Source organism: Amphibalanus amphitrite, unplaced genomic scaffold (assembly GCF_019059575.1).
Source record: "Amphibalanus amphitrite isolate SeventyFive unplaced genomic scaffold, NRLGWU_Aamphi_draft 000112F_arrow, whole genome shotgun sequence".
Taxonomy (NCBI): domain Eukaryota; kingdom Metazoa; phylum Arthropoda; class Thecostraca; order Balanomorpha; family Balanidae; genus Amphibalanus; species Amphibalanus amphitrite.
The window spans coordinates 658,918-730,009 of NW_024881607.1; the positions used below are offsets into that span (position 1 = coordinate 658,918).

General features: G+C 49.0%; 4 protein-coding genes across 8 annotated transcripts; 3 read left to right on the plus strand and 1 right to left on the minus strand.

Annotated features, from left to right (window-relative positions):
* Positions 1-878: 878 nt before the first annotated feature.
* LOC122381043 (ATP synthase subunit O, mitochondrial-like) lies at positions 879-37,296 on the minus strand. The gene is made up of 3 exons (XM_043364745.1): positions 37,056-37,296; positions 14,466-14,783; positions 879-1,223 (listed from the first exon to the last, which is right to left on the minus strand). The coding sequence occupies exons 1-3, from the start codon at positions 37,134-37,136 to the stop codon at positions 996-998; spliced, it is 627 nt and encodes a 208-aa protein (XP_043220680.1). The 5' UTR covers positions 37,137-37,296; the 3' UTR covers positions 879-995.
* LOC122381042 lies at positions 24,488-30,502 on the plus strand. Of its 5 annotated transcripts, none has more exons than XM_043364744.1 (3): positions 24,488-24,955; positions 25,243-25,797; positions 26,001-30,502. In XM_043364744.1, exon 3 carries the CDS (start codon positions 26,236-26,238, stop codon positions 30,106-30,108), a length of 3,873 nt encoding a protein of 1,290 aa, XP_043220679.1. In that variant the 5' UTR covers positions 24,488-24,955; positions 25,243-25,797; positions 26,001-26,235; the 3' UTR covers positions 30,109-30,502. The 5 variants fall into 5 exon arrangements, with proteins under 5 accessions (XP_043220679.1, XP_043220678.1, XP_043220676.1 ...); XM_043364743.1 differs by having other exon boundaries at positions 25,243-25,322; positions 25,628-30,502; XM_043364741.1 differs by having other exon boundaries at positions 25,243-30,502.
* A 7,067-nt stretch (positions 37,297-44,363) lies between the features above and the next one.
* LOC122381044 lies at positions 44,364-54,224 on the plus strand. Its single transcript, XM_043364746.1, has 2 exons — positions 44,364-44,583; positions 53,954-54,224. Exons 1-2 carry the CDS (start codon positions 44,389-44,391, stop codon positions 54,221-54,223), a joined length of 465 nt encoding a protein of 154 aa, XP_043220681.1. The 5' UTR covers positions 44,364-44,388; the 3' UTR covers position 54,224.
* A 900-nt stretch (positions 54,225-55,124) lies between these two features.
* On the plus strand, positions 55,125-57,142 carry LOC122381033. Its single transcript, XM_043364722.1, has 2 exons — positions 55,125-56,150; positions 57,131-57,142. The coding sequence occupies exons 1-2, from the start codon at positions 55,125-55,127 to the stop codon at positions 57,140-57,142; spliced, it is 1,038 nt and encodes a 345-aa protein (XP_043220657.1).
* The last annotated feature ends 13,950 nt before the right edge of the window (positions 57,143-71,092 follow it).

The window sequence follows — 71,092 nt, forward strand, 5'->3', positions numbered from 1 at the left end:
GACACAGATGACTCGCGTACAGAAGATCATAAACTTTTGTGGGCGGGTCGTCAGCGGTCGCAGACGCAGTGACCAGTTGACCACATCTCCGATGTCATCGTGCGGCTCGGCTGGCTGCAAGCTGACGAGTTAGCCGAGTACCACACTATCTGCGCAGTCCAGCGAGCTATCACCACGAGAACTCCTGAATATATCAGCCAAACCATCGGTCCATTAGCCCGCGACCTACATGACCACAACACAAGGCACGCCGGCAGATTGACACAACCACGACCCCGAACCGAGACGGGGAGGCGCCGACTGTGTATCAGGGGGTCTCGATGTTGAACGACATGAACTTGGATCCGTATTTGCCATCGTTCCGTCGAGAGGCAAAAACGCGATTCTTACCAGACGTCACTGAGATGGTATTGGCGTGAATGTCGTGTGCGTGATTTGTGTGTGCTATGATGATGTCATGTCCACTTACCCCATGTTTTATCGGTTTTATCTGCTTTACGTATCAGGTGAGAAGCCACCTTTCGCTGTGGACCCTTGATGAATACATATCTGCATCTGCTGTGACCGATACGGCGGTGTGTAGCTGTAAGGTTTTTGCCGTGCCCGGGCTGCGGTCGCACCACCGAGATGTCCGCGCCGCGGCACAGCAATGACACACCAGCTGCGGCCGCCCCGATACGATACCGCCAGCACTCCGCGTCCCCAGCCCGATCAGCTCCGCGTGGGACAACCCAACGCCGAGCGCCGCGAACACCCCTCCAGTGGGGGCCGCGTCTGCCCGCTCTGCCACGCGGCCAGTGAGTGAGCTGTCCACCAGACGCGGATGACTCGGTGACGGTGAGAGGTCCCCGTCGTCCAGCCGCCGCCAACACGCCGAGTGCCCGGCCCCCAGCTGTATTGAGGCTGCGTGCGGCACGGGCGCACAACAGGTCACATTGCACGGTAAACACTCACACGCCTGCCGTCTATGGGCGCGCAGCCCGCCGTCCCGGCCGCTACACGGCCGACGAAATGGCCGCCGTGTACTTCTTGATTTTGGAGGCGATCGACATGTCGACGTACTTGTCGCCGATGGTAACCACCATGCCACCGATGAGGGCCGGGTCCACCTTGGTCGAGTACTTGAGCACCTCGCCCTTCTTCAGGAAGGCCTGGAGCGCGGCCTCGAGCTCCTTCTTGCCGGCGGCGTCCAGCTCCTTGGCCGTGGTCACCTCGCACACCACCTGCGGGGGAGGGGCGCGGGCGTCACACCACTCAGCATCGCCAAAAGTGGGGGGTCGACCCCCCCCGGTTCTGACGAGTGGGGGGGTCGCTACCCCCCGACCCCCCGTCGGCGGGGTCGGGGGGGGGGGGGGTCGGACTCTCTGTTGACTCTCAACTGCCAGGATGCAATACACATTGTACATCTTTCCCAGTCCGTTTCCCAGTCCGTTCGCCCGAAGGCTGATATAAGCGCAACATCACACACTTAACGACCGTGAGTAGGTAACTTTTGAAGGAAAATCATCAATGAACGTCTGGGGCTGGTTATTTCCGAGGAAAATTGATCATCCATCATCTCGGTAAAAGTGTCATGCGGAGAACAATGGGCACTACGTGTCGCCTCACGTCATTTCCTGGTGATGGCCAGCCCTACGTGAGCTCATACAAAACGCGGGCGGCATTACTAATCTGAAGCATTGAGCAAGGCGATCAAAGTAACTGTCGTTTCGTTTTACGGTGTTACACCTTTTTGCGTTGTTCGATGGCCAATCGTCATAACCGTTTCGGCATCAGTTTGAACAAGCGTCATTCAGCATAACCCATCGGCGATGTGCATCACTGATGGTCAGCGAAACAGGCTGGACTCCATTTAACCATTCTGCATAACTGTTTGTCATTGAGCACAATGTTCGTCACAGGCAAAACGTCATACCAGATTATGATAATGTTTTGAGTGACATTTCACAAAATGATTACTCGATGTGCAAAATTCATCGGTACTGTGCGTTAACAATGACTGTTGATTTAAAACTTTCGGCAATGATCGAAATGTCCTAAAGCTGTGGTTTTCTAGTCATGTTGAATGTTTATTGTTAATCAGATATTCATGGATACGGTTTGCTTCGTGTTCCATTGCAACTTGCATTAATTGGCCTCTAGCCAATTAATCAATTAACCATGAGATTCCGAAACGTGTGGTTCCTATGCGACAGAGAAGAGGAGACTACCGGCGCTAATCCGAGTTGGTACACAGGGTGTCCCAGAATTGACCGAACATTTATTTCCTGGCTAAAAGTACGATTGCGCTCGATTCTAATTAGATACGAGCATTATACTTCTATAAGACATGCCTTAGCTATCGAGCTTTGAGACTGTGTGTTTTTGGTGACCGGTCACGACTCGAGTCAGTTATTATCCAAAGTCAGCAAAGGGTCGTCATTTTTTGTTTTCAGCCTCAGCAAACAAAAGGCAATCATGGTGAATAAAGTGCAGTTCTGAATTCGTAAACGGACTTTCGGCATGGTTCTTGCTGGAGAGCTCCAGTATCTCATTTGCAAGCAGGCAGGGGTGAGCATTGAGCAAAGCACAGTTATATCAGCGCCAGCGAAGCCAGAGAGAGCAAGAGATCGACAAGCCTGGGCTCGGCCAAAAAGGAGCATGCACCAGTCGTCAAGCGGGTGGTTGTCATGTCATGGACAACAAACGCCACCCATCCACCCAAAAACAAGCTAAAGGACAGATCAGGGTTAGCTACGAAACATCAGTCTACTTTTGACCACTATCTTCGACAAAATTTTGGAATTTGGGGCCCCTCATCTGAAAAATATGCCAAACCTAACGGAAAGACAGCGCAAATCGCTACAAAACAGCCATAAATCATAACATATGCAACAAAAAAGTGAATGGAAACACACTTTGTGGTCTTACGAAGGTATTTTGCCCTTTGAAGCGACACAAAAAAGTCGTGTGTGGACGTCAGATGGTGACAACGCCCCAACAGCCGAAACGGCCAGGCACTCGTCGAAAATCAAAGTGTGAAACATTTTGAGCCACGGTGCGCTCCTTCAGCTTCACGTGATGCCCCAAAGACGACCGTTAACACTGATTGCTACTGCGGTAATATTCAAGCATTACAACCAGTATAACGCCTTTTGGGCGAAGAACGAGCGAGCGAGATTGCGAGCCCTGCACGTGCGGAAGGGTGAGAGGGTACTTCCAACGGGCTTGTGCAAAGCACCCTTCTAACCGGTCGCTAGCGGTGTGCCAAATTTGAACGCAATCGGCCCAGCCGTTCCTGAGATCTGGAAGCGGCATTCTGCACGTGCGCACGTGCAAACGGGGTCCAAACTGACTTTTGCACGGCACCCTACTAACTGGTCCCCAACCGTGTGCCAAATTTGAGCGCAATCGGCCCAGCCGTTCTCGAGATCTGGGAGCGCCTCCTGCACGTGCGCACGTGCAGTAGCACCCTAACCGCAACATATGGGAATGCATTGCCTGGTGGGTGCCTACCTATATGCCAAGTTTCAGCGAAATCGCCCCAGTAATTACCGAGTTATTGAAATGGGAACAAATTTGGCACCTCTTCTTTTTGCATTTTGCACGTGCAGAGGGGGTCACTCACATAGATCAAGAGTGTCCGACCATTGGTAGAAGGGATGCAGCTACCCTACAAAAATTACCGCAAGACAATCGCCCAAGCGGCTGCTGAGATATGGGCCTCTCAAAATCACTACTTTTGCAAAACAGCTTGAACACCTTTGACTTTTCACGTGGCACGTGCCACGCCGGTCACCGAGATGTATCAAATGTAGTCAATTACGGGGTAGAAGGGATGGGGCTACCCAGCAAAAAAAGACCGCAGGCCAATCGGTCCAGCGGTTGCTGAGATATAAGCCTCTCAAAACGATACAGGCCGGGCCCGGCCGGGCCGCTCATACTGAGATTTTCCCCTTATATTGAAAAGACTCGCTTCGCTCGCTGCGCTCGCTCGCTCGTAATAACTGGTTGTCGTGAACTGAATGGCCATAAAGGGCTTTGTTCTGGAAACCAAATCTGTTGGAAGCCAAAGGTCACGCCATGTTCAGGCATGGATGTTCTCCACTTCAGATGTAAAAAAAAAAAAAAACAGCGCAACAGTGGTGTAGGCAGAATTTTTGGTTGTGGGAGAGAATGCCTTATGGCCTGAGAACATTTTGGATGCAAAGCTAACCGAAAATATTTATAGTATCCAACGGCAAGAGGTCAATGAAAACTGTCTTACAACCAGTTTTGGGAGACCCATAAAACAACTGAAGCCAGCATCGTCTGGCATTTAGCTACAATTGTCGGCTTATGTTGTAGCTAGCGTGTCTATTGCATGTGCCATTTCGAAGCTACCCTTATTGGCTATATCGGACGATAAAAAGAAAAAAGTGTAATTATTTTTACACTTCAGTAGGCGGAACTATGGTCATGAGTACCCAAATATAGGAACGTTCCCATTTTTGGGAACGGAGTTCCCAAATATGGGAACGGGCGTTCCCATTTATGGGAACGGAAGGTAATTTTTCGGCCGTTCGCCCACTAAAACTCATTAGTGCATCACGTCTCAAAAAAGTGCACGCTAATTTAAGTATCTACTAAGTCTCTATAAAATTATCTTTAATCTGACCGTTGCACAAGGAAATTGACCGTCGAATGATATTTTTAATGATTTTTTGAAATGACGGAATGGTGAAAACATGGGTTATACTACATTTAACTTGCAATTTTAAGGAAAATGAAGCGTTTTTACATTTTGAGGTTAATTATAATAATTTTCGCCTGGTTATGAAGTTTCATACTAGCGACACCAGATGCTGACATATGCAAGCGAACACGCGGACAGTCCGGGGGTAATATTGGTGACATTTGGTGTCGGGGCGCACGACCGCATGGAACGTCAGTGATTTTACCGAACTACTGTTGTAAACTCAGTTTCAGTGGTTTAAAATTATTCAGCTGTATTATATCATCCCAGATAGACATATTTTATTTGGATGCTAGCTGTTTAGAGTTGTTTTATAAGGAGCGTCATGTGCGTGGTTTTTGTCTTCCGTGTTTCTAAGCGTGATCGTTTCGGGGGAATTTCTCTTATATAGGTCGCTCTGTGTGGCTTATTTATAATTTTTATGCTGATTTCGATCATTCCTCGTGCCCATCCTACCAGGCCTTTTGCCACTTACACTCATCAAGAAAGGAAAAAACTAGATTTTCATTGGGACTAGGTGTTTTGAGGGTGTAACATATTCAGCGTTCCCATTTTTGGATACTTCCTTGTGCTCGTCAACTATCGGTGATAAACAGACAGGTGCTTGACATGTCTCCACCCTCGGCGCGAACGGTGGATATAGGTATGGAAGACCTTGTTGAACATCGCTGAGCGTTGTGAATTACGTAATCCTGCAGAGGGGGGCGTGCCCGCTGCGAGATCGACGGGAATAAAAGCGCAGAAGACCGGGCGAAACATGCGACGGTCTTGCCGGAAAGGTCATCTGATGATTGTTGCGTTAACAATAATTTGCGGCGTTGGACGTGATGCTTGTTAATGAAAAGAGCCCCTTAAAGGCGTCGGTGAAATCGTTCCCACTTTTGGGTACGCCGTTCCCATAATAAGGGACGCTTGCAGCGCCAGTGTACGAGAGCGTTCCCAAATTTAGGCTCGCGGCCCGGATGATGGACTGCTTTAGAAATAGGGAAACGATTTGAAACTACGATGGGCCTTACAATATCAAACTCTTTCGCAACAATATTGAGACAAATATCAGGTGGTTCACGATCGTTTTATATTTTTTGGACGTCATTTAACGGTTCTTTTTCTTGTTTTAAATAATGCCTACATGGCGTTCCCATATTTGGGTTTATCGTTCCCAAACATGGGAACGAAAATGCGTTCCCGAAAATGGGTACGCTTGACCATAGTTCCGCCTACTGACTTATCTTTTGCGCTGATTAAAAGTGTTCGGTCAATTCTGGGACACGCTGTACAGGGACCCGCAGTTGCTTCTGTACACACTAGTATTTCAGCGTATTCTTGGCCTGTGACACCGTTGCAGGCGAATTGGGAAATGATTGTGTGCTTATTAAAACCACCATCTGAAGGGCTTTAAACTGATGTGCTGCTCTCCTAATTCAGTGAACTTTTTATGGCTATATCAGCAAAACATTGTTTTCAGCGCTTTTTCCTGCCCCATTCCTTCTGAAACCTGGAACCGCCTATTCCATTCACTCCTGCCATCTGACGATGGTCGTGCTGATTACTAGTTCCGGCGCTAGTAACTGCTCCAGCTTTGCACCCGGCACAAACTCAGGCGGCACCGGGCCGTGGCTCGACCAGTGAGGGTCGGACCGAGCCGACTGCCTGGGGCGCGGTTAGATCGGACGCCCTGCTGGGGAAGGGGACGGGAGTGAGGGGGAGGGGAGGAGGTGGTCACGTGGTCCGTCCAAGCTCGCAGACGACCTGTCCCGCGCCCAGCCATGTTCCGTGATCCAAAATCGCACGAGAGCTGTAGAATGCTTGGAGGAGACGCTTCGAAAGCGAACTTCAGCAGCACTAATTTACCATATTCTGCGGAGATAAATGAATATTATCTTAACGCAGAAAAAATGTATGCCTTAGCTGTATAAGCTGTATCCTTTTAAAAGCCGTAAATAGGATTATATTTAGGGACTTATAGGTTTCGTATACACATTGAATTGTGTTACATTAAGCCGTTTCGCTCTTATGGTTACTAACTGAAGAGTTATCCTTTTTTCTCACAGGGAATGACAATACAATAACAATACGAATAAAACCAGACGTTTCGCACACCAAAAGTGCCTCCGTCAGTGGCAAGAAATAAGTAACTAGGCTGACATGTTTTCTTTCGATAAAATCGATGAAGTAGTTATCTTTACTTTTTTGAGATATATTTTCAGCAGTTTTTTAAGCACATCATGGAAGCTTATAAACATTTGCGCATTTTATCGACAACCCGGCTGCCCAGACCGAGACGGTGCCGCATATAGTTCTCATTGATGTTAAACCTACACTTATTTTTCTCCACTGACGAAGGCACGTTGTTGTCCGAAACGTTTGGTTTTATTCGCATTGTTTTTATATTGTCATTGTCCGTGAGAAAAACATACTCATATGGACTGGTCTCAGTTCATGTAGAAATTGTTGAACATTCATCAACACAGATAAAATGAACATTAACCCTCACCGCACATAGGTATAAGTAGAGGTAAATAGACCGCGCCCCCTGTTTTTCACCAATAAATCGCGGCAAAGCGAAGGATTGCGACGATTCTTTGGTGCCCTGGCGTTAATAAATTTTACAACTTCCCGGAAAATTAAATAGCCCCTATCATTTTTGCATCTTTTCCGAGATTTTTTAATCCCTGAACCAAATTACCTCTAACCTGTGATTATTTTTCTCAAGATCATGTCAGGCCACAATAGCAATTGAAAGTCAGCGCACATCTTCTGTGTGTTTCCATAGTCGTTTCGTGATTAGGGACGTGTCAACATGTGAAATATACTATCTTATGTTTGTTTCATTGATTGTTGTAGGTGCCAAGGTCACGTGAAACTCAGGCTAAGGGCATTTACTTGAAATGATCTCGGTTAACTTCCTTAAATTTACACCTTTTTACTGTGGTTTTTAGGAAGTGTTGGTTTGAAATTTAGCACCCATTTTAGTATTTGAAAACTAGGCATACTTAGGTATCAGTTATAGTGCCTATGCAATATGTTGCAAGGCTGTAAGTGCTGGTTAACATTCCATGGATGGATAGCCGGCAGAACGCCTAATGGGTGATCTGGCGTGACCTGTCCTACCCCAAATGCTTTGATGCATCATCTTTGATCAAAGCAAGTGCAAATTCGGAATCAGAAGCAAGCCAACTCCCAGCAAACCTCACTTGTAGAAATTCAAGCAAGATCCAATTTTCCGTGCCTGGGTTATTAACCTGATCTGGGAGGTCAACATGACCTAGGATCTCAACAGTCAACATTGACCAGGACATAAAAATAATTGGCTTTCTCCTCGTCAGCGATGACCAGGACCCTCTAATCATCGGATTTCTCTCGTCACGAGCAGCTCGCTTTTTTTTTTTTTGCTTTTTCAGCGAAGCTCTGGCTCTTTTTATCAAGGGCCGAATGGCTGAGGGTTTCTATTCTACGCCCCTCCGCTACATGTAAGACGCTGAAAAGAAATGCCTAAATGGGTGAGGGTTAAATATCGATTGGTTTTTTAAGTGCCGAAGCCTGAAGCACTTTAATTTACTGCGATAGCAGTTTGACCAACTAGCTCGAATACTATAACTTCTTGAACAATGCATGTAAGCACCACATAAAATGAATCCTGAGAGAAGCGGCTCAAGATTTAGGAGCTATGAGACACTTAATAAAAAAACGGCATAGATTCGGAACTGCACCTAACTTGCACTGCTTTTTAAACCTTTTCGTTGCAGACTTGTAGATTAACACTCGCCCGTATTGGTGTTTTTCCAACCGCGAACGTATAAGGGGGGGGGGGGGTCCGTTGGACCCCCTTGCCGTTTCGCCCCTGATCGAGCTAGAGCTTCGCAGAAAAAAAACGAGCGTGTTGCCCGTCACTAGAGGAAGCCGATGATACCCAATTTTAAGGTCCTAGGTCATCGGTTGACCTTCCAGGTCAGGTCAATGACCCAAAAGTCGGGGAAAACCGGGACCTGTTAGAAAGTCGTAAAGCGTGGCTGCTGTGGGGTTTTTCTGGGTGCTGATCACGAATATCATGTTATTTTTGATTACAGAGGATGCCTTTATGCATTTCGGCCAGGTCAGGTCAGGTCAGGTCAACCAGTAAGGGTATTCGTAGTAGGTGGCAACCGCCTCTGACAGCTTCGTAACATGTTACGAAGGTGCCAAAACTACTTCGTAAATGTTCATATGGTTGCTAAATTCAAATCCAGCTAAAAAAAACTGACCTGAAAACATGTAAAACTCGAAAAAGTGAACCGAGGTCATCAAAGGTCAATGACCTGACCTGACCTTTCCGGTGACCTTGACACCCACCCTAATGCATGGGAGCAGCATCATATCCCATGTTTGGACGCTTAAAACCACGAAAAGACTGCAAACGCGCGGCTAATGCGAGCCAACATACGCCGAATCGCGATTCCGGCCAAACATGGTCTCGAAAAGTAGGTCACAGGTCAAAGGTCATTAAGGTCAGGGTCATGAAAATTTCAGGGTAGGTGTAAAATTGATAAAAGCGAGGGTACTGAAAGTTTCGTTGCGATCGGCCGCTTTTTACGCGAGTTATTCACGAAAACCCTAGGGGGGTCCGTTCGACCCCCCCCCCCCCTATACGGGCGAGGGTTAAATTTTAGGATTGATTTCAGCTGATGCTCAAAGGATGTAGAGCTATTCATTCGTTCATTCATGCGACCATCCATTCATAAAAGAAGCCAGAGATAAAATTGTTCATTTTAGATAAGTGTGAAATACAAACTCAATAAAAGTTTAATGATACGGCAAATTTGACAGCTTTTGTAATGAATAGACAAATAACTTTAACAAGTCAAAGTTGAGAGCCCCAAATACGTAACACAATTGAGGGCATTTTAGGCCATCACAGTATTTGTCAACAATTGTTGTTGGGGGGACTGGGGAGGGTGGTTGCTGGCTCATAAACTGTCCCCCCCCCCAAAAAAAAACGAAACCGATCATCCGCGAAAAGAACTATTGAGCTCGAACCGAGGTGACGAATCGATTTACAGTTACACGCATGCACGATGACTAACGATGCCACTTTTTGACTTCTTGTGTCAAATTAATTCCATCATCTGGATAGCACGTCAACATTCTTTTTGACATTTTGCAACAACCGTATACTATTTGGCGCGACTAGCCTCAGAAATGTTCTGAAACTAAAACCGTTCAACTTGGCTAACGTCATCCCAGCTTATGCACGACAAAAATAAAATAATGCTTCAGGATAACTGGCCTGAATTCCAATGCTTAGTTTACTCAAAACCGGTGTGGCTGAGGCACTAATTATTCGCTACATCCGTGGCGGCCACCATTGTGTTGCATTTTTTTTCGGTAAGCTGTAAGCTAATAAGGAAAGGGTTGGTGAGTGGGTTGAAAACAGCCCTCACCCTCCACCCCCTTCTTCTGGAAACATAAGTAACCGAAAGATCTGGCGATGGTTTATCCATCTCCTCTGCCGCCGCGCTGCGAGGCCTCGATTCGTTCGGTATGTGGAGTCCTGAGCGGTCCTCCCCGGAGGCAAGGTGAAAGGTCATGGCCTGTATCATAAATTTATACGTTGCTGAATATGTTTTATAGTTCTTCCAAGGCCTTGGACACCGTTTTATTATATCGGATAAGCATTGCACTTTCTTGTCAATCAATACATTTAAATAAAACTGTATCATAACCTCATACTGCGGCATTGTAGTTCTGCTTACGGTTGCCTCTTTATGATACGGGCCACCACCACCTCCACTGCGCTGGAGCTCTGACGTTCTACCCCTCCCCGCTACGGACCGGCCCTCGGGCTAGGTGTGTTAGTACTGAGTGCAAACGTGTAGTAGTCACGTGACTTTCATTCACGTAGCGGGAACGGAAGCTATAGGCGATACCAAGGACGGGCTCTGGGGAGGCAACCGGCACGGAAAAATAGCACGATTGTAGTTTTGAAAGAATATATGTTGCGGTAAGCGGAATTATACAAAACATACGTCCTAGGAGGAAACATGTGTTATTCCTCCATACTTTGCGCTACATTTCCTTTCTCCAATGGCCAGCACTTAGCAAATAATAGCACAATTCTAAATTGGTAATATATGTGTACAGTAGCAACTGCGGGTCCCTGTACCTACAGACGGCGAATCGTCGGACTCCTAACCGCTTCGGTACAAACTACGAAGCCGGCCGTCCGTCATAATCGCGTCACCGCCCGAGCGCTGTCATGAAACAACGCCTCCGGCGGCCGGTCGGACTCACGGGCGAATGGTTGACAGTTGGCGAACCGGGCCCGGCCGGCTAGATACCTTTATGTCCTGGCGTTTGAGGTGGGGTTGACCTATCAAACGCTCTGTTGCCTGTTCATTGTTCAATCAACCGATAACATGTCAGTGACGTCTATTGGCGCTCATGAACCGATTTTTTAGATGGATAAATAAACCAGAGTTTCGCCACATATGCTTCGCACTGCACTGTAGAAACGCGGTCATATTTATCCTTCTCCGTACATCAGCGGATCTGTTTTCACTTTTGACGAAATGTTGTGAGGAATGCCGAAATTAACATGGGGATGTTTTGGTGAACGACGAAGGGATGTTAACAAATGACGAAGCATTTATCCAAATCGTCAAAGCATGGATGAAGGTCATCCATGGCCAAAGGTTTTGCCGGAGTTCAATCAGTTATGAAGAATAGCGAAGTTTATACCGACTGACGAACTGTGGAGTGGGATCAGCGGTCCGTTTTGCCCATATGCTGAAGGTTTTGCCGGAATGCCTCTTACTGGCGCCACCTATACGCATATCGGGCGAATGGGTTTTGACAATTGGGGCATTCCACGATAGATCGTACCACTTTTTTTCCAATTTGACACCCTCATCTCTCAGAATTTGACGAAAATTGGTCTCTGGGGTAATCAGGGGCTCTGAATCCACCTGTAACAATTTCAGGCTTATCAGATAAGTATATTTTGTGTTATGGTGTATAACATTTTTTGGATCTTGCTTTGCAGCGCTAAGTTTGGCGGGCTGTAACTCTAAGACGGATTATTCAAATGCCAAATGTTATATAACATTGAACTTGCAATGAAACAGAGATTAATATGTATTTTTTAAAATTTCGAAAAATACGCTTTTTTATATATGACATATCGTGTTTTCTTTCATTTGTATTTTTTGGACTTTGGGACCAAATTTTTTTGAATTTTTATTTCTTTAAAAAAATATTTGGCTCATTGTTAACAAATATGCAAAAAATTAGGAAGGTGTTCTTTCTATAAATGTATTTATTTTACGTCACGATAACGGTTTCGAATAGTGATTTCGGGAGGGGAGCTTACAAATGGCGTGGTAAAGCTGCCTAGTGACATCACGGGTTACTGAAATTTCAATTGAAGTCTGAGTCATCTGAAAAAAGTGAAAAGAGGGCTCATCCAACCCTCTTTCCTACAACGAAATCTTGTATAAGCGCGAGGGTGAAAAAGGCTGTTTGGTTCTGACATTGTTTTGGACGCCAACGACCATAGCTGTCCGAGATGAAAGTTACAGGACGCATACATGGTGTCCTCCAGAGGTCTCACAACTTGTATATCTGGGAATTTTTAAGGTCACATAAGGTCAGGTCGGTCACGTGACATCACTGTTATAAGTCAATGGGGAAATATAAAAACTGTTATTTTGGCGCCGAGAATGATCTAAAACTATCCCACGTACATGGTATCGTGATTTCATGCACTTCTTGCAAAGTCCAATGCTTTTCTTTTGCATTGGTAACCTTGCGTGACGTCATTTATGACGTCACTAGGGTCGTACGGGTTTTTCGTCAATAACTCCCGATGAAATGGAGCTAGAGAGTCGGGAAAGCCACCAATGGACTCGGGAAGACCTTCCGAATCGAATGATATGTCATATGATACCCTTTGCCCAGCTTCGTGACCTGAGGGGCTCTGACCTGACCTTGATCCGAGGTCAACTACTTAAGTTGACCTCACCCTAGCAAAAAGTATACCATTCGATGCACCTGAGCTAGGCGAACACAATAATGCCAAAATCGCGGCTCTGCGGCCATTTTTTGCGAAGTTATTTACTAAAAACCGAACCCGTAACTTCAGTCACTTGACCTGACCTCAGACGCTACCGGTTAAATTGAGACCTTAAAATCGGGTACCAATCGCTGCGACTTGTTGCGGCACACACGCTCGTTTTTTTCCGCGAGGCTCTAGCTCTATTAGAAGCGAAACAGCGTGCTGGGGTCGTATCAACCCCTCCGAAACCCATTTTGTTTGCGGGAAAATGAGGATTTTATAGAAAGAACACCTTTCTAATTTTTTGCATGTCGATTTGAAATGACATGAAGTTTATTTTGAAAAAATAAAAATTTGAAAAATTTTGGTCCCAAAGGTCATTAGAGGCAAATGAAAAAAAGATTAAGGTTTTTGCTCAACAATGAAAATTTTTCTTTGGAATTTTTAAATGGTAATATTAATTTTTGATTCATCGCAAGCTTAGTGTTGTTTACTGTTTGTTGGTAGCTTAACCCGTTCTTGAGTTATAGACCATCAAACTCACCGTTACAAACCGAAGTTAAAAAATGTAATGCGATATAACTCAAAAAGTTTTGATCTGAGAAGTCTGATATTTTGCCAGGCGTCTTTGGGGCCTATGATTACCCCTAGGACGGATTTTCATTAAAATCTGAGAGATGAGGGTGACGGGCCTGGTACGATCTATCGTGGAATGCCCCAATTGGCCATCGGACAACGCAAAAAGGTGTACTAAGGCGATGCCCAACACCGCAAAGAGAAACCCATAAAATGATGCAGGAAAACGAGCATTGGAGCGGCATCGATTTTATCGAGGCCTTCACTAAGTGTGTGCACACAGCACGTACAGTCTGTCTTAAAAGTACCGCGCAAAGTGACAGTGGATCCATCAAGCCTGACCGAGGAAGGACTGCTAAATTTGAGTCACCGAAGCAATGGACATCCTCGTCCATTCCCCAGGTCAATTGGTTCGGAGACTTTAAAATTATAACAGGCCCTTCCTCGGTCAGGCTTGATGGATCCACCGGCACTTTGCGCGGTACTTTTGAGACAGACTGTACAACCAAAATTCGAAAATGCCTGCAGTTATTTACAATTAAGCTAGTAACATCAAGCTTTGAGCCTGAAAGGCATTTGTATGATTCATAATAATGATTGTCACATTATGTCTACTACAATCCTCATGCTATGAATCATTACGCTTTATAAATTCGGAAGAGATGAGGGCCAACTCATGTCCCTTGCATGAGGCTGAGTAGGTGGCTCACCGATGATAGTAGCGGGCGACGTGTAGGGGTTTGTGTTTAAGGGTACAAACAGGCAGGCACTGAATGCCACCAATTATATTTCTCCCACTCGTTGCACGCACAAAAGGTAACTATTTATTTTTATTGTGAATATGATGTTTCCTGGTGCCTTTGAAGTGGACAGCTTTGTGCCGATGGGTTTGTTAATTGTAGCGCAGGAAAACGAGAAGGGGCACCGAAGACCAGCCCCCACGTCCGTCTCTCCCAGTCCAATGCGGGTTAACGGGTTAATGCGGGTCTCCCCTGTACCACCGTCCCGGTCTCCCCTGTCCCAGTCTCCCCTGTACCACCGTCCCGGTCTCCCCGGGTACTACCGTCTCGGCGTCCCCTGTATTAGTGTACTACCGTCTCGGCATCCCCTGTACCACCGTCCCGGCGTCCCGAGGGTACCACTGACCTCGCCGCGGTGCGCGGCCATCAGGGTGCGGAAGGAAGCGGCCACGGCGTCCAGGTGGGTCAGCCGGCCGTTCTCGGCCATCAGCACCAGCAGGTTCTTGGTGGCGTCCGTCGTCTTCTTCTTGGAGGCCACCACCTCCATCGCCTGCCGCTTGGCCTCCTTCTTCAGCGTCGGGTTCAGCACGAACTCGCGGAACGGCACGTCGCTCTTCAGCAGGGCCTGTACCTCGATCAGGTCCTTCTCCACCTTTTCCAGTTGCTTGTTCTTTGAGGCGGCCGAGTAGAGCGCAGACGCATAGCGGCCCTCGACGCCAAACACCTGTGCACACGGACAACACACGGCGTCACCCTATGACACTCCCATAGCACCCTGGATGAGTTGGATTCTAAAAATTGAATTTGCCGTGGGGCCTTGAGGATCCTGGATCTTGATTTTTAGCACGGCACAAGTCTGGATGAGATCATACTGAATATACTGAAGTCTCAGCAATTTTCAGCAGGTTCTGACCTCCATCTAGCGGGAGAATTGTCGCCAGGAAGGTGGAAGCCGAGGGAAAACCTGGCTCGGCCTGTAACGCTTCTAAGAAGCTTATATATCAGAAGCCGCTGGTCAGGCCCGGAGCCGACATATCAGAGGCAGCTGCTTGCGGATTGACCAAAATAAACTGATCCCTTCGAAAGTTCTAGAGTCGCCAAATTTGCAAAGAGGCGAAATTTCCATCCTCCTCTGTCCACCTACCATGTGAACTTAGTCTTTCTAAATGTCATAGGAACCAATCACCACAGATAGACCGGGGGGGGGGTCGTATCAACCTCCCCTGGCCGTCCGTGTTATGAAAAAGACCCTGGTCTGGCGAGGGTTCACGTCCAATGCGAACAGCAGCGCCCAGTCAATGGCTCACAGGTCGGGCTACGGTTTTAGTTAGGAAAATCGAATTCAATAGCATAACCACGCAGCAGTTAAACGGATTAGCAGAGCAAAAGCCCACAGCAAGCAGGATTGTTGTGCGAGTTGAGCAGATGGTCGTCGTTGTCTAGGCCTCAGTACCGTCAGGTCAGGTAATTTCGGGCAGCAGGAGAAGTTTGATGGAGTGTAAATCAAAATGCTTAAACAGCACCATACGATTAATCATAGATAACAGTAACCATATAATTTATTTCTGTTAAAATAAGATTGAAACCTTCCTTGATATTTTCAGACACAAAATCCACTGGCAGTTAAATCGTGGTTTTATGAAGCTTATTAGTAGGTACCTACCAGTATAACGCCTTTTGACGACTAACGGAGCGAGCGAGAGGGTGGGCCTCGCACGTGCCAAATTACGAGGGGGTACCTCCAACTGACTTGCGCACGGCACCCTACTAACCGGTCTCTAGCGATGAACCAAATTTGAGCACAATCGGCCCAGCCGTTCTCGAGATCTGGAAGTGGCACCCTGCACATGCGCACGTGCCAAATGGGTCCCAACTGACGTTTGCACGGCACCCTACTAACTGCTCCCTAACCGTGTACCAAATTTCAGCGCCATCGGCCAAGCCGTTCTCGAGACCTGGACCCCTAGAATCGAGAATCGACCCCTGCACGTGCGCACGTGCAGCGGCATCCCAACTCTGGCACATGGATATGCATTGCCTAGTGGGTGCCTACCTACATGCCAACTTTCAGCGCAATTGGCCAAGTAGTTACCAAGATATTGCAACTATTACAAAACTGACACCTCTTCGTTTTCCACGTGGCACGTGCATAAGGGGTCACCCACACGCACCGGGAGTCCAGTACTTAGTAGCACGAATGACGCTACTCTACAAAAATTACTGCATGTAAATCGGTCAAGTGGTTGCTGAGATTGACCGGTTGCTGAAATATAAGCCTCGCAAAAGCGTCCGCACAGCCAGCCGGCCGCTCATACTCTAAATTTCCGTTAATCTAAGGAAAGACTATGCTCGCTTCGCTCGCTCCGTAATCACAAAATGCAACAATGAGGATTATTCATGGCTCCGAGTGGAAGATAAGGATATCTTTTCCAGGTTTTTCTGTAATACGCGAGGAAAAGATATCCGATCTTCCACGAGTGAGCCATGAGGAATCCTATATCTTTCTATGTTGAGGTTTATTCTTAATTAATTAAATATCATATTTAAATGTATTCATCTATGTAACAAAAGGTTAAGAGTACTTTGTTTTTATTTCATAAGTTTCATACATAAACAGCCATTAAAAATGCCGTTCGGTTATTGACCCATCATCAGTTGAACTCTTACTTTTTGGCTATGAACCCTCGAGACCTTATCTTTGCATCTCAGAGAGATGCAAACAAATTCAACAAATTCTTATCTTTGCATCTCAGAGGAGTGCGAGATAGAAATATCCCTGCACTGTAGACCCAATGGCAAATAAACCTCAACTAGAAAGATACACTTATCTCACATTTCCTGCCAGTTAACTACAACATCTTAACCTAAAACAATACAAAAAAATGACATTAAAACAGCTCTCGGAGAGCAAACTAACTCATGCCATTATTCATGGCCATGTTGTTGTTTCCAAATGGCCTTGAGACTGTAATCCATGTCTCAAATGCGAGGTGTCTCCTATACATCTGACATTTTTTTGGTGTTACTAGTTACCGAACAACTAAACAAAAAATGTTTTCACGCACACGAAGTTAAAGCACGTGAATTTTTATTTTCATCCATGCCATTTGATTCACTTGCAATCATCACGTTTTACGAAAGTTAACATAAAACCAAAAACATTGATTTTTTTCGCTTCTCAGTTCGTTATTGTAACGTAGCGTAATTTCAAGCGTCACTTGAACTCAACTGAAGGCTCCTTCAAGAAGCAAAATATTGCGGCTAACTGAAGGATAGACGGTAATTGTTGAAAATATCCATGGTACGCCTGGCAATCACCACAGCTGTTTTTATCAGCATGCCTCCGGAAAACCGGAGGCAAGCTGATACAAAAAAAAAAATCAAACAGTAATGTTGGCAACAGAACGTGCGACCTGAGATTGTGGTTGTTCTGGTTTGGGCCTCGCCTGCTGGGCCGCCCCGTACCGGTTCGTACCGGCTCGATGTGACCGGGTGCTGGGTCACCCCACCCTGGTACGGTGTGGGCGCCTGTCATTGGTCGGTGGCTGGGTGGCGTGATCAGGCCACACCACCCGAGTTATGTGTCAGTGTGTGATCGGTCGGCCGATATGTAGCGAGGCGATGTGTGTGCTGGATCGGAGAGAGAGGGCAGTCTGGTTTTGGTCAGTGATAGCGCAATACACCTCCACAGCTCAGCCGGCTTGTGAACTCTACATGGCGCAGCCGACATCTACGGACCTGCTGCAAGTAAGCTGAGGTGTCGCCACCGGTGCCTATCCAGCTGGCCGGCGACGCATGCCGTACAACTTACGCTCCAAGTGCAAGATGGACGGCTCCGACGACCAAGACAGCAGTTCGGCACCACCGTGGCTGGCTCAGCTCCAGCAGCAGCTACAACAGCAGCTTCAACAACAGCACGAACAACATCAGCAAGACATCGAGCTTCTCCGCAAGGAACTACAAGAGCACCGTCTGACGGCAACAACGGCATCTGACAAGAAGCCAATAGCTGCAGCGGTAGATCCTGCGGCTCTCGCTGAACCGACAACGGACGGCGCTGTGGAATCGGCGAATCCTGTTACTTCACTACAGGCGGCTGGAGAGCTGGCAACGACACGACCGTCTACTGCAACCGGTGCTGTAGCATCTCTAGCTCCTGCTTCAGCTTCTGCGCCGCTTCATACAGACAGCGGGGCCAGGCGGCCACCGGTATCTTCTCCAGTGAAGCTGTCGTCGTCTGCCACTCTCCGTGAGTTTCGCCTCTGGAGGTCATCCTGGAATGACTACTACCGCTTGGGGAGCATCTTTACTCTTAGTCAAGAGGACCAGCTCGCCTACCTGCGAGCGTGCTTCACTGAAGACATGCGCGCCTCCAGTCTGCACGCCGTCGGGATCTGCCCACACTCGGACAACGTGAGCTCATCGCTGGACAAGATCGAGCAGTATCTGCGGCTTCAGCACAACGTCGCCATCGACCGGGTGAAGTTTGAAGAACGACACCAAGGAGAGGGAGAGTCATTCGACTCGTTCCTGATCGCGATCAAGGAGTTAGCAGCCGACGCCGAGCTGTGCTCCTCCTGCATGGACGACCGCATCACAACGCGCATCATGTCCGGGATACGCGACAAGGATACACGTCGAAAGCTGCTGTCACTCCGGCCATTCCCGTCGCTGCTGTGCGCAATCGACATCTGTCGATCGGAGGAGGCCTCTCAAGCCAACAACCAGCTTCTGCAGGACATCACTCAAGGCCATCAGAGCGTCTCCCGGGTGTCATCACGCCAGAATCAGCGGAGCCCATCACGAGAACGGCCATGTGAGGGCTGCGGCGGCACTGGCCATCCCAGGAGGTCATGCCCTGCTGCAAATCTCACCTGCTACTCCTGCGGCACCAAGGGCCATCTGGCGGCGGTATGCCGCAAACGGCAGCAGGCTCACCAGCCACCAGAGGCACAGCGACCCCGGAGCAGAAACCGGCACTCGAACCAAGTCTCCATTCCACAAGTCGTGGTCGGCAGTCTGCACAAGACTCAGCAGGCACCGAAGATTGCTGTTCAGCTTCGGCGTGCTGACGGCACCCTCCTTGGTACTGTCGATGCCACGCCTGACTCAGGCGCAGAGATCTCTGTGATGAGTGCTGAGCTGGCGCGCCAGCTCGGTGTGCGGCAGGAAGATCTGTCGCCGCCGCCGAGTATCCAGATCTCCGCTGCCAATCTGCAACCCATGCGCTGCACTGGCACCTTCGAGGTCTTCATCAGCCTTCAAGACAGGCTGATCCGAGACACTGTGTACGTCTTCACGGAATCTCGCGGCATGCTGTTGGCCTGGTACACCGCCAAGTCTCTGGCCATCCTACCAGACCACTACCCCCAGCCTGGAAGTCAGCGACCTGCTATTGACAGCATCGTCACGACCGGTTCAGATGGAGAAGGGAGGACGTCGCCAACGGATCCGAAGTCTGCTGTTCGGCAGCATGGCAAGCTGCGACAAGAGCTTGTCAAGGAATACCGTGATGTCTTCACGGCGGACGGCAAGAACTCACTCCAACCGATGTCCGGTGAATCAATGGTCATCCACGTCACTGAGGAAGTCACGCCGTTTGCGGTCCGCACGGCTCGGCAGGTTCCCTTCGCCTGGAGGGACGAGGTCAAAACGCAGCTGGACCAGATGGTTCTGCAAGGCATCATCGCACCACTCGGCGCAGAACCTACAGATTGGTGTCATCCTCTCGTGCTGGTTGCCAAGGACACTGGTGTACGCATCTGCATAGACCTCACCAAGCTGAACAAGTTTGTCAAGCGGCCACTACATCCCCTCATCACGCCTCGTGAAGCCATCTCACAGGTACCCACGGATGCGAGGTTCTTCTCAACACTGGACGCGAAGTCTGGATACTGGCAGCTGCCTCTGCATCCTGAGAGCCAACATCTGACGACCTTCATAACTCCCTGGGGCCGCTACAAGTTTCTCAGAGCTCCGATGGGCCTGATCTCGACTGGTGATGAGTATTGCCGACGGGGTGACATCGCTCTTCAGGGACTCAACAACTTCGTCAAAGTCGTCGACGACATCCTGGTGTATAGCAAAACCCTGGAAGAGCACGAGCGTCATCTCCGAGCTCTTCTCGACCGCTGTCGGGAGAACAGCATCACCCTCAATGAGAAGAAGTTCTTCTGCGCCGTGGAAGAGGTGCCTTTCTGCGGCTTCACGCTGTCACTTGCTGGGAAGCAAGTCCAGCCAGGCAAGGTCTCTGCCATCACCGAGTTCCCACCGCCTACCAACATCACGGAGCTGCGATCCTTCATGGGCCTCGTCCAGCAGCTCGGCGACTTCTCCAAAGAGATCTCCTCGACGGCCGAGCCTCTGCGTGGTCTACTGAAGCCAAGCAACAGTTTCATCTGGACTCCAGACCATCAGGCCGCATTCGACGCGATGAAAGCGGCTCTGGCAGCGCCACCTGTGCTGGCGCACTTCGACCCATCTCTGCCCACGATGCTGCAGACAGATGCGGCAAGACGGAAAGGCCTCGGATACGCCCTGCTTCAGCGCCACGGTAACCACTGGCGTCTGGTGCAATGCGGATCTCGTTTCCTTTCGGACACGGAAACCCGATACGCCATGGTGGAGCTGGAGCTGCTGGCGATCGTCTGGGCGCTGAAGAAGTGTCGCATCTTCTTACGCGGCCTCCCACACTTCGAGGTCCTCGTGGATCATCGGCCACTCCTGCCGATACTGAACGATTTCACTCTCGACACCATTGAGAACTCCCGCCTACAGAGACTGAAGGAGAAGACGTCGCTCTTCAACTTCACCGCCAAGTGGATCCGTGGGAAGGAGCACGTCATCCCAGACGCGCTCTCTCGCGCTCCTGTCGATGAGCCCACCGCTGACGACGATCAACTGGTCCAGGAGGTGGAATGTCATGTCCGCCGGGTGTCAGTCAGCACCATTCAAGAGATCACTGTTCTGCAAGGTGAAACTCACCTGCCTGACCCGCGTCTCGAGAAGCTCACTGAAGTCGCCGGTTCTGACAGCGAGTACCAACTCCTTCTGCGCGCTGTCACGGATGGCTTCCCTGTCTCCAAGGAGCAGCTTCCTCAGCCTCTCCGTCCTTTCTGGAGTGTCCGTCATGAGTTATCCACACACAGTGGCCTTATCCTCAAGGGATGTCGCATCGTCATCCCTGCGGCTTCACGGAAGGCCACCCTGGAGGCTCTTCACGCTTCCCACCAAGGCGTCGATAGAACCAAACGCAGAGCTCGTCAAACCGTTTGGTGGCCAGGCATCAACAGCGACATCACCAACACGGTTGGAGCGTGCGACGCCTGCCAGGAGCGCCGACCGAGTCTACCACCGGAACCGATAGTGCTGGAACCACCACCATCAAGAATCTTCGAGGATCTGTCATCCGACATCTTCACACTCTCTGGAAGAGACTTCCTGGTCTGTGTGGACAGACTCTCCAACTGGCCAGTGATCTTCCAGTTCCCACGAGGAGACACAACCAGTCGGCAGGTCATCCAAGCTCTGCGAGAGGTGTTCGTCACACTCGGCGTACCAGTGCGGCTTCGCACAGACGGTGGCCCTCAATTCAAGAGCAGGGAAATCGCCGCCTTCCTCAAGCGGTGGGGCGTGGTCCACGTCTTCTCCACGCCATACTACGCCCAGTCTAACGGGCATGCTGAAGCTGCGGTGAAGACCATCAAGCACCTCATCGCCAAAACGACGACCAACGGCTCCGTCGACGATGAGCGGCTGCATCAGGGACTGTTGGAGCTGCGGAACACCCCTGGCGCCAGTGGCCGATCTCCAGCACAGATCGTCTTTGGCCATCCAATCCGCTCCTGGGTTCCAGCTCATCGCAGTGCGTTCGCCCCGGAGTGGCAACTGCGCGCCGACGACTGCGATGCCAGGGCTGCGCGGGATCGTCTTCAACGCGAGCAGCACTACAACTCCTCGGCTCGCAGCCTTCCACCCCTCAAGATCGGAGCCGATGTCCGACTTCAGGATCCCATCAGCAAGCGATGGGATAAAGTTGGTGTCATCATCGGCGTGGGCTACAAGCGAGACTACCACGTCAAGCTCCCCAGCGGAAGAGTACTATGGAGGAACAGGCGTTTCCTCCGCTCTGCAGACAGGCTGTCTGCAACTGACAAGTCGTCACCCGAATCTACGGACCCTGACCCATCTGCCGTTCCTGAACGTCGGGTCCGGTTCCAGCTGCCCCCTGCAAGGCTGAGGCGCAGCTCACGTCAACGACATCGTCCGGACAGGCTCGGCTACAGCGACTAGAACTTCTTGCAAGAAGTTCTTCAGGGGGAGGGAGATGTTCTGGTTTGGGCCTCGCCTGCTGGGCCGCCCCGTACCGGTTCGTACCGGCTCGATGTGACCGGGTGCTGGGTCACCCCACCCTGGTACGGTGTGGGCGCCTGTCATTGGTCGGTGGCTGGGTGGCGTGATCAGGCCACACCACCCGAGTTATGTGTCAGTGTGTGATCGGTCGGCCGATATGTAGCGAGGCGATGTGTGTGCTGGATCGGAGAGAGAGGGCAGTCTGGTTTTGGTCAGTGATAGTGCAATACACCTCCACAGCTCAGCCGGCTTGTGAACTCTACAGTGGTAAGACATTAAATTACCATTGGTTAACTGCAAATTGAGACCTGACTGAAAATTGTTGATCATAAGTGACCATCCCACCTTAACCCTCGCCGGCACAGGCCATTTTGCGTCCTTCGACGGCACAAGGGTGGGGGGGGGGGTACGACCCCCCTCGCGTTTGGCCCCCAGGGTCGCGGGAACTACTTTCCGACTGGGGGGGCACACCATAATAGAGATCACCTAGGGTACCCCCAAATCTAGTTTTCTCACCGGTTTTAGGCCACTTGTTTTCCATCCCTCGGCTTTTTCAACAAAAAAGAAAACATTTGCAAAAAAAGTGTGGTATTCCGTCTCAAAGCTGTGGGGGCACCGCCCCCACGGCCCCAGAGTTGGGGGGGCAAGCTGCCCCCACTGCCCCCCCCCGACTCCCGCGCCTATGTTGGCCCCTGATCGAGCTAGAGCTTCGCGGAAAAAACGAGCGTGTTGCCCGTCACGAGAGGAAGCCGATGATACCCAATTTTAAGGTCCTAGGTCATCGGGTGACCTTCCAGGTCAGGTCAATGACCCGAAAACCGGGAAAATCGGGACCTGTTAGAAATTCGTAAGTAAAGTGTGGCTGGTATATGGTGTTCCGGGGTGCTGATCACGAATATCGTGTTAGTTTTGATCAGAGATGATGTCTTTAAGCATTTAGACCAGGTCGGGTCAGGTCAGGTCAGGTCAACCGGTAGGGGTTGTGACGAGTATGCGTAATACATGTCAACCGCCTCTGACAGCTGGGGCATTCCACGATAGATCGTACCACTTTTTTCCAATTTGACACCCTCATCTCTCGGAATTTGACGAGAATTGGTCTCAGGGGTAATCACGGGCTCTGAATCCACCTGTAACAATTTCAGGCTTATCAGATAAATATTTTTTGAGTTATGGTGTATAACATTTTTTGGATCTTGCTTTGCAGCGCTAAGTTTGGCGGGCTGTAACTCTAAGACGGATTATTCAAATGCCAAATGTTATATTACATTAAACTTGCAATGAAACAGAGATTAATATGTATTTTTGAAATTTCGAAAAATACGCTATTTTTGATATATGACATATCGAGTTTTCTTTCATTTGTATTTTTTGGACTTTGGGACCAAATTTTTTTGAATTTTTATTTCTTTAAAAAAAATATTTGGCTCATTGTTAAGATGTATGCAAAAAATTAGGAAGGTGTTCTTTCTATAAATGTATTTATTTTACGTCACGATAACGGTTTCGAATAGTGATTTCGGGAGGGGAGCTTACAAAGGGCGTGGTAAAGCTGCTTAGTGACATCACGGGTTACTGAATTTCAATTCAAGTCTGAGTTCTCTGAAAAAAGTGAAAAGAGGGTTCATTCAACCCTCTTTCCTATAAGCGCGAGGGTGAAAAAGGCTGTTTGGTTCTGGCATTGCTTTGGACGCCAATGACCATAGCTGTCCGAGATGAAAGTTACAGGACGTATACATGGTGTCCTCCAGAGGTCTCACAACTTGTATATCTGGGAATTTTTCAAGGTTACATGAGGTCAGGTCGGTCACGTGACATCACTGTTATAAATAAATGGGGAAATATAAAAACTGTTATTTTGGCGCCGAGAATGATCTAAAACTATCCCACGTACATGGTATCGTGATTTCATACACTCCTTGCAAAGTCCAATGCTCTACTTTTGCATTGGTAACTTTGCGTGACGTCATTTATGACGTCACTAGGGTCGTACGAGTTTTTCGTCAATAACTCCCGAACAAATGGAGCTAGAGAGTCGGGAAAGCCACCAATGGACTCGGGAAGACCTTTGTTGTGATTAGTAGCCTCTTACCTTTTTTTACCTTCACCCGTGACCCGTGTTGATGTACCCTACCTTTCCTCACCCAGTAAAACTTTCCTCTATTTGCCCGCCCCTGTCCTGAATCCATCACTTTTTGTTAGTGATGTAATGCTTCCATTTTTCACCGAGCCGATTTCGTTTTGTTTTTATCCTTTCCAGTCAGTCTGGATCCATCTGTCGCCGTGTTACCGCTACCTGTAAAGTAATAAACCGGCAGAGAAGTTGACGTTGGAATTTCAAGTTGCTAACCAGAGGAATCGGCCTGTAATTTTAGCGTATCTACTACATAGTCCTCCGCGGCCGGATGACTGTTTTTTCAGTCATTTGCTTCTTTGTTCTTTGCTGATTGCTTTGAAGATTTGCGCTGTGATTTGACATCAAGATGCCTGACAAGATGAGTGAGGAAGTGGAGGTGTTGGTGAAGGACAGAACTCTGCTTAGAGGTAAGGCCACAAAGCTGACCCGTGACTTGAAAGACTACAGGGCAGGAGTAGTCGATCAAGATGACTTGGCGTACAAAATTCATGTTTTGGAGCAGCTAGAGCAGAAGATGGTTTCTTTGCAGGATGTTCTGACTGTCAAGGGAGTGTTTGACGAGAGTTCACATTTAGATGGCATCAGGGAGGAGGTTTTCAAGGCAAAACGTCATCTGTCAAGGATTGAGAATGGGTCTGCTCAACCAGCCCCAGCTCAGTCTGACTCTACTGACCTGAGGGCATCTGATGTAAAGATTCCAGTATTTTCTGGAGATCTGTTACAGTGGTCAGAATTCTGGGACCTGTTTGAGGTTGCTGTGCACACCAATTCAAGGTATGTGAATGTACAGAAGTTCAGCATACTAAAGAGCCACCTCTCTGGTTTAGCACTGCAATGTGTTAAAGGTATACCAGTGTCTGATGCTTGCTACCAGTCAGCTGTGGATGCATTGAAAGACCGATTCTGTAAAATCGAGAGAGTGAGGGAGGAGATCATGAAAAGGTTGTTGAACATGCCCAGTGTCAGTGACGACCTATCTGCCATGAGATCCTTCATAGACCATCTGATGTCACATGTGAGGACACTGACCGCGATGGGAGTAAGCTGTGCTAACCTGTCGAGCCTGCTTCTTCCCATAGCCAAGGGAAAGCTGCCAGAGTCGTGGAGGCTCGAATGGGCGCGCCAGCACCAGCCGGATCCAGGGTTGGAGGACTTCCTCGGGTTTCTTCGCAAGGAGATGGACATGAGGGAGGAAGCCAACATCGGCGCCAGGCATCCTGTCCCTCCGGAACGGAGCCCACTGCACTCAGTGAGTATGCTGGCGGTGAGTCGGAACCGAACAACCCCTGCCAGTGCTGCATGGACCTGCGTGGCTTGCAAAAAGGATAAACATGGCCTGAGCAAGTGTCTTGACTATCAGAGAATGTCTGTTGATGATAGATGGCTTGTAGTGAGGAGGGCTGGTTTGTGCTATCAGTGCCTGGGGCCGCACTTTGCTCGTGACTGCCGCAGCTCCAACTGCCGTGTGTGTGGAGAGCGACACCACACCAGCCTCCACAGTGAGCCAGGACGCCAGCCCGGAGCTGGTACCCGTGACCGACGGCCGCCCGCACACCGAGCGGACAGCCGTCCCCAGCAACTGCCTCCCTGCCGCGAGGGGAGCTACCTACCAGATCTGCCACCGCCAACGCCAGTTGGTCAGCAACCTCAACGTCCAGGTTGGTCGCCCGCTGTTCCCCGCCAGGCCATGAATGTCACCGCTGCTTGCGCTGTTGATGTGCCACAGCCAGTCTTACCAACGCCAGTCTCACCACAGCCGCTAGTGCCATCATCCAGCACTACCGCTAGGGTGAATACCGCTTGTGCTATGCCCGACGTGCATATGACGCCGTGTGCTGTCGCTCACTGCTCACCTGATGCTTGCCCGCTGGAGGCTGCTCCGTCTGACCGACCTGCTGCATGCGAAAACTTGTGTTACATGCAGACAGCTCTGGTGGAGGCGTCTGGACCGCGGGGTACCTGCCAGCTTCGCGTTCTTCTCGACGGCGGCTCGGACTCGTCGTACGTGAGGACATCTGCAGCGGAGCTACTCGGTCTGCCCACGGTGGGGAGAGGTGTGTTCGCCTGCCTGGGCTTCCAGGAGCGGCTCGAGGAGCCGAGGATGTATGAGAAGGTGAGGCTGTCTCTGCGGAGCCGTCACGGTGGGGAGCCTCACGTCTTCGATCTGTGGAAGACTGATCGTCTCTGTTCCCAACTGACCCCCGCCCGACCGCCTACTGCCGTATTTACACCGCATCTTCTGCTTGCTGATGATTTTGAGGGTGGGCCGGTGGACGTGTTGATCGGCGCCGACCTGATGTACAGAGTTGTGTTGTGGGAGCAGGTGAAGCTGACTGACCATCTCAGGGCCCTGGAGACTGTGTTCGGCTACGTCCTGCACGGCCGAGATGGGTCACCGGTGGACTGCGAGCCGGTGGACTGCGCGTCTGTGAAGTACGCGCTCCGTTGCTGCCGGCTTCCGTCGCCAGACTTCAAGCCGGAGCAGCTCTGGAGTCTGGAGGCGCTCGGCATCTCCGGGGACGAGGACGAGAGATCACCGATGAAGCCGAAGTGGAGTGACGCCGAACAGAGGTACGAAATGAACCTGCTGTGGAAGTCTGATGATCGCCCCCTCTCTAACCTCAGCTCAGCAGCAGCCCGGATCAGACGCATGGAGGGACGGCTCACAGTCCCCGAGCGGGAAGCGTACCAGAGACACCTGGAAGATCTGTATAGAGCCGGCGTGATCGAGACGCCGCCCAACGATGACCTACAAGGGTTCTACCTGCCGCACCGCGGCATCTGGCGCGGTGGAAAGCTGCGGGTGGTCTTCGACGGCTCTGCCCGGGACGCCACTGGCCACAGCCTGAATGACTACCTGGAGCCGGGAAGCAATCTGCTCAGACGTCTGCCTGCCGTGCTGCTCAACTTCAGACGAGACGCCGTGGGAGCTCAGACAGACATACGTGCTGCCTTTCACCAGGTTTCGGTGTCCGAGGAGGACCGAAAGTACCTACAGTTTCTGTGGGACGGACAGCGTCTTCGTTTCCGCAGAGTTCCGTTCGGTATAACATGTTCCCCATTCATGCTGCTGCAAACTATCTCTGTTCACCTGGACCTGTACTGTGGGGAGGAGCCGGGTCTGTGTGAGAAGTTGCAATGTGGCCTGTACATGGATGATGTGTGCACCTCCTTCTGCAGCAGAGCCGAAGCTGAGTCGAGCATGTCGCGGGCGGAGGAGATCTTCCGCGACGCAGGCATGGAGTTGCACAAGCGGCGCATCTCCGGTGACGCTGACAGCGAGGCCAACGTTCTGGGTCTTCTGTGGAACCCCGCCACGGACCTGCTCGCAGTGAGTGTGCCTGGCTTCCATGTGGCCAAGACCAGGAGAGAGATGCTGTCCCTGCTGAGTAAGCCGTTTGATCCGCTCGGTGTACTCTCTCCGTGGCTTGTTGTCGGCAGGTCTCTGTTCCAGAGAACGTGGGGAGTCGGATGCACGGTCAGCTGGGATGAGGAGCTGCCCCCACAGCTACAGGAGGAGCTAGCAGAATGGCTCACAGACGCACCAGACCAAACTGTATGGTTCCCCCGCGCGCTGCTGACGAATGACTGTGACGTCACCTACCATGTCTTTTGTGATGCCTCAAAGAAAGCGTATTGTTGTGTCATCTACGCTGTGCAGGGTGGGGAGTCCAGGCTGCTCATGTCCAAATCTCGTCTCGCGCCCCTGACTCCCGCCCTCAGCGTGCCCAGACTTGAACTGATGGGTGCCCTCATCGGCGCCAGGCTGATGGACTTTGTCAGACAGGCGTTGAGTCTGGAGAGCCCACAAGTCGTCTATTGGACCGACTCCATGGACGTCATCTTCTGGCTGAAGAGCAAGAAGAAGCTGAAGCTGTTCGTGCAGAACAGAGTGACCACCATCCTCCAGTTGACTCAAGCGGGGCAATGGCACCACGTAAGAGGACAAGACAACCCGGCCGACCTGGGGACGAGAGGTATGTCCATGACCGCTCTGGAGAAGTGTGATCTGTGGTGGCGAGGACCGACATTTCTCCGACAGGGACCTGATACCAGGATCTGCTGTGGACCGACAGTCGAGGCCGACAGTCTGCAGCCGTCTCAGGAGGCCACCAGTGAAGTGAAGCTGCAGAAGCCCCCGTTAAAGCTGACCCTGCTGACGACGCGAAGTGACACAAGTGAGACCCTACCGTTTGACATTACGTCATGTTCTACCCTCACACAGGCTGTGCTGAGGCTCGCGTGGGTGTTCCGTTTCGTCACCAACAGCCGCCTACCGAGGGAGGAGCGCCGGACGGGTCCGCTGACGCCCGAGGAGAAGAGACTGAGCCTCCGCTTCTGGATCAGAGAGGCACAGGCCCGTGCCTACAGAGAGGAGACCAACGCCGTACGTGCCGGTAGACTGCTGCCGGCCGGCTCACCGCTTCAAAAGCTGCATCCACAGCTAAGTGACGATGGCGTGCTGGAGGCGACGCTGCGCAGTGGGGAGCGGGCTGTGCCTGTGCTGCCCGATCTGGCCCATGTCACCACTCTGATTGTCGATGACGCGCACCGCCTCTGCTTCCACCAGGGGACGCGGGTAACCCTCTCCCTGCTGACTGCTGAGTACGCGGTGAGGAGACGCACGGTGCGTCGAATCGTTGAAACCTGTCGCCGATGCCGTCGTTACCGATGCGTACCGTACCGATCACCTGAGGGAGCACTGCCCAACTTCAGAACACAGCCGAGCCGTCCATTTGCCAAAGTCGGTGTCGATTTTTTCGGCCCACTGTACGTTGATCAGAGCCAGGCGAAAGTGTGGGTGCTTTTGATAACATGTGCCACTTCCCGTGCGGTGCACTTAGAGCTTGTTCGCTCACAGGCCACCGCTGACGTGATCCTGGCGCTGAGACGGTTCTGCGCCATCCGAGGGACGCCAGCTCTGGTGTACAGCGACAACGCTCGGACGTTCCGGGCCTTGCTTGGCCACCTACCCCGGTCGGTAACGTGGAAGTTCATCCCTGAGGCTGCCCCCTGGTGGGGAGGGTACTGGGAGCGTTTGGTGGGCGTGACAAAGAAGGCTCTTCGCATCACCCTACATCAGTGCCACCTGACGTTTGAGGAGTTGTCTGCCACGATGTATGAGCTCGCTTTTTTCATAAACCTGCGCCCCCTCACCCAGGGCGATGGTGAAGATCTCCTTACCCCCGCCCACCTGCTGTTCGGCGTGACGAGCATAGACGGTGTCTTGTGCCCAACATTGAAAGAGTGTTCCATCAGCAGGGCCTGGCGTCACCAAAAGCGGGTCTGCGACCATCTGATCCGGCGGTGGTGTGATGAGTACCGCAACGCTCTCCGCTGCTGGAGCGTCTCGCCCCGTGGACGACCTAGCCGTACACCGCGCGTGGGAGACGTGGTGCTAGTCCACAGTGAGAGGCCGCGCGGCCGGTGGCCTGTGGCGCGAGTGACGCGGCTGCTGGCGGGACCGGACGGCCACGTGAGGGCCGCCGTCATCAGCCTGCGCGGGCGGAGCACTCGCCGCCCTGTCAGCCGCCTGTTCCTGCTGGAGGCGGCGGACTGAGTCGGACTGAGTCGTACCGGTGCAGTGATCGGGACGAGTTACGTCGCCGCGAACTATCGCAGAGTGCTGTGCCTTTTGTCGTATTCATCGTTCTGTTTGTTTTTCGAAATCGGTCGTGCGCTCGATTTCGAGTGGGGAGTGTGTTGTGATTAGTAGCCTCTTACCTTTTTTTACCTTCACCCGTGACCCGTGTTGATGTACCCTACCTTTCCTCACCCAGTAAAACTTTCCTCTATTTGCCCGCCCCTGTCCTGAATCCATCACTTTTTGTTAGTGATGTAATGCTTCCATTTTTCACCGAGCCGATTTCGTTTTGTTTTTATCCTTTCCAGTCAGTCTGGATCCATCTGTCGCCGTGTTACCGCTACCTGTAAAGTAATAAACCGGCAGAGAAGTTGACGTTGGAATTTCAAGTTGCTAACCAGAGGAATCGGCCTGTAATTTTAGCGTATCTACTACAACCTTCCGAATCGAATGATATGCCATATGATACCCTTTGCCCAGCTTCGTGACCTGAGGGGCTTTGACCTGACCTTGACCCGAGGTCAACTACTTAAGTTGACCTCACCCTAGCAAAAAGTATACCATTCGATGCACCTGAGGTAGGCGAACACAATGATGCCAAAATCGCGGCTCTGCGGCCATTTTTTGCGAAGTTATTTACTAAAAACCGAACCCGTAACTTCAGTCACGTGACCTGACCTCAGACGCTACCGGTTAACCTGAGACCTTAAAATCGGGTACCAATCGCTGCGACTTGTAACGGCACACACGCTCCTTTTTTCCGCGAGGCTCTAGCTCTATTAGAAGCGAAACGGCGTGCTGGAGTCGTATGAACCCCTCCGAAACCCATTTTGTTTGCGGGAAAATGAGGAACTTATAGAAAGAACACCTTTCTAATTTTTTGCATGTCGATTTGCAATGACATGAAGATTATTTTGAAAAAATAAAAATGTGAAAAATTTTGGTCCCAAAAGTCATTAGAGGCAAATGAAAAAAAGATTAAGGTTTTTGCTCAACAATGAATTTTTTTCTTTGGAATTTTTAAATAGCAATATTAATTTTTGATTCATCGCAAGCTTAGTGTTGTTTACTTTTTGTTGGCTGCTTAACCCGTTTTTGAGTTATAGGCCATCAAACTCACCGTTACATACCGAAGTTCAAAAAATGTAATTCAATATAACTCAAAAAGTTTTGATCTGAGAAGTCTGATATTTTGCCAGGCGTCTTTGGGGCCTATGATTACCCCTAGGACCGATTTTCATTAAAATCTGAGAGATGAGGGTGACGGGCCTGGTACGATCTATCGTGGAATGCCCCAGCTTCGTAACATGTTACGAAGGCACCAAAACTACTTCGTAAATGTTCAAATGGTTGCTAAATTCGAATTCAGGTCCAAAAACTAGCCTAGAAACATGTAAAACCCGAAAAAGTGAACCGAGGTCACCCGAGGTCACCAAAGGTCAATGACCTGACCTGACCTTCAGGTGACCTTGACACCCACCCTAATGTATGGGAGCAGCATCAAAACACATGTTTGAACATTTGAAACCACGAAAAGCTTGCAAACGCGCGGCTAATGCGAGCCGACATACGCCGAATCGTGATTCCGGCCAAACATGGTCTCGGAAAAGAGGTCACAGGTCAAAGGTCATTTGGGTCAGGGTCATGAAATTTTCAGGGTAGGTGTAAAATTGATCAATGCGAGGGTACTGAAAGTTTCGTCGCGATCGGCCGCTTTTTACGCGCGTTATTCGCGACAAACCTTGGGGGGTGCATCACCCTCCCCCCCTGTGCCGGCGAGGGTTAACCCGCGCATGACTGGGGGGGGGGGGGGCTCTACAGAGCCCCCTCCCGTTTTTCGGCAATATCTTCTAAACCGTTTGACGGATCAACACAAAACTTGCGGTACCCTCAGCGGCATCAATTTGACACCTTGTGTTAAAATTTCAACTTTCTAGCTACGACAGTATGGCCGGAAATGACGTCAGAGTGACGTCATGTCGGCTGATTTTGATGCAAAATATTGAATTACGGCAAACGCTCTCAAGAGCTTAGGTTTAAAGCTAGATCCAATTTCTTTGCATCGGTGGACTGCAAATAAACGAAGCTATCAAACTGCTATCTCGAATTTTGAAAATTTTGAAAAATATGTTTTTTACAATTACAAATAATATATTTTTTTGATCAAAGAGTATTTAATTTTTTCGCAAAAACCGGAATATATGTGATAGAACATACACTCATGAACTACTCTAGCAAGTCTTAGCCTAATATCTTCAAAAATAGCCGTGTTATTAGCTCTATTGTCTAAATTTAAAAATTATATATTTTTCAGTCATTTTTCAGTACGTTTTTGACATCGTACAGCAATATAAATGGCACCATCGTGTTCCTGAGCTCAAACTGCATCTGATAGGCACCTTTTTTGTTGAAAATTTCATTTTCAAAATTTGACCTTTTCTGACCTGAAAATGACCTAACCTCCGGTAAATTCAGCTGAAAATGACCTCAAATGACACAGCCAACAATATTTTTGAACTCTACGAATAAAATGGACCTTAACCCGCGCCCGGCTGGGGGTCCTGGATTTCCACGCCATGCTGGGGGGGGGGTGTTTGAACACCCCCCCTTCTAACTCGGCTCCTGGGCCACGAAGCGATACGCGGAAGTTCGAAAGAGCGTCAAAAATAATGAGGAAATCACTTCGGTCATTTTTTGGTCAGGTCAAAGGTCAGGTCACCAGAGGTCATTGAAGGCAAAATTTCGCCGATTTCCAGGTCGAATGTCGACAATTTCCAAGAAGCCAACGCATAACTCGGGAACCAATAGAGCTACAGCGCCGCGGAAAAACGCATTCGATAGCCCTATTAACCCTATTAGTGGCAGGGGGGTTGTTTTTATCCACCCCTCAGGTTTTTCGGGAATATCTCCGAAACCGCTGAAGCTACGATGCTGAAATTTTCTCACTTTTCCTAAAACTAAGTTAGACACATTCCCTGGAAATTTCAAGTTCATAACTTTACCAGGGGCGGCTCCAGAGCACTGGGAATTGGGGGTCCTATTCGTGAAGCGAGTCATTTGGGCGAAGATCACGATGCTGCACCAGTTTTACGAACAGTGAATGAAAGGTATCATGTGATAACATATACAAAGTTATTGTGCATGCTCTTTTGACACGTTTTTGCTATAATAGGCGGATCCAGGCGTCCAAAAAGGGGGGTTATTTTTTACCTCCCAACATAGGTGCCCTGACACCGCCTATGCATGACCAATACAATTTTAGTCGTTCTCTCATAAGAAAATTGTAACATAACAAGACCATTGCCACCCTTTTTAGAAACAGTACCAACAAAAACCTTATTTACTATACTTTTTGTGTACCTCCAATCTCAATGATCTGTATTCGCCTATGATTTTTGAAAACGCATATTTTTAGGATCCATGTGAATTCCTGGTTCATTCTCTATCGATCGGCAAAAGTTGCGTTAAGATTGGTTCAGAAACCTGGCCGTGATAAACAGTCTAAAATGTATCTGCAATTTGCCCGTTTTTACCCCCCTCTACCCCCCTATTGACCTTTTTTCAATTTTATTTTTTTTAGAAATGTAGATCTCGTTGAGCCAAATCGAATTCCGTTTGAATTTTGAAAATAGGCCGGTTAGATCTCGAGATATCAAGGGGGGGTCGTAAACAGCCCCCCCTGCCACTAATATGGGGTAGCCAGGAGCCTGCCACTAATAGGGTTAACGCCCTTTATGAGTGATTTCCTCAGATTTGACTTAACGTCAACGGTTTTGCCTGCAGGGGGCAAAAACTGCAAAAATAGCCGATTTTTTTCGCAAACAGTTTTCTGCAATAACTTTTGACCCAAGCCTTGTACGAGCTTACTTTTACCGGCATCGTGTTCCTCTCGTCAAGACGCATCGAATGAACTGTAACTTGACCTTGAAAGGTCAACTTGAAAATTTGACCTCAGGTCAAGGTCATGACCTGACCGGAAAGGGTCATGTTGCATATCAGTCGATCCGTATCGTCAAGCTGAACACATCTAAGGCGTTTTCATCGCTCTAGCATGCCTCTATCAAAAGTTATTTGCGAAAAACTGTTAGATACCATTCGTGACCTAAGATGACCTCAGGGCATAAATAGGGGTCACGGACACCATTTTCATGTTCAATGTGTCTAAACCACTTGTAATTCAGTGTTTGGGAGTGTTTATAATGTCTTTCGTCCAAAAGAGGCGCATTTCAATTTTCTCCCATTGACTTATAATGGGGAGGTCGCAAAGTTGACCTGACCTTAGGTCATCGATATCAAAATTCTGAGATATACATTTTGTGCATGCTATTGCTCTTAGCAATCGCTGAAAGTTTCAAAGCGATCGGTCACTCGGTGTAGCTATGACAGACATTGAAACTTTTTATGAGGTGAGGTCACTTCAAGTGACCTGGTGACCTGACCTTGAATGACTTTGGTCTGAAATTTTCACAACATGTGTAGAATTGATGTATGATAAGGTGTACCAAAAACGGCGGCGCGGAGCGCCGCCGTTTTTGAGATATTAGCGAAAAACCACAAGGGGGGGGGTGTTCAAACACCCCCCAGCAGGGCGCGGGTTAAAACATGCGTCACGTGACCGATACATGATATACAATATTCGTGACCTAGGATGACCTGACCTTAACCTGAAAAAAATCGAAGTAAAAGTTCGGTACTCTCGGGGTATGTAAGACATCTATCAAGGAGTGCGTAAACCAAATATGAGCCTGATCGGACTTGTCAGCCGGCGGCCAGAGCCTAAATTGTGAACAAGCAAAAATGCCGATAATTTTTAGTTTGACCTGACCTGTGACGTCATCGGTGACCTCGAGGTCAATGAAAATACGTTTCGCTCGACAGTTTTTCTAGGGCTATCAGACGCCGTTTAGATTTTTACGATCGGCCCAGTAGTTTCGGAAATAGGAGGGGGGCTCTGGAGAGCCCCCCCCCCCCAGTCACTCGCGTTATGGAAAATACCCCTGTCATGCGCGGGTTAACCTGCACCCCACTCTGGGGGGGAAGGGCTATGAATAGGCATCCCCCCTCTAGTTTTCGCTTCGCTTTTCGAGACGCTCCGGCGCTCGATATTTGAAACTCCTGACTGGCATGGTCTGCGGTTGGTGGGAGCAGCCGCAGCCAGTTGAAGTCAGTTGAGTGGGACAGGCCGTGTCCGGCTTTGAAGGGCATGTTAAACTTTGGCATCTAAATTCTCCCGATACCCGGAATTGCGCGATCGGACGGTAGGGGTCGGGGTCTACGCAACAAGCTCTCCTTAGCGTGGGCTCCGGCTCTGTCAATCCGTCCACTCAAACATTCAAGCTAAATTTAAAAAAGATAAAAGCATGATCTTGCCAGCATTTTATGTGGAATTTGGGTGTTTTCCATGCCTATTGAAAGAAAACTTTATGAAATTATATTTAGATATTATTTTTTCTTCCCTGTCCCTTAGCAGTGAGCACCCCACATCCACCTCAAAATATGCATGTGTCCGGAAAAGAGGAAGAGGATGAATGAATGGGTGAATTTGTATAAGTTTTTCAGGAAAAATGTGCAATACATGTGACAATACACCTATGCATTCATTTTCCCTGTACACCTACTAGTTTATGTGGTACACACAGAGTTTTGGAGATGTTTCAATTTTGTGAAAATGTAGCATGATTTTCAAAACCATTTTTGAACCAAATCACTTGCATGAAAAAGCATGGCATTTTGTCCTATAGTCAAGAACAAAACAGTGTCAAGTACCACACTCAAGTTTTTATTTAACCTTCTCAAATTAGGAACTTAATATTACTCAAAGTTTTTCCCATGCAGCTGTCACTTTGCAGTTAGCACCCCACTGTCCCTTAAAACCCCATTTTACAGTATAAAAGCACTACAACAAAGGTAATTAGGGGTTTCAAAATTTCATTTCGCCATTTTACACAAATACCACTAATTAAGCATGTGATTCATGATACAAAAATAGCACACAGTGTGATTTTCCCAAAACAGGTTTTACATGATGGACAGTGGCTCTGCCTTTTTCCCATTCACAAGGCCAAAGTGACAATTTTTTAGTGTTGAGGTAACACTTTTGCATACCTGCCACATGTTCTACCTATTTAAAGAAAAATTTCACCATCATGGGCCTTTTTTCAACCGTAACGATACATTTGAGGTCAAAAGTGTACCCAAATGAATCAAAAATTGATTCCATGCCCAATTTGTTCATGGCCCCTCCCACCAGAATCAAATTATTGATGCCTCCATATTTTGATTCCAGAAGTATAGTTTGCCCGACTGGTACAGCACTTGTCTACACAATCCTCGCCTGCAAGCAAAAATAAAGAGATCCAACAGCCCAAGCTGATCACTAAAATACAATGGAGAGCATACAATTTTTGTTCCTAAGGCTCCTTTCCAGCAAAATGTTCTATGAAGCCTTATAAAATTTCCATTTCTGAGTAAATTTTACATGTTCTCCATACCCTTACTTCAAAAATGATATAAAATATAACCACACTAGGAGCTAGACATCCATGCTAAAATCTGGACACTTCGCTATGCCGATATGAATCATGAATGCGACCAGGGGTGTCACATTTTTGTCATTTTCTGCACAAATTGATTACAATCAAAACATGGTCAACATTTTCTATAGTTGGGTATGCTTGCATGCTTGCATCACCAGCATGTCCATTTTTTGGAGTTGTGTGTCCATTTATGGAAGTTTTAAAATAGAGGAAGACTTCTACAAATCAAAATAGAAGAATTGGAATGTACCACAGTTTCCGCAACTGATATGGAAAGTAACATCAAATTGCTCGTGGCACAATGCCTTCAGAGAGATTACGGTAAATGTGTCAATAAAGTACAGTGAAGATAAAAAACAATTTAACCTGACCAAACCGATAGTTTACCTGAATTGGAGTCTTGATCATTTCTCGAGTGACGGACGACGTGCTCAGCCTTCGAGCGAACATGAGGCTGGTGGAGGCCATGACTTAGAGTATTTGTGTGTTGCCTTACCACACACGACACCGAAATGATATAAAATTCAAGAAAAGTGTCAAAAATCAGTAAGTCGCGCGATTGAAGAACGATGCTAGGCAAAAGAACCACGCAAGGAGAAAAAGAAAAGAAGAAAATGTACGCCGCGGAGGCAGAAGCGCAAAGCTACCAAATTTGCGATGCCACTTTTCTTTTTTGAAGGTATTTTGGGATTGAGATTCGGCACGAAGGAAAGTTAAAATCGCTACTGGGGCATTCCACGTCAAATCAAACACCGAAATCCGTCATCCCCTTCGATTTTTCTGAAAAGTTGTAGGCAGACTGGGCATGGTTCAAAACTGAGTTACGTATAATATTTTCGAAATTTGATAAAGTATCGCTGAGATATAGGTCATCGAATATAGCCAAAAATGCCACACATCAATTTTTTAAATGTCTATAACTCTGGTTCCTTTTCTGGTATCAAAATGATATTAACAGGGTCTTGTAGGCAATTGATAGGGCTTTGATTTTTAATTATAAAATTAAATTGAAGTGACCTTGAAATGCATTTGACCTTGAATTAAAACAGAAAAATTTAAATAGCAAAAAACACGTCACCTTCGATTCGGGTAATTTTTACATATTATGTCCGTCACAATGTTCCTAACCATCTGTGAAAAAATTGGAGTGGGCCATTCATAACTCTCGCGGTAAACGTCGTTTTCATGCATCAACATCACGCAACCGCGCGTGACCTTGAAAGACAGAGTCAAGACATGCTTGCTTGTGTACACTTTCTGAAATGAATGATTGCTGATTAGTGATATCCCAAACTCTGCGAGAATGGAAATACATAGTCATCGTAGTCAAGCATTCAAGTTCCATAGTAAAAGTGCCTCAGGCAAACGGTATTTTGCGGTGAATTTTGAGCCGTGTGGAAATGCATCATGAAGCCAAAAATTCAACGAAAACATTATCACGCAACGATATCTTCACGTCTTTTTATCTTCACTATACGAAAGAATATACATTTTTGAGTATGTATGGGGGAATTTCTAGTTAATCCAATAATAGTTAAATATGGCAGTTATGTAGAGACCTGCTAAGAGTAACATGTCGCCGGCTGAGGCGGGATCGGCCGACGCGGGAAACGCAGCAATCACAATTTTGTGTTTACACGTTCATATTTCAATTGTTTACCAACCGATTTTCAAAATTCTTACACCATAAGATTGCCTGTACATTTCTTAGTCTTCTCACAAAATTTGACGCGAATCGAACGTAATCAGCGGTAAGAAGCGCGATGTAAAGACGGAACCGTTCCGTTCCGTCCCGGCACAGTCTACAATTCAGGCGGCGGCTAGCGGTCGGCGCCGGCTGCCGAGTCGCCGCGTCGCCGCGGCGACAGGATGTTCACTTTACACCGCTATTACTAGACCAGTTGTGAACCGATTTTCTTCTTGTTTGCACGATGAGATGTGCAATTCAATTTTGGACAGGCAGTTATAATTAATTTCGCATTAATACTATGAGATATTGGCGAAAAACAGGAGGGGTGGGGCGAAATTCACTCTTCCCCCTCCACTGCGCGTGCTAACATACGTTTGCATATGTGCCATTTTCTTCTAAACTTATGAATGGCCCACTCTAATTTTTTTCACAGGTTGTTAAGAATATGGTAGGCAATAAAATATATGAAAATTAGCCAAATCGAAGGTGACGTGTTTTTTGCTATTTCAATTTTTGTGCTTAAGAACAGAGTTAAGCAAATTTCAAGGTCATATATTTAAGTAGGTGCAATTCTAAACAAATGCTTAAGAAATCACCTAAACAGTAAGGTTTATTTCATTCAAATCAAACAAGTACAACCAAAGTTATGGTCGTTCAAAAATATAAAGATGCAACATTTTGTAAAAATTCGATGCCCTATATTTAGAAGACCTGTGGTCAGAATGTGCAAAAAAACATCAATGTAATGTTCGGGGCGACACAGGAACTCGCTCACAAATTTATAATGAAATCGCTGATGGTAAGGTGCAAAACAGCCGATTTTTGTTCGATTTGACGTGGAATGCCCCTACTGTGACAATAAGAACTTCTGAGCGACTTTTGATCTGCCATATGAGCGACTTTTTTGCGTTTACACGCCGATAACTCAAAAAGTTACCGGCTGATTTTCTTCTTTTTTCATTATACGAAAGAACATACATTTGTGAGTTTATCCCTCGCCAGACGCCAGGCGAGGGCCTTTTCCAGAGCACGGACGGCGAGGGGGGGGGGTTGGTACGGACCCCCCCCCCCTCCTGGCGATTGGCTCCTATGGCACTTAGAAACACCAAATTTACAGGGTAGATGGGTCTATAGGAGGTCTCGCCCCTGTACAAATTTGGTTGCTCTAGGTCAATATTTAGGGGGGTTTTGGGGATATAAGTGTAAATTTTTTGCTAAAACAGTCGAAAAGTTTTTCGCTTATAACTTTTGATCTAATTAAGATAGAGCAAAAAGAAAAGCACCAGTGAACTCAGCACGTCAAGGCGCGTCGAATGATATGCTTGTTTGCTTGCTTAAGTGTACTTAAAAAGTTAAGCACATCTTAAGTACATCTTAACCCGCGCGGGGCTGGGGTCTCCAGCCGAACGCGCGGGGCTGGACCCCCCCCCCGTTATCTCCCGAACTAATGGTCCGATTTGGAAAATTCAAACGCCAATCGAAAGCTCTCATCACGAACTACTAAAAACATGTACTTAATTTAAAGTTTGAGGTCAAGGTCAAGGTCAGGTCAAGGGTACAAATTGCAAGTTTCTACAGTATCGGCCTTGCACCGTAGTTGCCGAAGAATGGAGTCATGGACTGAGACTGATCGCCCAAAACGTGTTCTTAGGCTACCAAGACAATATTCGTTGCATACAATATCATTCAGAGGTCAAGGTCAAGGTCAGGTCAGGTCAGGTCAGGTCACCAAAAAACAAAATATAGAAAAGGGCATGTGCGACACATGTTTTATGGGTCATTTTACTCATAGAATTCAATAGGCACACTCAATAAGTGATATGGACCACCTCTGGATGAATTTCAGGTCGAGGTCAGGTCAAGGTCAGGTCAAGTGAGGTCAAATTTTGAAGTTGGTTGTTAAGGCCTAAAAAGGTGTCTATCTGATGCAGTTTTTCACGGCGAATCGAATGGTGCTATTTTTGTTTCCGTACGAGGTCTAGAACGTCCAAAAAAGTCATTTTTCAAAAATTTTGTGTGTCGTGACGTCATAAAATTTTGAATAACTCCCACATTTTTGAACTGATTCTTCTAAAATTTGGTATGTAGGTGCACATAGACCACTTCTCTGACATATATTCCGTTTTTTTCGATAGACTCAAAATTTTGGATTTTATAATGATTTTCCCAAAAATGATTTTGAAAGATAATGATTTTGAAAGCTTTATCTTTATTGTGTGACAAGTTATTGGCACAAACGTCATTTGACCTCAGTTGACCTCATTTGACCTGACCCATGGACAAGTACACCAAACAAAGAAGCACCAAGTGACATAATGTTAAGTACTGTTGTTTCAAAGCACCAAAGTGATAAAAGAAGCGGATATCGCCAGTATTTTCCGAATTGAATATTTTCTTATAGGCTTAACATTACGACGTAATGACCTCGGCTCTAACTGACCTCAGGTCAGCGACATGAAAAAAACGAACTACATGTTATACAACTCGGTGAACTTAGGACATTCTGAAAGTTTGAAGGAAATCAGTTTAAAACTGTGAGTTGGACAGGTGCATAAAGATAATTGAAATTTGACCATGACCTTGTACCGGTTTTTCTGACCTGGTGACCTGACCTGAAACGGCAGAGACCTGAAATTTTCAGGGAAGGTGCCAAAAGGCTGCCCCAGAGGGTATGCCAAATTTGGCGGCGCTACGCGCCGCCGTTTTTACGTTATTTGCGAAAAACCTTAGGGGGGTTGCATCAACCCCCCTCGCCGGGCGAGGGTTACATATGTATATGATGAATTGCTAGGTTTTTCAGAAATATGAATATCTTCTAAACCGTTTGACGGATCAACACGAAACTTGCGGTACCCTCAGCGGCATCAATTTGACAACTTGTATTAAAATTTCAACTTTCTAGCTACCATCGCTTGGCCGGAAATGACGTCAGAGTGACGTCATGTCGGCCGATTTTGATGCCTGGAAATTGTTTCTATTTCCAAAAAAATATACATTTATTTTAGTTTTTCAAAAAGTTTTGATTTTTCGCAAAAAAAAATATATGTGATAGAATACACAGTCACACTGATGAACTACTCTAGCAAGTTTTAGCCAAATATCTTCAAAGATAGCCAAGTTATTAGCATTAGGTCCGTACCTATTGTCAAAATTTTACATATGTAGTTAGGATTTCAAATGACCTTTTCCTCGATAATTAATTGGAAATTCAATAAAAAGTAAATATTATATTTTATTGAATTTCCAATTAATTATCGAGGAAAAGGTTATTTAAAATCCTAGCTACATATATCAAGATGTTCCTCGCTATAGAGCACTGCATATACTATTTCTTCAAAATTTTACAATTAGGTATAGTTCGTTTTTTTTTTCAAAAGGACGCTGGCTCAAAGTGCAATATCGAAGCTCTCACGTGAGTTTTGGCAGCTTTAGTGTCTGGCCAAGAATTTCTTACCGAAAAAAATAATCGATTTCAAATTGTGCACGGTAAGTAGCTGGAAATTGTTTCTTAAAAAATGAACATACTATGATGACGTCACTGGTGGCAGCAGGCAAACAAATGTCCGTGCAATGGGACAAGTGTCAACGAATTTGGGTGAAACTTAGTTTTTCACTGTTGCCGTGCTTATAATCGCGTTAGCGGTTCCGTCCATGATAGTTAGGTATAAACTATAAGCTACATTGCAATACATGCTCGACAGCATGACGTCACCACTGTTCCTATATCTGGTTCCAAAACGCACATATGGAAATTATCGGGAAGAAATCACATGTTAAAATTAGTCGACGTTCGATTTTCTCAGGTTCAGTTTTTGCTCGTTTTGCTCGCTAAAACACGTGCTTGTTCGAAAAACATACTTGGAGCCAGCGTCCTTTTGAAAAAAAAAAACGAACTATAGGTAGGGGAAAGTGGGGTAAGACGGTCAGGGTAGGTAAGACGGGCACCCCTTCTGCAGACCAAACCAATAGCACTACGAGCGAGAAAAATCGGGACCAGAATTGCCTTTCCCACTAGGTACACACCACCATTGAAGTCCGCTGAATTTGTGTTCAGTCGATAACCTTTTATATGATTTTTTTTTTATTTTGATTGGGGGTCCGTTCGACCCCCCCCCCCCCTATACGGGCGAGGGTTAAAACACTCATTTCATTGAAAACATCAATAATTTATTGTGCAAACTTTTGTGTGCACCACTATAGAGTTCAAAACTCGCATCACTTGTGAGTTGTGATACACTCATATGCCACCAGTGTTCATTTACCACGGATTTGCTTTGTCTGCATCAAGTTGTCCACAGAGAAAAATCGTGCTGAACTTCTGACATTGAGTTTGGGGTAAGACGGGCAACTATGAATCCAATGGGTCTGTAATGGTGAAAATATTTTTGCTGCTGTAGGAAAAAAAGAAGCATTTCTAATACGAATACCTATGTTCGATTCCGATACTCACAGACCTGTTAGCAATATTCCTTCGACACAGTTTATTCTCGAATAATGAATGTGAAAAACGGTTCTACATGGCTTCTGAACTAGGGCCTATATACGAGCACACGCCTTCTGCACGAAACTCGTATATACTGCCATTTCCGAAGCACTTGAGACCAACGAGCGACTGTATCAATGAGGCTAATCTCGGGCATTTGTTGCGAGCTGTGCTGGTCGGTGAAAGAAGCTGGCCGTCTTGCCCTACCCAGGTGACCGTCTTACCCCATGGGGTGGGGTAAGACGGGTTTTTGCAAGGTTTTGCAAAAATAGCTGCAGTTTATTTGTTGAATCAGGTCTAAGTCTCGTCTTCTGGCAAATGGAAGTAAGATATCTAAAAAAGATTTTCACCCAGTTTCCCGTTTCTATGATGTTTCTAACCGGCCGAAAAATGGCTCCAAAGTTAAGGTGCCCGTCTTACCCCACTTTCCCCTATGTATATATTTTTCAAAACCATTTTAAGTATACGTTTTTGACAACGTACAGCAATACAAATGGCACCATCGTGTTCCTGAGCTCAAATTGCATCTGATGGGCACCTTTTTTTGCTGATTTTTTTTTGCTAAAAATTCCTATGTCATTTTCAAAATTTGACCTCTTCTGACCTGAAAGTGACCTGACCTCCGGTAAATTCAGCTGAAAATAACCTCAAATGACACAGACGACATTATTTTCGAAATCTACGAGTAAAATGGACCATAAAACATGCATCACGTGACCGATACATGATGTACAATTTTCGTGACCTAGGATGACCTGACCTTGACCTGAAAAAATCGAAGTAAAAATTCGGTACCCTCGGGGTATGTAAGGCATCTATCAAGGAGTGCGTAAACCAAAAATGAGCCTGATCGGACTTGTCAGCCGGCGGCCAGAGCCTAAATTGCCAACAAGAAAAATGCCGATAATTTTTATTTGACCTGACCTGTGACGTCATCGGTGACCTCGAGGTCAATAAAAATAGGTTCCGTTCGACAGTATTTGCAGGGCTATCAGACGCCGTTCGAAATTTGACGATCGGCCCAGTAGTTTTGGAGATAGGAGGGGGTGCTCTGGAGAGCCCCCCCCCCCCCTCAGTCACTCGCGTTAGGAAAATACCCTAGTCATGCACGGGTTAATCTAACAATATAATTATACATATGGCAGTTAGAAGCCTGCTAAGTGCAAAATGTCGCCGGCTGAGGTGATCGGCCGACGCGGGAAACGCGGCAATCACTATTTTGTGTTTACACGCTCATAACTCAAGTTTTTACCGGCCGATTTTCAAAATTCTTTGACTATAAGATTGCCTGTACGATTCGTTCGCTCGTTTCGAACAACATGAGCCCACCTCAGCCCAGGCTGCAGCTGTGAGCGGCGCTGCACTGACGGCGCCTGCCGGCTGTGGTGCCGGTACCGGCGCGGCGCGGCAGCCGGTCCGCCCAGCGCGCCGCCCCTGGCCCCGCCGCTGCCGGCGCGCCCGCCGTCCGACGGGTCCGCCTATAAAGGCGCCGGCACGTGCGCCCGACGCCAGACGATCGGAGGAGTGGTACGGTACGGTGTGTCGCCATGGCTCCCTCCTGCAGTCCTGTGACGCCGCTGGCCCTGTGGCGGCGGCGCGACTCGACCAACTCGGCTCCGCTGGCGCCGGTGTCGTTCTGCCTGCCGGACGGCGGCCGCCTTCAGCGAGAGCTGCGCATCAACTACAACATGAGCGAGGTGCGCGCCCTGCTGGCCGACGAGATCCAGTTTGATCCGGATCAGGTGAGCACCGGGTCATTGGAGTGAGCAGCGGCGGCTGCTAGCCAGACACGTGGGTACACAGCCGGTCGGGGTGCGTACTTCGTCCCCTTGTCCGCGGCCGGTCACTGCCCACAACACAACACCTTCTTCCTAAACCTCGCAGCGCGACACTCACGTACGTATCTGCTGAAAACTGGACTTCTATCACCCATTCCATCGTTTCCATACACAGGATATTCAAATAGTTCTCCACGCCGCAGCCCTGCTCAGTGCTCTGCTCAGGGCTGGACAGTGGACAGGCAACGGGCGGCTCCCATTGGAGCGCATCGGGGAGCACACCCGTAGCCGGGTGCAGAGAGTCCTGTGGCGGGGGGGGGGGGGCTGGACAGCCTGCCCATTGGACGGGCTCAGCCCTGGTGACTCTCTAGGGTGCCTGCCCAGACCAATGTCTCCCTCTCATTCTTATTCATCCTCCCGGCTCCGCAATGGTCTAAATGGACCGAAAGGGCCTAATCCAACAAAAAAAGAACTTTGATCATTTAGCTGTTGATAAAACTCATAGGCGGATCCAAGGCGATAAATACTGCGGATCCAGAGAGGCGGCCTCGAACTCCACGGGGGGGGGGGGGGTACCCAAAAAAAATTATCCAAATTGCAAAATTTCCTTCGACTTAGCGGTTCCTTTCGGACTGCTTATGCAGTTAAGAGCGAACTTTTACTAAGAAAAATTAAGTTTTTGTATTCTTGAAAAACGAATAATTTTCATCGATTTCGGGCGCTGTAAGGAGATCATTAGCCCCTAATTCCCCTTTGGACCCGCTAGTGTCTAGTGATAACTGATAAGACTAACAGCGTCCATGTCCTGAACAGAAGTAGGTTGGTACCCAACTACTTGAGGTGCCTTGTTCGCTCCATGAATACCTATGGTTCTTTTTGAAAGTGTCCCGTATAAAGAGCCAAAGGGCAAAGAGGGCCAGAGTCAGCGACGTCATCCATTTCAAATTATTGGAAGATCGATGCCTACTCAATTAAATACCAACCAAAACCATCGGGAAAGACGAATTGCCGAGCCAATCAAATGTGCTGGGTACGAATTACGATAAGAGAAAATGGTAGACTCGGGGCAGGTAGTGTATTACTGAGGCTTCATAAAATCAACGAAATGCCAAAAACCAGGCTTGAAATGCTTAATACGAAGTTGGTATCGCCTATCGCTTTTGCATTGGCAGCCATACCAGGATAGTTGTACGCAATTGACATCTCTAGATAAGACATTCGTTCCTGCGTCGGTACTGACGCGGACGAGTCACCCCGCTGACGGTTCACCCCGCGGACGGGTCACCCCGCGCACGGGTCACCCCGCTGACGGGTCACCCCGCTGACGGGTCATTCCGCGCACGGGTCACTCCGCTGACAGGTCACCCCACTGACGGGTCGCTCCGCGGACGGGTCACTCCGCTGACGGGTCACTCCGCGTAGGGGTCACTCCGCGGACGGTTGGTGCTGGATGCGTGTCGTGCTGCTGAGCCAGCATTGCTGTCTGCCGTACTGCGGTGCTGATTTCGCTGGATGTCTGACCGTACTTCCCGCGGAAGGCGCTGGCGGATGCTGTGCGATAGGCGCGCGGCAGCTGGCCTCCGGCCTCGGTCTGTGGACGCGCCGCCGGTGTGCCTTCTTCCGGCCCGCTCCCGGCGGAGAGTGAGTGGCGTCCGTTCCGTGTGCGGCCGGCCGCCGCGCTGGGTCCGATCGGCCCTGCAGCGCAGTGGTCCGCCCTGATCGGTGCGCACCGCGCGCTGTCGCTGTCGAGCGGTCAGCCAGGCCGCCGCGCGGCGCCAGGTCGGCTCCCCGTCTGGGCCCCTTGGCCCCGGCGATTCATGCCCGGGTGGGTCGGCCACCAATGATGTCCCCTAATCTAGCGGCTCAAGGGATTTGGTGAAGACCTTGAGTGGAGCGGCCCGCGAGCGGTATCTGGTCTGCCACAAGGCCTGCCGCCGCCGCCTCGCCCATACGCCGCCGCTGACAGGCCCGCGACCCGTGAGCAGCGTCACTGAGCGCCCAGGGAATGTGGCAGTGGCGGGAGGACCCCCGGACCCCGGCGGACCCCAGCCGCGGGAGGACCCCCGGGCCCCGGCGGACCCCAGTCGCCCCGCTGAACGGACCTATCGTTAGATACACGCCGCTGCCAGCGATCAGGCAGGCACTAGGCAGGCCCAATGCGCACAACATCCCTGTCGAGCAAATAAACTAACTGAAACGGACTGAGACGCGCGGCGGGCCAAATGTTAGTTCGCATTGGCCCCAATAAATCGCCGCACGCTGTTGACACTTCAAGGCATTTGGTAACATGAGCTGAGGTCAACTGGGTCAACAATAAATGCGCATCCAAGCCAACGAAACGATTCCCTGGACCTTCAAAATACTGGACTGATAAGTCACATGTTTTTATAAAGTGAGGAATTGCAACGTAAAAGAAAGAATTAAAATGGAGCAAATATCTGTAATATTTTCTCAGCTGGGGTCATTCGCAAATTTAGGTTATAAGATATAATGACAACTATATAAACACACGTCAAGTGAACTTGAAAAGAAAAATTAAAACGGGACCGAATAGGCATGACACTTGATCAGCTTAGTACATCCTTGTATTATCGCCTATTGATAGGTATATATTGACCTAATGATAGGATATCGCATTGATTATGAACCTTCTTATCGCCTTTAACACATCCTAAAGTTTGAATCAAAGTTGATGTAAAATTTTGCGTTTTAGGTGTAGAAAGATAAGTGTTATTGCAGTGCTATTTTGACGATGAACCGGTTTCATGGCCTTGTGACCCGTCCAGAGGTCACTGGGACACAACATTATCTGGATAACTATGTGCCAAATATGTTCCCAATGAGCGTCCGAAATTTGGTTGTCATCTACGTACCATTATCGTGCCATTGTCGTTTTTTGCGCTATCTGTGAAAAACGTAGTCACTCCGATGCCGCTAAATTACCTACTCAAACTTTACCCTCCTATAACTACCTACTGGTTTTGGTGACCTTGTTATCTGACCTGAAATGCCTGACTAAATTTTTAGGGAATGTGATATAAGGATCCGCAATAGGGTATTCAATTTTTGGCAGGGCTACGCGAGCCGTTTTTACGTTATCTAGGAAAATCTTAGGGTGGTGGGGTGCACTGAGCCCCCTGGCCTGGCGAGAGAATGTTTCGGTCCAGGGGTCTGATTCAGCTGGCTAAAAAGACTCGCTATGTTACCGGGCGTCCCTGGTCCTGCGCACCTGGCCGGAAACCATCGGCTGTGCCGCGGGACGCAGGCTACTCGGCTTCCCGGAAGAGAGAGAAGAGAGAGAGAGAGAGAGAGAGAGAGAGAGAGAGAGAGAGAGAGAGAGAGAGAGAGAGAGAGAGGGGGGGGTGGGAGGGGGACGGGGATTCCCGGGGTCCCGAGCGAAGGGCTACCAGTCCCGGCGGGGCACGACGTATAGTCTCTCTTGAAAGTATCGCTTCATGGGCTGCGGCGGCTCGGCGAACTATTCCATTCAGTTTGAGGACCCCAGCAGGGGGGGTCATGGCCTGTATCATAAAAAATTGCGCTGTAATACGATCCTACGCCAGCAGTAGAAGGAGAACTGCTATATGACGCAGGCACCAGCGGCTGACAGCTGGGTCGAAACAGGTGGAGGCCGGCCAGAGGTCGTGCTCGTATCGCTCTCCCTTGACCCCGTCCACCGCCCCAGGCGGACACCGGCGCCACTTGGGTTCACCAGCTGGGCGCCCATCGCTGTCAACTCAGTGTGTGCGACGCGTAAAATCACAACGAAGCGAAGTTCCGCCATAACCCTACTCTGAAGAGGCCTTTTGAACGACGTGAACAGGTCATGGGAGGGGGGGGCACCTGGCATCAAATAAGGACTTTAAAAAGAAGACGACTGAAGGGTAAACATTGTTTTTTATCGCCGTTCACTAACCAGCTCATTAAAAAGAGAGAACGTTCAAGTAAAGGACTAAGTGACTATAGAGGAAGTTTTTTGTGATTGGAATCCGCTCGCGGGTGCAAATGCAACCTGGGATGCATTCCGTTAGCGGGTGCAACTGATGTTTTCTTTTCTTATTCGCGCACGGGTTTCTGGGTTATACCAAAACCTATTGTAGTCGTGCCGATGACTGATCAAAATTTCAGCTTTGTAGTGAAACAAATCTCAAATCCTCTGCGAGTAGGGCGGCTTCCGTTGACCACATGCTTACTGCCATCACAAGTTACCGCACGGCGACCGCCCTCATCCCCCCTATCCCTCCGCAACCTCTCCCCACGCCCCGCCGCGTTGGCTGCGGCCGCGCGTCTGGCTTCGGTCAGTGCTTTCAGTGGCTCTCAAACTTTTCCACTCAACAGCGGCTGGGTCAGGTGGCGCCCTCCCCTCAGAGTCGCGATACTTTCAAGAGAGGCTATACCTACTGGACTGGGAGCCGCGGGCCTGGCAGACACGCTGAGCACCTGACAGGATCACCGCTGCCGCGGCTGCAGGCACTGCCAGTTCAGGAATGCGTCTCGACATTCCATGACTTGTTACCTGGACATTCCATGACTGAATAACACGGGCACCACGCTGTGCCGTGTCTACCTTCACGGCTTGGCCGTGAGGAATTCGGACTGCATGCATCGATTTGTTCGGGTTGAATGAGTTTGTAGTACCTAATACGCAGCCTGGCTCGATAGCTTTGGTAGTTTTGGTCGATGCCATAACTATTCTTTTGCGTGTTCTCGTCGACAATATGAAACTGTCGCGCTTAGATCAGTGTGGTATTTGTCGTCTCCTTGCTATCGGTCCGCCACAGAGCCATCCGAGTTCCGACCAAGATGTCGATTGGCAATGAGCTGAATCTCGGGATCATGCAGCCCCAGCTGCTCTGTGACGCTGCGGTGGCGATCAGGTCCTGCCGCCCCGGCCCGGCCCGGCAGCGCGCCCTGCGGAGCTGGCAGGGCCCCCCGTCTCCGCGTCAGCGTCCGAGCCGCCCCAGCGCGCGTCCCGTCCCGCCGGGGCGCGGCGCCGGCCGGCCCGCTATTTGGGGCGGTGACGCGATGTGACCTCGGGCCGCGATGTGTCACCGCTCTCGGCACCAGAGCTCCATCTGAGTAAATGTCGTACTTTTCTATTCCCGGCCTTTGGCAACACGTACTTGCGGTGATACCGGTGTTTGCAAATGCATATCTGACTCAACGAAGCGATGCGTGGGAGGCACCGACCGTCAGTATACGATGGACTGAAAAGCTACTTTTCTAATAGCGGTTTCGTGCAGCTGAACTTGGGTCAGTGCTGCCAAATTCAGTGTCGTATGGTGCCGAGGCGGGTGCGGTCGGCCGCCGCGGTGACCGGGGGCCGTCCTCGACTGTCAAGCGGGGCCACTCGGACGGCGGAGGACCAGATGCGCGCCGCGCCGTCCGCGGCGGTACAGCCGCGTCACTCGGCGCCGGCCGGCCCGGCAAGGTCACACGCGGCCTCCGAGCACGGGCCCGTGACCTCAGCGCCACGCAGTGGCATGACGCGCACTGTCAGTGACGGATCAGCTTCAGAAGCGGCTGAGCTGGGGACGGCAGGCGCGGGACGTCTGCAGCTGACCGGAGCGCCGCCGGTGCATCTGCAGAGCCGCGGACAGCAGTAGCACAGACCGCGGCCGCCGCCCAATGTAAACGGCCGCGTAACACAACACGAACGGACCGGCCGAGCGGCCGCAAAAAGTCGTGTCTGGGCGGCGGCGGACCTCCGGTGCCCCTCTGAGACGGGCCAGCCGCGGCGCATATGTAGCCGGCCTGAAGGGCGGCCGGCACGTGGTGCGGCGGTAAAGGGACCCATCCTCCCACCTTCAAGAAAGTTAATGAATTGGCATACTGGTGTCGCATGGTTCAGAGTGAGCAAAATGATTATGTACCAAATTTCACCGAAAAATATTAACCGCCTTTTGAGATATTAGACAATTACTCAGTAGCGGAGGAACACCTTCAAGTAAGGGGAGGGGGGGGGGCACTGCCAACTTTTGATCCCATTCTTTCCATGCAATGCCCATAGGGCTAATGTTAAAATGGCAAAATAAAGGGGGGCACGGTACCCCGGTGCCCCGATGCTCGCTACGGCAGCCAGCTAGTCGCAAAAGACGGGCAAGTAACACACCGTATCGTAGGCCTACCTATCTAGCTCACGTGTATTCACACGCATAGGTATTTACCTCACGCCAGCTAATGGTTGACGGTGTGTCTGGTCTCATGCATACAGTATGAAGAGCACTGTCAAGACAACACAGCATATTTTCGTACTAGATTTCGATATACGCCGCCTGGTCTGTGCGTCCCTGGCCATGCACTGCACGCCTCTGCCCTGCGTCTGGGCACAACGGCGCGTGTCTGCAGGAGACCAGTCGGCAGCGGGCACGGCCGGCAGACGCGCACGCGCGCCAGCCGGCCCGGCGCGCACGCTCCACGCACGTGCGTTGGCGGGCGCCGCGCGGTGTCCCAGTTTCCCGCCAGCTATCGACACGATCGAGGACGAGTGATGTCACACGCCCGCGCGTGCGTCCGGCCCCGGTCTGGCAAATTTCTCTTGGCGAAACGAGAGGAGCAGGGTGATATGGAGGACAGCCCGACCCCGGCCGGTGGGCCCTTCCCGACCCCGGCCGGCGGGCCCTTCCCTGGACCCGACCTCGGGCGAGATGGAAGATGCTTTTGCCTTCTCCAGCAGACAGCCAGAGAGGTGTATCCGCTACTGAAAATATTGTCTTTTCGTACAAAATGAATTCAAATTTATAGATTACGATAGATTTACACATTACGATTCATGGATAACGGATCACAGTTGATAGATGATGTGTAGATTATTTTGCTGTCGACGCAGAGCACAGCGACCGTAGGGTCACTGAGGTGTCTTAGCACCACTGTCACCAGGGGCCTATAACCCGGGCACCACCGTCACCAGGGGCCGGGGCCTATAGTCTGGGCACCACTGTCACCAGGGGGCCTATAGCCCGGGCATTACAGTCACTTTGCATACTAGACTGCTTCTAATGCATTTTTCAGGCAGATTTAGTGTTACGCGGCTATTTTAGAGATGAGAGTGCCGTTAGCCGTCGGAGCCGCCTCCGATATAGGCAGCCTCACCGGCCGGCTGCAGGGCCATATTTGTCGCTGCAGGACCGGGTACTGTCCGTCCAGTCAGTGTCACGCCATCGGCGACTCGGCGCCACGGCAGGGGCCGCGTGTCAGTCGGACACGTAGCGGGCCCAGCCTCAACGCGCCGCCCCGGCGCGACGGCAGGCAAAGGACGGCCAGCGGGCGCCACGGGTACCGACCGAGCGCAGCGCTCCGGTCACACTCCGGATGGGGAGGATGTTCCCGTATGTAATTTCATTGCCGCTACCAAGTCCCAGTTGACACAGGCGGGCGTCGTTTGGCCTGCAGGCGTGGCTGGGTTGGCCGTGCGCCGCACCCTCGCCAGAGGTCTGACCCTGCCCGGGAAATGGCCGGCCTGTCTGGGCTGCAGTACGGGGGTCCAGGGACCAGGACTGCGACAGGCCAGGCCCGTTACACGGCCGAACCGCAGAAACCATGTGGCGTTTTCACCCTGCAGCTGTGGCAGAGCTGCATATCTTGCACCTAAGTGTCACAGTGTGTGACAATGTGTTACAGTGTGTCACAATGTGCCCACAGTGTGAGTCACAGTGTGCCCACAGTATGAGTCACAGGGTGAGTCACAGTGTGCCCACGGCCCCACAGTGTGTCACAGTATGTGCCGTGGCTGTATCGCAGTGTGCCGTGGGTGTATCGCAGTGTGCCGTGGGTGTATCGCAGTGGTCGTGGGTGTATCGCACTGTGCCGTGGGTGTATCGCACTGTGCCGTGGGTGTATCGCAGTGTGCCGTGGGTGTATGGCAGTGTGCCGTGGGTGTATCGCAGTGGCAGTGTGCCGTGGGTGTGTCGCAGTGTGCCGTGGGTGTATCGCAGTGGCAGTGTGCCGTGGGTGTATCGCAGTGTGCCGTGGGTGTATCGCAGTGTGCCGTGGGTGTGTCGCAGTGTGCCGTGGGTGTATCGCAGTGGCCGTGGGTGTATCGCAGTGTGCCGTGGGTGTATCGCAGTGGCAGTGTGCCGTGGGTGTATCGCAGTGTGCCGTGGGTGTATGGCAGTGTGCCGTGGGTGTATGGCAGTGTGCCGTGGCTGTATCGCACTGTGCCGTGGCTGTATCGCACTGTGCCGTGGGTGTATCGCACTGTGCCGTGGCTGTATCGCACTGTGCCGTGGGTGTATCGCAGTGTGCCGTGGGTGTATCGCAGTGTGCCGTGGGTGTATGGCAGTGTGCCGTGGGTGTATCGCAGTGGCAGTGTGCCGTGGGTGTGTCGCAGTGTGCCGTGGGTGTATCGCAGTGGCAGTGTGCCGTGGGTGTATCGCAGTGTGCCGTGGGTGTATCGCAGTGTGCCGTGGGTGTGTCGCAGTGTGCCGTGGGTGTATCGCAGTGGCCGTGGGTGTATCGCAGTGTGCCGTGGGTGTATCGCAGTGTGCCGTGGGTGTATGGCAGTGTGCCGTGGGTGTATCGCAGTGGCAGTGTGCCGTGGGTGTGTCGCAGTGTGCCGTGGGTGTATCGCAGTGTGCCGTGGGTGTATCGCAGTGTGCCGTGGGTGTATCGCAGTGTGCCGTGGGTGTGTCGCAGTGGCCGTGGGTGTATCGCAGTGTGCCGTGGGTGTATCGCAGTGTGCCGTGGGTGTATGGCAGTGTGCCGTGGGTGTATCGCAGTGGCAGTGTGCCGTGGGTGTGTCGCAGTGTGCCGTGGGTGTATCGCAGTGGCAGTGTGCCGTGGGTGTATCGCAGTGTGCCGTGGGTGTATGGCAGTGTGCCGTGGGTGTATCGCAGTGGCAGTGTGCCGTGGGTGTGTCGCAGTGTGCCGTGGGTGTATCGCAGTGGCAGTGTGCCGTGGGTGTATCGCAGTGTGCCGTGGGTGTATCGCAGTGTGCCGTGGGTGTATCGCAGTGTGCCGTGGGTGTATCGCAGTGTGCCGTGGGTGTGTCGCAGTGTGCCGTGGGTGTATCGCAGTGTGCCGTGGGTGTATCGCAGTGTGCCGTGGGTGTATCGCAGTGGCAGTGTGCCGTGGGTGTATCGCAGTGTGCCGTGGGTGTGTCGCAGTGTGCCGTGGGTGTATCGCAGTGTGCCGTGGGTGTGTCGCAGTGTGCCGTGGGTGTATCGCAGTGTGCCGTGGGTGTATCGCAGTGTGCCGTGGGTGTATCGCAGTGGCAGTGTGCCGTGGGTGTATCGCAGTGTGCCGTGGGTGTATCGCAGTGGCCGTGGGTGACGGCTGTATCGCAGTGGTCGTGGGTGTATGGCGTCTGACCTGCGCTGTCTGTCTGACCGGCCAGTTGGACATCTACTGCGACTCGGAGCCGGAGCCCGTCGCCGACAGCCTGGTGCTGGCCGGGCTCGACGTGGAGCACCGCCAGCTGACTCTGCACGTGCAGCTGAGGGAGCCGGCAGCCGCACCGGTCCGGCCGGCCGGCCAGCCAGAGCGCCACCCTCCGGCCGCGCCTCCGCTGAAGCCAGTGAAGGGCCACGACTCGCAGCAGCAGCCGTTCGCGCGGCGCGTGTACGAGTGGGGCATGAGGCGGCGGTGCTCGCTGAGGTGGCGGTGAGCGGGTGAGCCGCGCACGGCCGCCTGAGGGCGACGGTGGACGGCCACCAGAGCAGCACCACAGCTGACCGCTGCCGTCTCCATGACCGGCCTCCGATGGGAAGCCGCAGTCAGTGGGCCATGCACCTCGCTATACAGGTGTGACAGTCAGGGGCGCTCGGCGATACAGGTGTGACAGTCAGGAGCTCTGGGCGATACAGGTGTGACAGTCAGGAGCTCTGGGCGATACAGGTGTGACAGTCAATAGCTCTGGGCGATACAGGTGTGACAGTCAGGAGCTCTGGGCGATACAGGTGTGACGGTGTTTACAATTTACCATTGAATTTTTACGAACGATGTTTTGATCAGCTAAGTTTTATGTAACGTGCCTTAACGCTCAGATTTTGCATTCCGAGGCCGATATCAACATAATTCATGTAATGACATGATGTGGAGATGGAATTAAATTGATGAAATACTAGGACTTACTCCACAAGGAGATCGAATGGGGATCGGTGGACGGCCATTCCAGTGACGGACGGACAACCAGTGATCCAGCGGAAGCCTTTGCTGGCAGGTTTAACGAGCACCTGCTCACAGCATTGGCCGGACCTGCTGTTCGTGGAAGGCGACGTGACACCATGCTGAAGGAGAACAACCCAGAAGGCTACCAACTCTATCGCCGCCTCTCCAAGACCCATGGCCGCAGCGGTCCGTTCTATGGACTTGTGAAAACTCACAAATACTCATCACCTCCCAGCACCGACGACGACAGACTCAACTGGATCTCCAACTTGAAACTGAGACCAATCTGCCCAGCCCACCGCGGTGCAGATTACGAGTTGACCAAGCATCTGACGAAGTGTCTGAAAGTCCTCCCACGCCCTCCACACTCGGTCAGCTCTCCACTGCAAGTCCTGGAGATGCTACAGAACATGACGCATGCGGTCAACAGCTGCCGTCTCGTCTCCCTGGATGTGGAGGCGATGTTCCCGTCAATACCTACTCAAACAGCCATCTCACTGATTCGTACTCAGCTGCGAGACAACAGAGACGCCCTCTCCGACGTAACTTGTCTCAAGCCCGACGCAGTCGCTGACCTGCTGAACATCTCTATCCAGAACTGCCATGCGGTCATTCAAGACGGTGACAAGGAGCGATGGTTCAGGCAGACTACCGGCCTAGCCATGGGCAAAAGCTACTCTCCGGTGGTCGCTGACCTGTACATGGGACACTGGGAGGCTGATCTGGAGCTCCTGGCGGCCAACTGTGGTGGCAGGGTCCATGCTTTCTGCCGATACGCGGACGACTACCTGGTCTTGTTCGAGGGCAGTGACGACATCCTCAACACGTGGGTCAACCAGCTGAACAGCAAGGACTCCAGCATCAATGTCACCACTGACTTGGAAGTAAACCGACAGCTACCGTATCTTGACATCTGCATCACTAGAAGAGACGACAAGTTCTGCACCAAGGTCTACAGGAAGTCCTGCAACACCAACCAAGTGCCTGCCTTCAGCTCCTACACCGAGACCCGCTACCTGAGAGCGGCCATTCGATCTGACTGCACTCGAGCGATCCGATACTGTTCGTCCATGAGAGACCGCCAGCAGGAGCTTGACTTCATCCGCCAGAAGTTTCATCATCATGGCTACCCACGATCATTCATCGACTCGGCCATTCAGAAGACTCGGACCGATCTCAGACTGAAGGCAAGGGCCCTACCAGCGCCACCTAGCGCGAACTCACACCCGGCGCCTGTCCGAGTCTCTGTTCCGTTTGCCGGCCCCCTGTTCTACCAACTCAAACGGGAGGCCAGCAAGATCGGGATCCAGCTCGTCTCCAAGCCTTCAGTCACCATCGGCTCGCTGCTCTGCAGCAAGGCTAAGCACCAACTGCCTAAGCTACAACAGAGCAACGTCATCTATCGGATCGAGTGCTCCTGCCAAGTGGACGGTGACCCAATGGTCTATATCGGCGAGACAGATCGTGAGCTGGGCACGAGACTCCGAGAACACCGGGAGAGCTGGACTGGAGCAGTCCGCTCGAGAGCCAATACATCGGCCTTCAGTACCCATAGAGACTGCTCACCTGCTTTCGATGCCATCAAGATCTTGAATCGAGCCAGTCATCACCAGATGCGACTTCTCCTGGAATCGGCCTATATTCGGACTGTTGGTCGGCGTGAAGCCGTCCTGGTGTCGCCGAATGACGCAAACGTGAACAGGAACTCGGGTGCCCTGCTGCATGACCGCTGGCTGCCGATAATCCGCCGTTTTTGTCAGTAGTGTTTACGTCTAGTTCGGCCTTTGTATGTATTTATATTTGTACTCGTCCTTTTACAGTTTTTGCACTCAGTTTTGTATAGTCTTTGTTCCCTTTTCTACTCAGTCTTTATCACCATAGGTATCCTGTTCCCCCCCCCCTTATTGTACTTTTATACGTGCCATTTATGCATTTTAGCACCCCATTTTAATTCATTTTAGCAGCTAGTGTATCATGATTGTTCTCACGTGTTTTTTATTCTCTTTAATGCATAATTCGAATAGTATGTGATCGCTCTGCCGCGCAGCTCCCGAACCTCTTCGATACCCGACTCGATTCGACCCGTTATTGATTCGCTGACGACGATATGTATAATACATATTGAAAGCGCTCCGACCCATTCGATCTCCTTGTGGAGTAAGTCCTAGTATTTCATCAACATAATTCATGGTGCCGTTTGCTCTTTCCCTCCCTGTTTGTTTCATGGTAATGCATTTCTGACAACGACTCACGTTAGGTCAAAGTCTATCGCGCCTTACGGTTTTTGACATCAGAGGTTGTGTGTTTTTGGTCGCTGCTTCAGTGCAGTTGTGCATTTTCTGCCATCAGAGCTGATGTGGTTTTACTAATGGTCTCTATGAGACTTCTGATACTCGCTTGTCAGCATGTTCCCTGATAGAATTGCATTGATTAGTCATTCCCAGTTGTAAGAATAGGGCGTTTGTGTGTGAAGTGCCTATAGTGTTAAGTGTATATTTTGCTATTCGGGTGTTGAGTGCATCGCTGTGCTACGAGAAACTATGAGTCTTCTGGTCACCTAAAGATGGTTTTGCATAATACACGTGGTAGGTACTCGATAACATATTTTTTCCGTTTTCGAACTACTCCGCCAACCAGGGTTGTGCTCGACTCAAAAAAATTTGACGACTCGACTCATCATTCAACTTCAGAAAGCCCTGACTCAACTCTGACTCACTCAATCAAGGAGCTGATTTTTCCCTTGACTCGACTCATGACTCAAGCGGCTCAATGAAAATATGAGTCGACTCAAACTTGACTCAAATTTTTTGTTGAGTCAAGTAAGTTGACTCAAAATTGACTCAGATAAAAAAGTTGCTGAGCGGGGGCGGGGGTGGAAAAAATCTGGCAGCAGAGCCAGGGCGAAGTTGTTAAGCGGGGGGGGGGGGGAATGAAAAGCTTGTTTCTAGAAAGTTGAGTCAGCTGACTCATGTTCCTAAATGTTTGACTCAACTCAATGTCAAAAGTTATTTTACTGACTCAACTCTGACTCAACTCAACGCCTTAATATTTTTGTCCGACTCAACTCTGACTCAACTCAACAGCTCAACATTTTATCCGACTCGACTCAAATCTGACTCATTTGAGTCAGAGTTGAGTCAAATTTCTGACTCGACTCATGAGTCAAGCACAACCCTGCCGCCAACCATATCCAAGACTGCCCTGCCCTCAAACTCAGCGACTTGAGCCGAACCTTACGGTAACCCGCGCCCCGCTGGGGGTCCTGGATTTCCACGCCCTGCTTGGGGTTGAACATCCCCCTCGAACTATGTTCCTGGACAACGAAATGGCATGCGGTATGCGGCATTTGAAAGAACGTCAAAAATAAGGACAAAAACGCTTCGGTCCCTTTTTGGGTCAGATCAAAGGTCAGGTCACCATAGGTCTTGAAAGGTTAACTACTGCCCATTTCAACATTTTTCGAAACAGCGACACATTGCTCGGGAACCAATAGAGCTACAGCGCCGCGAAAAAAGCGTATTCGATAGCCCTTTAACCCGCGAGTTGCTGGGGGGGGGGGGGCGTTAAACGCCCCCACTTTTTCGCCGGGCCATAGCATAAAAACGGCGCACCGCAGGCGCGCTAAATTCTGGGTACCTGTAGGGAATTGATTTTAAGGTTATTGTGACAAAGTTTCAAAAAATCGGTCGGAAAATTTTTGAGATATCGAGGTTTTAGTGACGTCATGATTTCTGAGTTTTCGACGAAAAACGGCATATGTTCAAAAAATCATATAAAATCACAGAATAGACATACAGACATGCCGTAAACGCCATTAGACTGCCAATAGGTACCTTGATCAATCAAATGGCTATCTTCGATTATTGATTATCGTTCCGCATTTTCCAAAATCTTGAACTGAACCTTGGCACTTTCTCGTGACTACTTCACGACCATGATACATGCATTTCTTAAATTGAACTTTTTGAGCCAAACATGTACATATATGATAAAATGAATGTCACCATCGTGTTGTACGGGGACCCGCAGTTGCTACTGTACAGTCTGTCTTAAAGGGACCCTCCCACCTTAACATTAGATTTGAGTTGAGATAGCCAAAATGGGGTCCCTGGCTCACAATTACCGGTTTCGGCACTCACAACATCGAGAAATGCCTTAAATCGGAAATATTGAATTTCAAAATTGCAGCATTTTGATTCAGAGGGGCTAATGCTTAGGTATACCCCTCTGAATGTGTGACGTCAGCGCAGATATCTAACGATTTTTAAATGTTTGACTAAAACGTTTTGTAGCACGCGGTGGTATATGCTATTTGCGCGCAACATCTGCCGCAAACGCCGCACTTCTAAAATAAAGTCGCTAGAAACAGCGGAGGTCCCAAAAAAGTAAACAAAAGTAAAAGTCTAATATCTTGAAAACCGGTGAATGTTTTTCGGTGAAATTTGGTAGATATTCGTTTTCGCTCTTTCTGAACCGAGCGACATCACATTCATGCCAATTCATAAACTTTTTTGAAGGTGGGAGGGTCCCTTTAAAAGTACCGCGCAAAGTAACGGTGGATCCATCAAGCCTGACCGAGGAAGGGCCTGCTAAATTTGAGTCACCGAAGCAATTGACGTCCTCGTCCATTCCCCAGGTCAATTGGTTCGGTGACTTTCAAATTATTACATGCCAGTTCCTCGGTCAGGCTTGATGGATCCACCGTCACTTTGCGCGGTACTTTTAAGACAGACTGTACACGAACCCCAAGTCTAACCGTCTGTCCTGTCCAGTAACAACCAATAACATTGATATCGACTGTCGGTCCGTGTACAAGAGCAGCTGAGGTTTTCTCTGCGTGCCCTCTGACAGCTTATCGTTGTTCCCTGTGAGGGTGCTGGGACAATTTACTCAGGGTCGCTGTACAGTAGCAACTGCGGGTCCCCGTACGACCCAAATTACCCATAAAACATGTGTCACAGGCAGTGGCGCAGCCAGGGGGGGTGAAAGGGGTGAGATCTCACCCCCGTCTCTTATCCTAGGGGCCCACCGTCGATTCGAACTGTAACGTTATGCAGCCTGACATTTTTTTATCACTAATGTCAAGGTCCGTCATAGGACTGAAAAACAGTTTTCAGGCCTGATAGCCCCCCCCCTTTAGGATTTATAGTCCCATATTATGTTTCAGGAGGCCTGAAGGGGCCCAGTTGAAGCTTGAGAGGGCCCATTTCAGGCCCTAGAGGGCCTGTTTGAGGCTTGAGAGGGGCCCATTCCAGGCCTGAGACTTGAGAGGGCCCATTTGATGCCTGTGAGGGCCCATTTCAGGCCTGAAGGGGTCCATTTCAGGCCCTAGAGGGCATGTTTGAGGCCTGATTGGGTCCATTTCAGGCCTGAGAGGGGCCATTTCAGGCCTGAGGGGGCCCATTTCAAGCTTGAGAGGGCCCATTTCATGCCCTAGAGGGCCTGTTTGAGGCCAGAGAGGACCCGTTTGAGGCCAGAGAGGGCCCGTTGAGGCCAGAGAGGGCCCGTTTGAGGCCAGAGAGGACCCGTTTGAGGCCAGAGAGGGCCCGTTTGAGGCCAGAGAGGGCCCGTTTGAGGCCAGAGAGGGCCCGTTTGAGGCCAGAGAGGGCCCGTTTGAGGCCTGAGAGGCCCTTTTTCGACATGATAGGGACCATTTCCGGACTGAGGGGGCCCATTTCAGGTCTGAGAGGGCTAATGTCAGGCCTGAGAGGGCTCATTTCAGGCCCTTGAGGTCCTATTTGAGGCCTGAGAGGGGCCCATTTCAGGTCTGAGAGGGCTAATGTCAGGCCTGAGAGGGCCCATTTCAGGCCCTAGAGGACCTATTTGAGGCCTGAGAGGATCTACTTCAGGCCTGAGAGGGACCCATTTCAGGTCTGAGAGGGCCCAGTTCAGGCCTGAGAAGATTCATCCCAGGAATGAAAGGATCATCCTATGTGTGGGAGGGTCCGTACTCCGTGCCTAGTCTGGGTCTGAGAGGGCCTATCCCAATCCTGATTGAGCCGATATCATGTTTGATATAGGCCAACTCACCACATGTACATATATTGATGGCCCTGTTCATGTCTAATGGGCCCATCTCAAGACTCAGAGATTTTATGCTTCAGGAAGCCTACCCCAAGCGTGAGGGGGCCCATAGAGGTTTTTGAGGCTCGTGGAGGTCCCGCAGTACGACATGTCAGCCTCTGAGAAAGCCATGCAGGGCCCTTAAGATGCCAAGCCGACATCTGAAAATTCCTCTTCTCTTCAGGCCTGTGCCTGCCTCACCGCCCGGCCCCATCCTGACGTCTTTGTAGGGGTTTGACGCCTAGGTATTCATCAGGACTCCACACCGGTCCATGATGGCTCCAAACTGACACCTGAGGCTCCTGCACCGGCTTTTGAGGGGCCCACCGACCTCTGATAGCCACCACGCAGGTCTCAAAAGACCATGTCGATGTTTGATATCTAAACCCCCAAGTCTTGGAACTGAGTTGGAAGGCCTGTGCTCTATGCAGATTCTTGAGGGCTTTACGTGGGCTTGTAAACATCCCAACCGAACTGGCTCTAGCCTAGCTCGACCGCGCCCCGCAGAGCAGGGCCCCAGGCTTTTCAGTTTTACGCCCCTGAGAGGGGTTTGAATATTCCCTTCTAACCTGACTCCAGGGTCACGTAGTGACAAGTGCGGCGGTAGGCGGCTTTCTTAAGAGCGTCGAAAATCATGGAGAAATTACTTCAGTCATGTTGTAGTTCAGACCAAAGCCCTCGTCATCATTTTCATCGAAGGAAAAGTTTCGCCTATTTCGACACTCGAGAACATATAAAGCTATAGCGTGCTGAAAGTGGGTTCGATAGCTCTAACGCGTGCGATCAGCCATGGGGGGCGTATCGGCCAAACCCGATCATAATTTAAGAAGGCTAGAAAGACGAGAAAAGCAACAGATAGCTGTAGGATGCTTCAGAAACGTAAAGGTCATTTTTGGATTAGGTCATCGCTGAGGTCATTGAAGATGAAATTATGATAAAATTATGATAAACACAAAGACAAGATTACCACGAAAAATTCTTCTTTTTATATTTTCACAAATAAACGTATAACTCGTGAACCAAAGAGCTAGAGCTTCGCGGAACAACTCATTCGATAGGCCTTTCAAAACGGTTTCGCTTTTAAGATTTGATCTCAATGCCTCATGTCAATGGTTTGGCAACAGAGCAGAGGGCAAAACCATCTAAATAGTCGCATTTTACCAAAATAGTTTTGCTAAGAACTTTTGCAAGAACTTTGGTGAGAAAAATTATGAGACATTTACTTATGTCATCATTCTCTCGTAAAAAGTTCAACTTCAAAATGTGACCGCAGATCAAGGTCATGCCCTTACTTGAGAAGTTCATGATGGTTATCAACTGATCCGTATGGATGATTAACACCTTCAAGACAATTTCATTACTCGACCTCGTCTCACGTCTCCTAGGTATATCAAAAGTAATGATCGAAAAACTAACGTTTAGCTTTTTTAAAAGCTTTTTGACCTAGCTCGACCATTTGAGTGGCCGCTGGCCATCAATTGCACGCTGTCCATCAAATATGGGCAGAATGGTCGTGTTTCTGTAAATATGCTGTTGTTTTTTACGTGCCTCTTCAGATCAAGAGATATTTGTCCTTTTCCCTGATTTGGTTGGTAATGATCAGGACAATAATCTGACCTTTCGTTGTTGTTAAGGGGCCCCCATTAGGTTGAGGGGGCCCACTTTGCTGGGGGGCCCATCGCGAACGTCTCTCACCCCCGTCGCCAGAGTTCTGGCTGCGCCACTGGTCACAGGCTGCGAATATCAGTTTTTAATTTTCGGGGATATGTGCCTACCCGGTTGACCTGACTGTAAACAAGCATTGGCACCGTGATGTATAATTTGCGTTCAATTTTCAGTGCAAATTTCATCCTGAAACATAATACAAAATTAAAAACACTGTACATATTCTCGCTTATAACAAATACTTTCGATGGAATACGGCGTTTAGGTAGGCGTACAACAGCAAACAAATCCGAATAAGGAAACTAGATACAAGCATATACGAAACGCATAAATGGTACTTACTACGGTGCGCGTGGTCCTGGTCATAATCATGATAAATACAAATTACCAACTATCAAGATAAAAAGAAATCAAGGAAAAATATAAATAAGGTAGGTATGAGGTCATGACGTGTTCAAATTTCAAATCAACTATGCCTGCTTAAACAATTATTCAAATAAATCGCGTCCCGAATATTAAGCATGATACAAAAACACCACAGTACTTCCGTCGTACATATCGCCATTGTCTTTCTGGCGATACACTCCCCGCCCCTATATTGAGTCAGCTTCGATGAGGAGGACGAGCCGATGGACTGACCGTTTTATGATGATATCGGGTTGGCCGGTGTATGCGTTTCCGTCCGTCTGTGCTTTGTAGCGGAGGATTACGTCTCGAACGTTCCCATCGGTGCTTGGTTCAACATCGGTAACTTCAGCTAATTTCCATTTACCCCGTAGTGGCTTGTTTTCCTGTTCGAGGACAATATCTCCTGGTCGAAGATCGCAGTTCTTGTGATGCCAGTTCTGTCGTATCAACAACGATGCAAAATAATCCCGGTACCACCTTTTCCAAAAGGACGCAACGATTCGTTGAAGAAATAGAAATCTGTCGGCCAGCCTACAGGGTGTTTCACTAAAAGTGTCAAAAAGAAAATGCTTATTAAAGATATATAAAATACGCAAAGCACGTGGTTGCGCACGTGGCTTTGTTGCAAATTTTTGGACATTTATGCTTTGGCCACTTAAGATATATTTTACACTCATACGGAGCGAGGGCAGGAGGCCAAAGTTACTAGTCGTTTTTTTCCTTATACAGAACAAGAACAGGTTATTTACACCGCAACGGGAGCGGTGGATTACACTTACATTTGGTGCTATCAGAAGCATTGAAACCGTACGCCGACTTTTCAGGAAACGTTTCACTCTCTCACCTCGCTACGACCCAGATTATAAAAGTTTCAAAGGGCTTCTTGAGAGGTTCAAAAGGGTTCCTTTGATGCCGGTTCCAGTCCAAAAAAAGGCGGGTCGCCCCCACCTCTCGGCGGAAATCGTTGAAAAGGTCAGGGTCTTTTTTAGGGCCTTTTAAGATAACAAGAAGCTTATTTCAACATCAGAAATAGCCAAGCCCCCAATTTATCAGAAACAACCACTGTAACGGCTGTAGCCACCAAGAACTGGCTGGACCAGAAGTTCCGTTCCCGGGCCGAATAATCAGCTGCCTCACCGCCCGCCCCTGGCCAGCGCGAGGCCCCGATCTGTCACCGCTAGCCTTCTGGTTTTGGTCAGTAGCTCTCGCAGAGCTGAGGAAGACTTAAGTCGCATCACTTTTGGAGCTGAAGAGCACAATGCAAGGCTTTGCCGACAGTCTGGACGCTGAAGATGAAAACGGGCTGTGAGGCACCTCCGGACACGTGCCGAAACGGTGCATCAAAAGAAGCGGCGGATATGTGGAATAGGTTTGAGTGACGGTGATGTCATTTTTATATATTCAAATGTCCAACAATCGCGGATGGAATGATGTGCAAATGTCCATAGAAAACATTGTTATTATGTGCATAAGGGCCTTTTACTTTTTGACACTTTTAGTGAAACACCCTGTAGAAGTATCAGCCCACTGTCCCTGTGGTGGCGCGATTTCTGTTCGTCCTAGAAGGAGGTCATTGGGTGATAGATACACGCCCGCCGTGGGATCAGCCCCGGGTTTTCTGCCGATCGGTCGTTTGTTTAACAGGTTGGCAACTTCAAAAAGCACAGTTTGTAATTTGCCAAAAGTGAGAATGTTTTCTGCTTTTACGATGTTCAAAGTGAGCTTCATTGAACGTATTAGCGCCTCGCTACAACCATTTTGCCGCGGAGCGCCTGACGATTTTGTGAAATTCCATCGGGAGCCTTGCGCGGAGCCTATGCTCGACGATTCATCCAGATCCAAACGACGGATCACATCTCGGAGTTCCTTTTTAGCGACTGCTAGTTGTGACCCCGCATCTGAATAATTTGTGGCCAGGTAGCCTCGCAGCGTAACAATGCTCGCCGTGTTGTCCAACACTCTCGAGAATAGCTCGGCTTGCTTAGCTTTAAGTTCGGACAACGCCTATCCGTGCTTCTATCCTCAGGACACTGAAATCCTTCTCCTCCACGCCGCAACCCCCCTCCGGGCTGGACAGGCAACTTTATCTCATGCGGGCTGCTCCCTTGGAGCGGCACCGCTGCTCCTGAGGAAGCGCACCCCGTAGCCGGGTGCAGTGAGTGCCTTGGGGCTGGGTGGCCTGTCCTCTGGATGGGCTCAGCCCCGGCGACTCACTAGGGTGCCTGCCCAGACCAATGTCTCCCCCTAATTCCTATCATCCTTCCGGCTCTGCAATGGTCTTGTCGACCGAAAGGGCCTAACCCAACAAAACAAACAAACAAACAAATTTAAGTTCGGAGATCTCATTTAGGGTCGACCATGCATCAGCCTCCCTCTCGTACATGTCTATTCCAGCTGAATAAGCATCGAATAAGCCTTCCACGCCTTCGAATTCGAAGCCTTCTAAGCCTTCGAATACGCCTTGAAGGATGGCGATAACGAGGAAGATTGGGAGCATCTGGAACTTCATCTTGATTGTTTGGAAGTGCCGAGAGGCACTTAAACATTGACTTAAACAAAACAAAAACAAAACTTTGACCGTTTTCTGAAGCCCTGACGCGATGTCTGCCCCTCTGTTTAGCATATCCTCCACACACAGAAATATTGAGCGATGTCAAGTTCAATATACTCGTAAATAGTTCAATTAGCTTCAAAGTTCTGCTTCACTTAGTAAAATATCTTTACTTTAAGTATTTTCGTGATAAATAAGCCAGGTATCCGTCGCACAACGCCATAATAAGTAAAGGCATCAAGAATAAGTTTATTTTTATACGACGTTTATTGGTTATCTAACAAACATCGGCAGTTTTATTACACCATACAAGCATCTTCACGCAAAGCAGGATAATGTAACAGCATAACAGATGTTCAAATACCTAACTGATATGTTTCCATGCAAAGCAAGTGTATCCATACGCGAATGAGTGTTGTGTCGCACTGGTAATTGCGGTACACATCCAGAACACCGTTCGTTTACGTCAACCAGTGTAAATTTAGCGAAATTTTGAGCTATATGCTGACGGCGGCGGCGCCATTTTCGCAATCTGTCAGTTGTGCGCCGGGGACCGCGGGGGCCGGCGGGGGAGTGTTGTGGCTGCAGTGCGCAGAGTGGGTTTGCCCATTCTTGTGCGATCAGTGAGATAAAACAGTGCTGTGGTGTTTATCTAGTTCGATAATAAGCTGAGTAATGAGTGACTAAGTGAATAATAAGTGAAATACTGCATTGTGGTCATCGTCCGATAACTGCAATCAAGACCGAGTCTGAAATCTGAAGCGGAGCGACATTGGAGGAGCTGCTGGAAATTATCCAGCTTTGTCGGAGTGCTAAGGTGGGCTTGTAATTTTTCAACTGAGCTGCTGTCGTGTTATGAAAATAATGGATGCACTTTCATGCTTTTCAAGGGTTAATTAGGTATAGGTATGCTAATATTTTGCCAGATAGGCAACAGAGAGCCGATGGCTAATTAAATGAACGATAATTTTGGCACAGTGAAGTAGTGCTTACAGATGATATATTTTTTATTTATTAATTAATTACGGGCAGTTGACGGGAGACGGGCGGTGGCTGGCTGCGACCTGTAGCGGCGCCCATGCGTTGTGAAATATCAGCTTATAGGTATACATGATAAGGTATATACGCTAATCTAACTTTTATTTCCGTCAGATGTGATGTCGATTCTTAACAATAAACGACAAACAAACAAACGTGTTTGCAGCATGGGGTAGGCATTGAGCATCACAATGTTTCGTTGCATTTAGCTAGGCTCGCGGCTGGCGACAACGTCCCGCCGCGTGTCGCTTGCGTTACAAATTTTGCGGGCCCAACATTAGCTTTACCAGAAAAAATCGTTATAATAACCGTCATATTTGTGTAAATTTACCGTCATGAATTTGTGTACGATTACCACGCGAGTGTTCCTTTTGGTACTTTTTACCAAAAACACATATTTGTGCGTAAATGTAACGCGAGATCCGCAGTAAAGTTACTCTGAAAGCGGTTCTCCTACACAATAGTGAAGCACTCCGAAGCTAGCAAAACACACATATAAGTGTTTTTTTACCCAGAAAACAGAGTAATTTTACACCAAAAAAATGTTCCTTTTGGTACTTTCAATTACACCGTTTTTCCGCTCAATATTTCTGTGTGTGTCCATATGATTTCGATAAGCAAGTTGTCGATTTTGATCTAATTTTCCGAGTCGAGATTCAGTCGATCGTAGCTTAGCCCTAGCTACTGCAACGTTGTCTAGGAGACATTTAGGATTTTTGGTCCACGGATAATTAATGGTGAATGACTCGCTTTCGTCACTGTGTACAAAACCGCCTTTTGTCATTGCAAACTCCTTTCCCTTCTTTGAAGCGTAGCCGTCCATACCCATTGGGTGTTTGCCATATCGGCATACCCCGCATTTCGGACTGCAGCAGTTCCCCAGGTTTTCAATGTTGAAAAAGTCTTCGTGGATGTCCTGCGTAGCTGAAACCGAATCGGTTTGCATATTGTTCGTTCGTGGAAGCATTTGATTTGTACGTATTAATTCGTCTTGTTCGGTTCTCCCTCCGCTTGTCCCAGATTGTCCCATAATTGAGCCCCTGACACAATATCCGAACTGATTTTTTAGCAACTGGGTATTGCCAACTGTCTTCACAACATTTGGCATGATGGCACAACAATCAACACCGACAAGGAGATCTACCTTGCCGGTTGGTCTGGAGATATCCGCAAGTTTCATTTCGGGAAAATATGATGCAATTTGCTTGTCGTCTATGTATTGAAGATCCGCTGTTATCTCGTCTATCCCATATGCGCAGATGTCCCACGCGTTGTTCTGCAAATCTATTAGAGAAATATTGTATTTCTTGCTATTTAAAACCGTGGGATGATTTCCAACTTTGATAAGAGACAATTCAATGTCAGTTCCAATCAGATTTAGCCGATCTGCTGCTGCATGTGTTATGAGCGAGATGTCTGCTCCAGAATCCCATAAAACGGTCAGTTTGCGATCGTTACACCGAACCGAACTTATCGCTAGTAAAGTTGAGTGGTCCCTGCTCTGTGTATTGTGAATGGCCATGTGCTGTTCGGGTAGATTTTCTGAAACAATTGTTCTGTGTAAAAGCGAATGATGCCTCTTCCCGCATGCTTGGCCAGAAACAATTATCTGACACCTTGTGCGTTGCAAACAGTCCTTCGCTATATGTCCTATTTGAAGACAATTGAAGCAGGCACCGACTTGGCGCATGCTGGCTAGTTTCTCCTCGTGTGTCATTTGACAGAAGTGTTGGCATGAGGCCACGGTATGGTCTCCTGTCTTGTGAATCCAACATAGGAAATTTGGTCCCGCGCGATGCATTTTGTTATAGCCTGGACGATCAGTACCATAAACATTGGAAACTTGAGCAATATGTTCTAAACGATTTGTACCCTTTTTATCTCGTCAAGAAATTGTCTTTGGCTTAAGGTTTGGGTCTCTTCTGAGGAACACATTTTCTCCATTTGGTTACTTTGTTCGTCGACAGATTCGCTCAGGGTACCGATACTATATAGTTTGGTTTACATTTCGATTTTTGCCCAGCATTCGCACATCGTGTTCCATATATTCAATTACACGTTTTTCTTGAAGAATGTACTGTAAAAAATCTTCAAACATGTTCTTCGACACTCTGCCCTTTGAATCCACCCTCAAGACCCACTCTCGTTTTTGTGTAGGTGGTAACAATCGTTCTACCATACTAATCATAGCAACTGTATCCATTTCTTCTGCAAGGTCCATTCTCTTCAAGTCTAGGCTCTAGCCAACAACGTTCTATTGTATCGACCATAGCAATGAATTTTTTACTGTCTCCGTCAGGTACAGTTCAAAGGGATTTTAGCTCTTGGATAATTGCATCAACAAATTTTCTGGGATCACCGTAGGTTTTGTCTAAGCGATAAAACATCTCGTCAAAATTGTCTTCGACCCCCTTAACTGTTTCTAGTGCAGGACCGGTCAAACAAGAGCGCAGAGCATATGCGTCTTTTCCATAATGTTTTGTCACTAAACGATTGAAGTCTTGCCGAAAACTGGAGTATTCGCGAATGCTGCCCGAAAACCGAGGAGTATCCAAAGGCTTAACGTGTACTTCTGATCGTTTAGGAACGTTTTCGGGCATGTGACGGGCATATGTAGCTCTGATAGAATCCAGCGTTGAATCGATCTCTTTCATAAAGGCATCACATTCGTCTAGTAGTGAATTCATCACTACGTGGGAAGCAGTTCTATTTATAACAGTGAGCAATCGATCGTTGATTTTGTCAATTTCCTTATATGCTTCTCTGAGATCCTCGAATTTTTCTTTCAAAACTAAAAGGTGTTCGTCATTACGGCTTAGTTCCATAAATGCATTGCATTTACGGGTAAACTTACGCTTTGTATTCGTTCGAAGTCGCTTGATCGTTTCGAGTGTTTCTTCCCCATCTTGATTCATTTTCTTGATTTTGTTTTCTATTTTTTCCATATGCTAAAATTTCCGTAAATGAGATTCCATGTATATCAAATTGTTTTGAGTTACGTTAACGCTCGTAGATGAAATGTAATGTAAACAAGCATTGGCACCGTGATGTATAATTTGCGTTCAATTTTCAGTGCAAATTTCATCCTGAAACATAATACAAAATTAAAAACACTGTACATATTCTCGCTTATAACAAATACTTTCGATGGAATACGGCGTTTAGGTAGGCGTACAACAGCAAACAAATCCGAATAAGGAAACTAGATACAAGCATATACGAAACGCATAAATGGTACTTACTAGGGGAAAGTGGGGTAAGACGGTCAAGGTAGGTAAGACGGGCACCCCCTCTGCAGACCAAACCAATAGCGCTACGAGCGAGAAAAATTAGGACCAGAATAGCCTTTCCCACTACACACCGCCATTGAAGTCTGGTGAATTTGTGTTCGGTCAATAATCTTTTATTTTGATTTCTTTAAAACACTCATTTCATTGAAAACATTCATAATGTATTGTGCAAGCTTTTGTGTGCAGCACTATAGAGTTAAAAACTGGCAATCACTTGTGGCACACTCATATGCCTCCAGTGTTCATTCACCGCGGATTTGCTTTGTCTGCATCAAATTGTCCACAGAGAAAAATCGTGCTGAACTTCTGACATTGAGTTTGGGGTAAGACGGGCAACTATGAATCCGATGGGTCTGTAATGGTAAAAATATTTTTGTTGCTGTAGGAAAAAAGAAGCATTTCTGATAAGAATATGTTCGATTCCGATACTCACAGACATGTTAGCAATATTCCTTCGGCACAGTTTATTCTCGAATAATGAATGTGAAAAACGGCTCTACATGGCTTCTGAACTAGGGCCTATATACGAGTATACGCCTTCTGCACGAATCTCGTATACTGCCATTTCCGAAGCACTTGAGACCAACGAGCGACTGTATCAATGCGGCTAATCTCGGGCATTTGCTGCGAGCTGTGCTGGTCGGTGAAAGAAGCTGGCCGTCTTGCCCTACCCATGTGACCGTCTTACCCCATGGAGTGGGGTAAGATGGGTTTTTGCAAGGTTTTGCAAAAATAGCTGCAGTTTATTTGTTGAGTCAGGTCTAAGTCTCATCTTCTGGCAAATGGAAGTAAAATGTCTGTAAAAGGTTTTCACTCAGTTTCCCGTTTCTATGATGTTTCTAACCGGCCGAAAAATGGCTCCAAAGTTAAGGTGCCCGTCTTACCCCACTTTCCCCTACGGTGCGCGTGGTCCTGGTCATAATCATGATAAATACAAATTACCAACTATCAAGATAAAAAGAAATCAAGGAAAAATATAAATAAGGTAGGTATGAGGTCATGACGTGTACAAATTTCAAATTAACTATGCCTGCTTAAACAATTATTCAAATAAATCGCGTCCCGAATATTAAGCATGATACAAAAACACCACAGTACTTCCGTCGTACATATCGCCATTGTCTTTCTGGCGATACACTGACCTTGACCCTGACCTATGCTTGACTGACCCTATCATGGAGCTGACACTCTTGTAGGCCTTATATAATGGATTGTGCACCGTTTTGACAGAGTTTATGACGAGAGGCGCCCATTGCGAAGTCCTGAAGTCCATGCTACTGAAAGCCCGATTTCAGGTGTTTGACCTGACCTTGACCCGACCTGTGACCTCAAAATTCAACTTTAAAGTACT

Excerpts from the sequence above, each read along its gene's own strand:
- LOC122381042 (XM_043364740.1), top strand. The coding sequence starts at position 24,895 with ATGCCTGACAAGATGAGTGAGGAAGTGGAGGTGTTGGTGAAGGACAGA. Across the intron at positions 24,956-25,249 it reads GGACAGAACTCTGCTTAGAG|TATTTTCTGGAGATCTGTTA; the intron begins GTAAGGCCACAA and ends TAAAGATTCCAG.
- LOC122381043 (XM_043364745.1), bottom strand. The coding sequence starts at position 37,136 with ATGGCCTCCACCAGCCTCATGTTCGCTCGAAGGCTGAGCACGTCGTCC. Across the intron at positions 14,784-37,055 it reads TGATCAAGACTCCAATTCAG|GTGTTTGGCGTCGAGGGCCG; the intron begins GTAAACTATCGG and ends CCGTGTGCACAG. Across the intron at positions 1,224-14,465 it reads TGGCCGCGCACCGCGGCGAG|GTGGTGTGCGAGGTGACCAC; the intron begins GTCAGTGGTACC and ends CCTCCCCCGCAG.
- LOC122381044 (XM_043364746.1), top strand. The coding sequence starts at position 44,389 with ATGGCTCCCTCCTGCAGTCCTGTGACGCCGCTGGCCCTGTGGCGGCGG. Across the intron at positions 44,584-53,953 it reads TCCAGTTTGATCCGGATCAG|TTGGACATCTACTGCGACTC; the intron begins GTGAGCACCGGG and ends CTGACCGGCCAG.
- LOC122381033 (XM_043364722.1), top strand. The coding sequence starts at position 55,125 with ATGCTACAGAACATGACGCATGCGGTCAACAGCTGCCGTCTCGTCTCC.